General features: G+C 50.7%; 4 long non-coding RNA genes across 15 annotated transcripts; all 4 read left to right on the forward strand.

Annotated features, from left to right (window-relative positions):
• The first annotated feature begins 356 nt into the window (after positions 1–356).
• Positions 357–7335, forward strand: LOC144246818 (uncharacterized). Of its 2 annotated transcripts, none has more exons than XR_013340554.1 (5): positions 357–417; positions 1164–1330; positions 3016–3186; positions 6042–6344; positions 6778–7335. It is a non-coding gene; the product is annotated as an uncharacterized LOC144246818 (long non-coding RNA). The 2 variants fall into 2 exon arrangements; XR_013340553.1 differs by having other exon boundaries at positions 366–485.
• Positions 7336–8284: 949 nt separating this feature from the next.
• LOC144246817 (uncharacterized) lies at positions 8285–20087 on the forward strand. Of its 10 annotated transcripts, none has more exons than XR_013340548.1 (7): positions 8285–8457; positions 8901–9905; positions 14619–14672; positions 15163–15282; positions 15983–16116; positions 18024–18326; positions 18760–20087. It is a non-coding gene; the product is annotated as an uncharacterized LOC144246817 (long non-coding RNA). The 10 variants fall into 10 exon arrangements; XR_013340552.1 differs by lacking the exons at positions 8285–8457; positions 8901–9905 and adding exons at positions 14360–14448; positions 16894–17064 and having other exon boundaries at positions 18760–19139; XR_013340550.1 differs by lacking the exons at positions 8285–8457; positions 8901–9905 and adding an exon at positions 10118–10132 and having other exon boundaries at positions 18760–19139.
• Positions 20088–20918: 831 nt separating this feature from the next.
• LOC144246816 (uncharacterized) lies at positions 20919–27915 on the forward strand. Of its 2 annotated transcripts, XR_013340542.1 has the most exons (5): positions 20919–21019; positions 21744–21910; positions 23596–23766; positions 26622–26924; positions 27358–27915. It is a non-coding gene; the product is annotated as an uncharacterized LOC144246816 (long non-coding RNA). The 2 variants fall into 2 exon arrangements; XR_013340541.1 differs by lacking the exon at positions 20919–21019 and having other exon boundaries at positions 21047–21910.
• A 933-nt stretch (positions 27916–28848) lies between these two features.
• LOC144246795 (uncharacterized) lies at positions 28849–29658 on the forward strand. Its single transcript, XR_013340497.1, has 2 exons — positions 28849–29041; positions 29485–29658. It is a non-coding gene; the product is annotated as an uncharacterized LOC144246795 (long non-coding RNA).
• The last annotated feature ends 39049 nt before the right edge of the window (positions 29659–68707 follow it).

Below are 68707 nucleotides of genomic sequence, written 5' to 3' on the forward strand. Positions count from 1 at the left end.
TTAATCTCTCTCGTTTCTGGCGAATTTCTGGTTCATCTCTATGGTTGTACAGAACTTCCGGCTCATCTCTATGGTTTCTGGAAAACGTCCTGTTCGTCTCTATGGTATTATGGAACTTCCGGCTCATCTCTATGGTTTCTGGAGGACTACCGGTTCGTCTCTATGGTATTATGGAACTTCCGGCTCTTCTCTATGGTTTTTGGAGGACTTCCGGTTAGTCTCTATGGTATTGTGGAACTTCCTGCTCATCTCTATGGTTTTTGGAGGACTTCCGTTTCGTCTCTATGGTTTCATGGAACTTCCGGCTCGTCTCTATGCTCCTGGAGGACCTCCCCATTCATCTCTATGGACCGTCTCTGTTGTCGCTCCTGCGCGTGCGCGGCCGCCATGAGGGATCGGATGCGGGAAATGTGCCAGGCGAGAGCCCCGAAAAATGGGGAAAAAAAGGGAAAAAACGGGAAAAACAGGCCAAAAAGCGGGAAAAGGTGCCCGGAAACGGGATGGGGGAACGCGGAAATGGCGGGAAAGTGGCCAAAAATGGGAAAAGAGACCAGCAATTGGGGAAGGGCGAAATAGGGTTCGGGGAGCTCGGAAATGGGGGGGAAGTGACCAAAGTCGGCGAAAGAGCCGAAAAGTGGGAAAAAGATCTGAAAATGTGGGAAAATCGCACAAAGAAACGGTTTAGGAGCCCAAAAATGCGGGAAAGGCAAAAAATGGGGAAAAAGCAAAAAAAAAAAAAAAAAAAGGGAAAAGTGCCCAAAAATTCGGATCGATGTGTGGAGAGTTTTGTGGATGAGTGGCTTCGGGAGAGAGGCCATGACTACTTGCAGTTAGTGAAGCGGTAGCTGAAAATTGCAGAGTGCAGCAATAGCGGATGTAGCAACAATATCACACGTCCTTGGGTGAGCTGGTTCCCAGCAGCAGAACGGTCAGCAAAGAGATAAGTGTAAGGGAAAACAAAGCAAGCAGAGAAAGCCCCAAAGGCGAGCTTGACCTGTTCTAGAGACACCAATGAGGAGCCTAAGTTTTGCAATATGCATGAGCTTCATTATAACGGGTATAACTGTACATGCGTACTTAGAATAAACTGAAACTTGTTGGCATTATAGAATGGGCTTTTCTCCCGTTATTTTTCCCCAAAAATGGTGACCTCGACGTGATAGGCGCCACGGTGGAGTGATGAAAAAGAGTTCAGGTCCTGATGCAGCCAGGACGGCAAAAGTGCTGAATTGAAATAGAGTGCACCGTGCCCCAGGTGACTGCAGAGGCAAGCCTGGCCGATACGTGCTGCCGACGACCTCGGAGGGCTGCAACAGCGCTGACAATAGAGGTATGGAGAGGCAAGCAGCATATGATTTATTTACTGCATTCTTGCAGAAAAGGCAGATTAAAAACATTGATTTACATAAAGATCTGCCAAGGTTATTAACATATAGGTATGCTAAGGGGTTCTTTATAAATCCTCATACAGTACATAAGTTGTCTAAGTGGCGTAAGTTTAAAGATAAACTATAAGAAGACATTTTAGATTATGATAAGGCAGCCAAAAAGCTAAAAAAGTTGTAAAAGGTAGTTCACAATGAGTTATTACAACATCAGGCAGAAAAAAAAGCTGCTGCACAAGCAACGTCACACTAGAGAAGAATAAAAGTTATAGCAGAGAAAATTAATTACCTAGTATTTCCATGCCACCTGCTGTGTCTACAGTGGAGTTACCTCCATTGCGACCCGTGCCTGAGGACACGGAAACAGAGTCGCGTTGTGAGCCCACGGCTCCTCCAGCCCCCCCAAACAGAGATCACCGGTTTGTCAGAGTTTGTCTGTCAGTAAATCACCCCCTAAGGCAAAGTCTGACCTAACAAAGGCTCTGGCCAGAGAGCAAAAAGAAGTTTAGGCAACTCTAACAAAAGAAAAACTAAACAAAGAGAATAAGCAAACTTTAGAACTAGCAGCCGACTTAGCTTATCCTATAATTTTTCAGCGGCAAGCGAGCAAAAGGTTACCAGCTCAAATTACACCGTTAGATTAAAAAATTGTTGTCACAGTTGCAAGCTACAGTGAGTCAATTTAGAGTAACTAATAAACCAACTCAGCAAATACTAAATTATATTTAGAGTACTAATATATTGTTACCAAAAAATTCTAAAAGTCTTGCTAAACTTATTTTCTCACCGCATCAGAAACTTTTATTTAGTGCACACTAGCAAGCAGAAGTTAATAAAGCTGTAGCTATGCAAAAGCAGCCTAAAGATCCTCTTCACAAAGTAACTATAGATAAATTGATAAGCTTAAGACCATGTTTTCGCACTAAGGCACAAGCTATGCTAAAACCTAAAAAATGTCAAAAGGCAATGCAACTAACTCAACAAGCTATAGATAAAGTAAAAGACCCAAGAAATTTACCAGCATATATAAAAATTAAGCAAAAAAAAAAACCAAAAAACTTTTAAAGCATTTATTAATAAAGCAACAACAGCAGTAAAAAAAAACTAGAGTGCCTAAGTTTATACATAATATATTTATATATTTATACGTTAAATATATATTTATACGTTTATACGTAAATCATTAAATTATTAATTAATTATTAAAGCAGTATGCTTTACAAAATTGTAATACTTCTACAAGAAGTATACTAAATACATTAAAAACTAATTAAACTATAAAAAATACACTAAAACAGATAACTACTATACCAACAAAGCCACAAACATTTTTAGTTAAAACTATTAAAATACTAAAGGAAAAGTTACAAAAGCAAGCAAAAGCATCACAAACACAAGTGTTAACTGCCCTTACACCCCTCCAAACATCAGTAACAACCCAAGAAAGTCCTCAAGGGGGCCGTATAAAATGTTTCCATTTTGGTGGGGTTTTTTGTTTGTTTGGTTTGGTTTTGGTTTTTTGGGGGGAAACTAAAAAGATACTTTGTGTTCCTGGAATGTTGCATTTTACCTCTGTTGTTTTCCCAGTTAGTCTGGATCCTCTGCTTACATTTTTTCCTTCACTTATTAGATGTCGTGGATGTGCTGGCTGTTCTGATGGAGGGCAGTGATGGCTTAGATGAAGAAATTGGGTTCTCTTTGAATGAAGATGTGATTATCCAAACATTTCCCTTCAGTGCTGTTGTCCCTGCTGCATTAGAAGCCAGGAATATGCTGTTGTTTCAGTCTGAAAATGGAACAGGTACAGGGTTTTTTTAATGTTTTATGTGTCGTTTCTAGCAGTGGAGTGAAAGTGGCATCATTTCTGCCCTCTTGCAATAATTTTTTACCATTTATCATTTTTTACCTTGAGGCATTTTATTATCTTCCCTGCAAGCAGAAGGAGGTGCAGATTCACGGTGCTTTGTGCTCAAGAGGGGCATTGAAGCTCTGTAGGTGCTTCTGCCCTTTTTCCCTGACCCTAAAGAGAAGGGACACTGTCCCTGCATAGTCTTGGTCCTGGAAGTAGTTGGCTTCAGTAACACAGCGTTTTAAGGGCAGAGCGTGGTTCAGCAGTAACTGCAACATAGCCCATGCTTCTGCAGCACAGACCTTAAAAGTTCTACACTCCTGTGGACCCTCTTTGTAACTAAGGACAGTGGAAGTCAATTGCCACCTAAAAAGAGAATTTATTTTCAGATCGAGTACTCTCCAAAACTAGCTCTCAACATATTTGACAACACATTGTGTTGCCAGTTTTGTAAACCTAAGCAGTGGAAAAACAGGAAAGCAACATAAAATGATGTAGTTTTCCTTTGATATATGTGACCCTGTCTCATTCACACCGTGTCATAGTAATTTAAATGTGCATCTTGTCCCTCATCTTTAGCAGAAGAATGGTTTTTCAGAACACAACCATAACTTTCTCCATACCAATTAAACACAATTATTCTTGAAGGCATTTTGCAGTGTGTAGATTCCTTTTGGGTATTACAGCAATTTAAGAGTACCTCACTTTAGGTAAGTCAGTTCTGTGAAGGATACTGGTTACTTAACCAAAGGTATGTCTTCAGGTAGAGTTAGTTAAATTAAAATAAATGTCTCCTGGAATTTGCCTCTAGTGATGAAAAAAGTTTATTAAAATCAGTACAAGCACATTGCTAGGCAAATCCTTAATACTTATCAAACTACAGTGAAGTCACTAGAATCATTCTTAACTTGAATTAGCATGTTGTTGCAGGCCCTATAACTCTGTTGAGTAGGAGAAGGAGAAGATTTTACCTAATTGCATTCATCCATACAGATGTCTTTTGTGGACCCATTTAGGCTAGTTGACTAAATCTGGCATAAAAGATAGCACAGAGATTTTAACTGTTGAAAAACTCTGAGCAGGAAGTGTTCCCACAGTGCAAGAATCCTTTGAGTCAGGGTGCTTTAATAGTGTAATTCATAAGTTGTCTAGAGGAGGAATAGAAGGAAGTTAAACTAAGCTACCTTTAAGGAAGATGAATTAAACCTCATTAGAAGTCTGTATGGACACTCATTCTGCAAATTAAAGGAGCAGGAAGGAAGGCAATTGATGGTGCTTCAATTCTCCATCAGAGGCCTAAGAATAATGTATCTTAACAGTTTTCTCTTCTTAATTCAGTTAGTGTATTTTCATTTCCCTGAATGACTCCAGGTAGACAAAGGCACAAGGGAATAGTGGGTTTTGAATTGCCCAGGATACTACAGGTGGAGGTCCTCAGGAAGTGGCATGTGCTTTTTGGCTGTTGCCACAAACCATGGAGCTTTGAGCCATCCCAGGTGCCAGCAGCACCCTGAGCAGTGCTTACCAGCACCTGGCACTGGTAAATATTCCTGGCACAGAAGATTTTCTCTCCGTGGCCAAGCTGTGTCCGTGCAGGTAGCAGGGACAGCCACGCCATGGTCAGGGTTGCTGCTGCAGCACATCCCATTCTGTCCCGGTAGGATTCACTGAGCGCTAGTCACAAGAAGAGTGTCTAAAGTGATTTCTAAGAGAAAAGCTGCATGGGGTCAAACATGATCTTTCCTGTGGTTTTTGTAGCCAGCTCACCGTCAGTTCCCAGCACTGAACCAGGGCAGGGTGTGCCGTAGCTTGGCTCGTCCCTGAACGGGTGCCACCGTGCCTCTCCCTTCTTACTGCCCAAAGCTTTGTGTCCAGGCACAAGGGGAGTAGAGAAGCTTCCTGCCAGGAGATTGAGAGGCAGCCCGTGTGCTCATTCTTCTGCTCCATGAGCCTTTCCTGGCAGAGACGGGGCTGCATGGCGCTCCCTGCATTTGGAGCACTGGTACTTGCTGATAGCACAGCTTCTTCTCCCATCCTCTTGCTGGCTGCGAGGTCCTGTTACCTTCCCTCATGTTACCTTCTAAAGAAAAGGGGCACTGTCCCTGCATGGACAGTCTTGGTCTGGAAGTAGTTGGCCTCAGTAACACAGCGTTTTAAGGGCAGAGCGTGGCGATCAGGAGAGGAAGGTGATTCTCGTGCCTGTGGGCAGCTCTTCCCGAGAGCAGGGAGAGAGGACTGCATTGTTAAGTAGGAAGTGGATGCGTTTCCCAAGGAAAACTTCAGAAATTAAGCTCCAAGGGCAAATATTGCGAGGTTCTACCACCTCCTTGAGGACAGCGTTAAAATCACAGGGGCATCAGCAGGGCTTGGAGCAGGATTGGCCAACCCCAGAGCACCTCACAAAGCCCTCTGTGTGTATGTGGCAGTCGAGTAGCACCTGGGGGGTGCTGAAAGTCCCAGTTCTGACAGAAAATTCTGCTTAATTTGTACATGTTGGCTGGGTGTTAGCTTGGTTCTTCTCTGAGGCGGTGCCTGGCAGGGTCTCTCCCTGTTAAGGGCCGGGCGTGTTTTTGGCACAACACAGCGAATGTGGATTATTTGCTTCAGCAAGAGCTGATGATGTCTGGAGGGTTTTTCAGGTACCTCAGCGGCCAGGAGCACGTGTATAGTTCACTAGGAACACTTTTTGATCTTGTTCAGTTCTTTTCTGCATGAGGCTCTGTGGGCTGCTGGCAAGGCCCAAAGTAAGGAAGGTTGTCCCAGTGTCCGTGCTCATGTCAATAGTTTAATTTATTTGGCTTTTCTAGGAGCAGATGTCGTGGAGGACCTTGGTGCTGTTTTCACTGACCTCCTGCACTCTCCGAGAGAACCCCTTGCTCCCTGCTTGACGCTCCAGCTCTGTGACAAAGATCCCGAGTCCCTGAAAGCTGCTAAGTATCCTCAGCTCTACCAGTTTAACCGATACTATAGACTCTGGATGCCCAAGCAGTCCCAGGAACCTGTGGTATGGAGTCCCTGAAGTCGCTGAATTCTTGAGCCAGTATTCCTATAAAATCCTCGCAGTCGACAGAGGTTACATTTCCATCAGAAACAGCATTTTTATTGAGGAGGTAATTCTGCATCTCTTGTTGATCCTGCTGGGGACACATGTTTGCTCCAGGGCTTTTCTCTGATGGCACAAGAGGTCTCTGTGGTGTTTGGGAGGCGATACCAGGGCTCAGGGCTCATACAGAGACTCCTCACCGGGCACAGCAGAGCCTGGTGTGCGCTGTGGCCTCTGTTTACAGCACCTGGAGTTCCCCCAGGTGGGTGGAGGATCACAGGCCCCTGGGCTGGGTTTGGTGAGTTTTTCTCAGCTCAGCAGTGTGAACACTCCTGATGCCCCTGGGGAACCTGCTGGACAGCTCTGTTCTAGCAGGACTGCACGCCAGTGTTTCCAGAGCTTCAGTTCAGAGCTCATCTCAAAACAAAGGTGGCTGAAGAGATTTTTGTTTCATACTTATCACTGTTTTTCTCTTATGCTTTTTGTTTCGCTTTAAACAGTTTGAAAACAACAAGGAGGTAAGCCAAGAGCCTCCTGTGGCACCGGATTCTGTATTTGCCACTTTGCTGAAAGGAGCCTGGGAGAGAGGAAGCAGTACCTTCCTGGAAGATGGTGTTCAGACAAAGTAGAGAGACTTGGCTTCCTGGCTCCCCCAACCTGAGCAGCTTTTGCTGGGAGTAAAGCACGTGCTGCTGTACCCGAAACCCACAGTGGAGAACTTCAGCAGATAATACTGTAGTTATCCTTGGTTTACTTTATGGCACAAGTTATAGATGACTTGGCTACTAAAACTTAGGTTCCAGTGCTGTAGCTCTTTTTCCTCGACTCGGCTCCGAGGGTACGCAGCACCGTACAAAACTGCACCTAATTTGCAAACAAATGTCAGTTGTTCTGATTATTGAAGCTGGGCTTTATTCAGTTGAATCCCGAGTGTGTGCTGCACCCAGGTCCTTTGTACAAATAGGGTACTGAGGGTGGGGGAACCAGAACTGCACATTCCTTGTGATATGGATGGGATTTTGGGGGGGGGGGTTAAATTAAAAGGAGATGCAAAATGAGGGAATTGCTTTTAGATGTAACTATTCTTGTCCTAAAGGGGCCATCAGCTCTGTCCCGAGAGCTGAGTTACAAGTGTGTGTGTTGAAAGAGCTGCAAGCCTTTTAGGGGCTGCAGTTTGTGTGCCGTGGAATGAGGTGCCCTGAGGAAATGTGTGAGCCGGAGGGAGCCGGGGCCGGGCGGAGGGAGCCGAGCTGTGGGAATGGGCGAATGGAGGCGGGCGCGGGCGGGACTAGGCGAGCGTGGGCGAAAGCGGCCGAAAGGGGCCGAGGAGGCGAGCGGAGCCGAGCTCTGCCGAGTTCAGCCGAGGCGAGCCGAGCTTTGCCGAAGAGGCGAATGGAGGCGAATGCGGCCGGAAATAGCCGAGCGTGGCCGAAAGTAGCCGAAGCTGGCCGAGGAGCCGAGTCCAGCCGAACGGAGCCGAGCTCTGCCGAGCGCAGCAGCCCGGGCGGGGCGGGGCGCCGGGGCGGAGCCGGGGCGCCGGGAGGGATCCCCTCCTGTCCCTCTCTCTCCCGCTCCATGCTCCTGCCCGTATTCCCCTCAGTTACCTCTCTTTCCCCCGTTTCCTTGTCCCCCCCAAACCCGGATCCTTCCTGTCCTGTCCCTGCCCCGCTGCTCCGTTCCATTCCCCCTCTCTCCCTCCTCTGTGCCCCGTCCCTCTTCCTCATCTGCCGGCCTTTCCCTTCCCCGCCCGCTTTCCTCCGCAGCCCGACCTCCCTCCCCGCCCTTTCGCATGTCCCGCTCTCCCTCCTCTCTTCCCGTCGCCCCTTCGCTTCTTTCCCCCGCAGCCGCGGGGCTCGGGGCGCCGGAGAATAAAGCCCCGAGGGCCGGAGCCCGGCGCCCCCCGGGCCTTGCGGGCGTCCCCGCACGGGGCCGGGGCTCTCGGCGGATCCCCCGCGCCGCTCGGACCCCGCCCCGGCGCTGCCGGACCTGCGGCTCCGCCGGCATCGCGCTGCGAGCGGCCCCCGCTCTGTGCCGTGCCGGCCGTGCCGCGTCCCCGCCGCCTCTGCCGCTCCCTCTTTCTGCCCCTGGCCCGCGACAGCGAGGCGGGGCGGGAGCTTCGAGCCTTCTGGGGGCTGCCCCCCCTTCCTTGTTGCGGCGGAGTCCCTTTCTGGGGGATGGAGGTGTGGGAAGGGCTGGAAGGGAGTGCTGGGCTGCTGTTCGGGGCAGTTGGACTCGTCCTGTGCCTTCTTCGGGGGTCAGGGTTAGGGGCTGAAGCCTCGGGGCTCTGATGTCATTTGGGGCACCCCAAGGTCCCCAGGAGAGGGACGCACACTGCGGTGGAGGAGCGGGTGGGTGGCGAATGAGGGGGGCGGGTCACGCTGGGTGCCGTCCCGCAGAGGGACCCAAAGCTGCCCCAAAATTCCCTGGGAGGGGTGTGTGTAGAATACTAAAACCTGGCAAGTGTTTCGTTTTCACAGCTATTGGTAAAGAATAGGAAGCTATGGCTAAACTCATTTGGAAAGAAGCCCTCTCTCGATCCACTCATTTGTATGCAGGAATGTAGGAAACTCTGACTGGGGACGGGCAGTAGTTTTGAAAATCATGCCCTATCGTTTTTCTCTAGGAACGAACCAAGCGAGTGCCCTGAAACCAGCGGAGCAAGGGGCTGAAGGGAACAGAAAGGGCTCCCGGCACCTTTTGCCTCCGTTCTCTGCCATTCCCCCAAACGTGTCGCAGTCCCGGAAGAGGCGTTTGTCATGCAGCCTGCCAAAATAAAGACCTGTAAAATCCTAGCTCTGCCTTTTGTTTAACGTGTTTTTACTTCCTATTTATGTCATCACAGAAACCAAGGAAGGAAGAAATGTGACTGGTTCCCACTATTGCTCCGTGCAGGCATTTTTAAAGGCTGCTGTACTTCTATCCTCTTTTTCCACTCCAAGCTTGACTTTTCCCCTCCTTTTTCGAGGTCTGCTGCTTTGGGTGTCCCAGGCAGGGCTGGGTTCCTCGGCAGGGGTCTTAGGAGTTGGTGCTGATTCTGCTTTTCACGAAGGTGTATCAAAGTGTGCCAGCAAAAGGACTGTTTTCTCCAGGGGAAAGCTTTCTCTCAATAACCATCAATGCATATATGTGTTTTAATCGTGTAACCAGATGGATTAAGAAAAGGCAACACCCATAGCAGATTTCCAATGAATCTGTGTCTGTGAGAAGTGGGCTGTGTGCTGGAGACGGAGAGACGCTGTTGGAGTGCGGCAACAGCGGCAGGTGTGAGCTGTGAGGATGATGAGGGCTCAGAGCAGCCCCAGGTGTGAGCTGTGAGGATGATGAGGGCTCAGAGCAGCCCCAGGTGTGAGCTGTGAGGATGATGAGGAGGGGCGGCTCCTGCCGGGGAGGAGGGGGGAGGGAGGAGGGAGGTTATTTTAGGGCGAGGGTTTGCCTTCGCTGGCTTTTGCACGGAGCTGCTGGAGGAGAGGAGTTTATGGGGGGCTCCCGGGGCTGTCTCCTGGAAGGACGGTGAGCGCTTTGGACAGGGTCCGGGGGATCCCCTGGATACACACTTGGGTACGTGGAGCATTGCTTAAAGGAGGAGCCGAGGGACAAACCTTTGTGCCGAGAAGCAGCAGCCAAGCAGGTGAGCCGGTGCGTCTTTGTAGTGGGGACTTTTCTTCTTTCCCTTTGAAATTTCGTCATCCTGAGTTTGAAATTTGTGGTGCTGCCCTGTGGTCCCGCCTTTTAAGAGGTCTGGATTGAGGTAAAAGCCCCCTTTTGCTATCATTCGAGGCAAGCCGCTTCTTTTCTGCTCTTCTAGGGGACGCAGTTGAAGGGGAGCCCACGTTTCTGTGCCCTTGTTGGGGTGAGGTGAGCGCCGCAGCGTGGCGTCAGTGTCGGGGCTTCAGAGGAAGGGAGCTGCAGCCGTGGCAGCGCTGGCAGGGCGGGGATCGGGCTGTGCCGCTGCATTCGGGGCGCTTCTTCTGCCCCCGGCCCGGCAGCGAAGGGTCCGGCGCGGAGCCCTGCCGGCAGTGCCGGGGCTGGCCGGGGCGGAAGGGGAGCTGGGCGCGGCTGGGCTGCCGCGGGCCCGCCGGAGCCGCGCCGGTGCGAGCCGTGCGGAGCCGAGCGGAGCTTTGGCCGGGCCGGCGGGCGGGGGAGGCGGCGCGGGCGCCGCGCCGGTGCCGGCCGGTGCCGCCGCTCCGTCCGCTCCGGGCGCGGGGCTCGGGCGCCGCCGGGGCCCCCCGGGCCCGGTGCCGGCCCCGCCGGGCCGGGGGCAGCGGGCGGGGGTCTGCCGGCGCGGCGCCGCCTCTGCCTGCCGGAGGAGCCGCTTTCCTGCCGGAGCCGCGCTGCGCCCGGGGCCGGGAGCGCGGCTCCGCATCTTCCAGCCTCCCTCGCTGCGCTGCTTTTGAGGCGCTCCTGAGGAGCTCCTGGGATCGCTGGCTTTTGATCGGCGTCGCTGTAGGAGAAGGGCCCCGGGCGCTTCTTGGTTGTTACGGTTCTTGCTTCGGGTGCTCGAGACAAGGTTTTTTTTTGGGTTGAGTGTTGTTGGTTTTCTTTTTGATCGGTTCTTATGTTTTTAAAGGATGTGTTTCTAAAGGTTTACACTGTTTTTTCTGGGTCGTAGCATGAAGTAGAGGGTCGTTTTTTAATTCGGTTGTGGAGGCTTTTATTAGCGCGAGTGCATAGTGTTTGTTTTGGTGGGCTTGAGGGAGTGTCCTGGAGTTAATCGGTGAGTTTTTTTAATATTGATGAGTGCATTCTTATTTATTATATTATAGGGGTTTCATTCATTTGGCTTATTTGATTGCCGTGTATGTTTCATTGTTGCAGAGAACTTGGGAGATATTGTTTGTGGTTACGTTTCTCTTTTGGCGACGTGTTTTTTTCTAGGTGGTATTTGTGTTTTGATGGCTTTAGGCAATATTTGTTTCTTGAGTTAGGAATACTTATTTTGTTGTTGTTAATATAATTTTTTTTTTTTTTTTTTGTAGCTTGATGTATTTGGTTGTTGTTTTTTTATTAGTTTTATTTTTGGGAACATGGGCATTTCCATGGTGGATCTCTTTATGTATTTATTTTATTTGGGTGGTGATTTTTTTGTTTCTTCGTGGTTCCGATTTTTTAATAGCTGTAATTATTTGGTGGGGCTTTTTAGTTAATTTTATGGAGCACTGTGTTCTCTTTATGAGTTAGTGTAGTGATAGAGTTTTGGTTATTATTTTTTTTAGAAACGTTGGGGGTCTCTTGTATGGGTTGGAGTACGGTAAGTTAGTTGGCTTTTTTTTTTTTTTTTTTCTTTTTAGTGGTTTTTGTGATTTGCTGTGTGGGTTTCTATCGGTCTTTTTTAAAACGGTTGTTTCGTTTTTGTGACGTGATAAGAGCTGCTAGTGAAAGGAGTGTAGTGCGGGTATTTTTGCTGGTAGTTGGTTGGCTGGTGGAGCCTTTCTGAATTTTTTGGACGGTATTGGTGGGAATTTGATGCTGTTTGTTTTGGCATTTTATTTTTAGGAATTAGATTATAACTGCAGTGTTTTAACTATAACTCTAATGAAACAAAACAAATGCATAAATATGAAAATGGGAATATAAAACTTCAATTTTAAATATAAACGGAAAACAAATTAAACATGTAACATAAATAATGCTATCCATTACTATTAGGTATTATATTGTTTGATGTAGAGTATTTTATATGTTTATATACATATAAATATCGATTATATACATAAATATCCATATAGAAATGTATAATTAATATATGTGGATATATGAATATTATAAAACAATAGGAATTAATACAGTACATAATGCACATTTTACTGTATGTGTCTTATTATAACACATTACATGTCATAAATATTATATATCGAAATATAGTACCTCAATATGTTGTGATAGAATAGATAAATACTTGTAAAAATCAAAAGTAGAAATATAGAAATATTTAAATATAGCTTAAAATAAAGGGGATTTTTCTTTTCTATTTGGTAGTAGGTAGGGATCTTATTATAAAAATTATAAATAGAAATAAAATGAAATTAGAAATCTTTGTATAGAAATATATTCTAAATACGTTAAGATCTATATAAAAATTCAAAGGTAAGTAAATATAAGTATTAGCGGTATGTACGAAATAGATAAATTATTATTAAAATTCTATCTTGCTACCTTATTATATATATGATATATATTTATAAATCAATATAAAGTAAAAATTCAACTGTGACTATAATGATGAAAAAAAAATATAAATATTCAAGCATCTTTTATAGAAAGGGCTTTTTTGTTTTTATTTGTTTAGAGGCAGGGTTTTAATGGAAAAAATATTAATATGCATTTTATTTTGTTATCATTCTAAATATGGAAATATATAATCAATGTATACTGGTGTGTATATAAAAATATAAAATAGAATTAAAAATAAGTATTAGGAAGAGATAGACTATAAATAACACCATACATCAATCTACATTTAAAATATAAATTTGAATATAAATGCGAAAAATAGAGATACATCTAAATGGAGCTTAAATAAAGGGTTTTTAAAAAAGTTTTTTACTTGGATCGAGGCAGGGGTTTATTTTAAGCAATATGAACCTTTTAGATATAGAAATCTAACTATAGAAATATGTAAGCAATGTATAAAAATATAAAATGTAACAAAATGGAACACGAATAAATGTCAGAAATCATAAAAAAAAAATTTCCATCAATATCCATTACAAATCCGAATGTGAATGTAAATATGAAAAATATAAAAATAAAATCGATTGAAATGCAGTTTAAGAGGAAAGGCTTTTTCTTTCGGTTCCTATCGGGTCAGAGGCAGGTTTTTTTTTGTTGGCGTTCTTGTCCACGCGGGATGTTTCGGGGCATTCGCTGCCGAGGCTTTTCCGGAGGGGACGGTGCAGTGCTGCCGCCGTGTGGGCAGAGAGCGGCACTGCAGCCCGCCGCCCGCGGCCGCCATCTTGGGAGTGGCTTGGCGCGGACTCGCTTGACCTTCTCGAGAGGGCGCGAAAAGGAGGACATTGAAATTCGAGGACCCGTGTCTGTTTTCTACACTGCCTGAATTGCCCGCACCGCCGGCGCCCCCCGACGGGATTTTCCGCGGCGGTTCCGATGCCGTGCATATGGGCTGTGGGGTCAGCAGCACCGCGACCGTGCGGGTTTTTGGCGGGAGCCGACAGGCATCGGCAAAACGCCTCTCTCCGTCAAGGTCCCCACGGCCCGGCTTCTTGCGAACGCCTTGGCGCGGGCTCGCTTGACCTTCTCGAGAGGGCGCAAAGAAAAGGATGCGAACATCCGGGAGCCGTGTCTGTCGACTGCTCTGCTTGAACACCACCCTGACGCCGGCGTGGCCCGGCGGGATTTTCCGCGGCCGTTCCACTGCCGTGCACACGGGCTGTGGGCTCAGTGGCTCCGCGGGCGGTCGGATTTCGAGCAGGCGCCGACCGGCATCGGCAGATTCGCCTCTCTCTGCCCGGCTCCTGCAGTGGCCGCCATCCTGGGCGCGGCCCCTGCCTCTGCCATGCCGCGCGGGGCGCCCGTCCCGTCCCCTCCCGTGCTGTCCCACCGCCTCCCTGCCGTAAAGCTAGAAATAAACAAAACCAACGTGGAAATATGTATAGGTTAAAAAGAAAGGGCTTTTGGGGCGGAGGGGGCGTTATTTGGTTCGAGGCAGGGTCTTTTAATTTCTGTGCGGGGTTTTTTGGGCCATTTATTTCTAAGGATTTTTTTTCCAAGGGGCTCGATCGCCGCCGCTCTTTTCCGCCTGCCTCCCCTCCGGGAGAGCGGCGGCCCCCGGGTGTGGCGGGTGGCAGTGCTGCCGCCTTGTGGACAGAGGGCGGTACTGCAGCCCCCCAGCCCGCGCCCTGCCCTTCGCCGCTGGGTGCCGGGGCGGGAAGGGCGAGGGGCGGGAGCGAGCGGCGAGCGGGGCGGTGTCTGTGAGTGAGGGGAGGGCTTTCTGTCCCTCGCCGACCGCCGTCCATACCGCAACACTTTGAGGCTTTTTGTCCCTCTTCGGTCGCCGTCCGTACCAGAATGGTTTGTGCTTTCTGATCCTCGCCGGCCGCCGTCCCCCACGTGACGCGAGCCCAGCGCCGCCGTGATGGCGGCCGGCGGTGGGACCGGGACTGGGTCCGGGCGGGCTCTGGAGGCGCTGCTGGAGATGGGATTCGGGGCTTGGCGTGCGTGAGGGCGGCGGCACCGGTGGGACATCGGGGGAGGGCCGGGGACAGCGGGGGAGGGCGGGCGGGAGCAGCCGGAGGGGACGCGGGCCCCCTAAAATTTCTCCGGGACCCCCAAAAAACCCCCCGGGACCCCCCCAAAAATAACCGGGAGCCCCCCGGTCCCGCAGGGTGCAGGCGCTGGCACTGACCGGGAACCGGGGAGTGGAACCGGCCATGGACTGGTGAGGGGGGGACCCCAAAAACACTCCCGGGACCCCCAAAAAACCCCAGCGGGATGCCCCAAAAACAGCCCCGGGACCCCCAAAAACAGCCTCGGAAACCCAAAAATTCCCTTCAGGAGCCCCAAAAATCCCCCGGGAACCCCCCAAAATTCCCTTCGGAACCCCAAAACCACCCCTGGGGCCCCCAAAATTCTACTCAGAACCCCCAAAGTTTCTCCCAAAAACCCCCTGAGACCCCTAAAATTCTCCCCAGGACTCCAAAAGCCCCCCCCGGGATGCCCAAAATTCCTTTTGGGGCCCCAAAACACCCCCTGGGACCTCCAAATTTCCCTTTAGGATCCCTGAAATTCCTCCTGGGACCCCAAAAACCCCCTGACACCCCAAAATTCCTCCTGGGATGCCCTAAAAACCTTCCAGAATCCCCCAGGAACCCCCCCAATTTTGGGTCCCCCCCCTGATTTGGGGTTCCCCCCGGTTTTTGGGTCCCCAGGCTGGTGGCTCATGAGGACGACCCCGACTCGGACCCCGAACTCCCCCCGGGTTTGGGGGCACCGCCCTCGGGCCTGGGGGGGCCCCATCAGCCGCCGGACACCAAGGACGAGACCCAGAAGTGAATTTTGGGGGTTGGGGGGGAATTTTGGGGTTTGGGGAGGAAATTTTGGGGTATGGGGAGCTCAGAGTGGTTAATTTGGGGTTTCAGGGTGGTTTTGGGCAGGGTTTTCGGGTATTCTTGAGAGGGCTTTGGGGTATTTTTTGGTGGGTTTTAGGGTATTTTTGGGTGGATTTTTTGGGGTATTCTTGGGAGGGTTTTGGGCTGTTTTGGGGCATTTTATGGTGAGTTTTTTGAGTATTTTTAGGAGGGTTTGGGTATTTTTGGGTGGGTTTTTTGTGGGTATTTTTAGGACGATTTTGGGGTATTTTTGGGTGGGTTTTGGGCTGAAGGCGGCTCGGCGGCAGCACCAGAGAAGGATGGCAGCAGCGAGGGGAGCCCGGCAGGGCCCTGGCTTTGCCCGCCCCTCCTGCTGCCCTCCTTGGAATGGTTTGAGGCATTATGGGGTTATTGAGGTAGAAATAATTATTTCGTTGTTGATAATTTAATGTGGTTTTTTTTTTGTTTGTTGTCGTTTCATGTATTTGGTTTGTAGAGCAGGAACTGTAGACAGAATCCTGCAGAAGTAGTATGGAATTTGTCTTCCCAAAACCTACCCGGCTTCCAACCACTTTCAGCATGTGGTCTTCCTTAGCAGCACATGGTTCCCCCACACTTGGGAGCCGGTGCACTCTACTTTTCTCTCCACCTTTGCTGACAGATCCTGCTGAAGGCTGAGGACAAAGCCCTACCCCTACACGGACAAGGCAGCAGACCTGGTTCGGGACGCCAGCGTGCTCCAGGTTGCTACAGGACTCGGATCAAACATCAGCATCCCCGTCTCTCACGCTGATGGTATGTGGTAACCCCTCTAAGAACAGAATTCCAAGACTTGGGGCTACGTTTTCTAACCCTAAGCAGCAAACTGGGGATGGATAACTCTAGAAATCCTGTCCTGTAAGGACCTCCAGGATTCAGCCCTCCATGTGTCCTTGGTATCAGAAGCTGGAATTGCAGAGTTGCCACTTTACCCCCAAACGTAATTTTTGATGTGGTTGTGCCACTTTAACGGTATTTGAAATCTCTCTTCGTGCTCTTGCAACAGCATTTTCGAACCACAATGGAAATCTAGTCCTTCTGCCTGGGGCTGCTCATAGAATCATGGAATCGCAGAAGGGTTTGGATGGGAAGGCTCCTTTTTTTTAAAGCTCGTCCCGTTCCACCCCCTGCCATGGGCAGGGACACCTTCCACCATCCCAGGATGCTCTAAGCCCTGTCCAGCCTGGCCTTGGACACTTCTAGGTATCCGGGGGCAGCCACAGCTTCTCTGGGCAACCTGTGCTGGAAAGCAGCATTGAAAGCCAGAGTGAAGTACAGCTGTGATTTTTGTGCTGCCCCTAACATTGTATTGCCTGACAAATGTGCCTTTGGGTTTTTTGATTGGGTTTTTTTTGTTGGTTTTATTTATTTTTTTGAGGGCTTTTTGTGTTTGTTTTGTTCGGTTTTGGTTTGGTTTTTTTTTTTTTTGAGAACTAGAAAGATACCTTGTGTTCCTGGAATGTTGCATTCTACGTCTGTTATTTTCCCAGTAAGTCTGGATCCTCTGCTTACATTTTTTCCTTCACTTATTAGATGTCGTGGATGTGCTGGCTGTTCTGATGGAGGGCAGTGATGGCTTAGATGAAGAAATTGGGTTCTCTTAAAATGAAGATATGATTATCCAAACATTTCACTTCAGTGCTGTTGTCCCTGCTGCATTAGCAGCCAGGAATATACTGTTGCTTTAGTCTGAAAATGGAACAGGTACAGGGGTTTTTTTAATGTTTTATGTGTAATTTCCAGCAGTGGAGTGAAAGTGGCATCATTTCTGCCCTCTTGCAATAATTTTTTACCATTTATCATTTTTTACCTTGAGGCATTTTATTATCTTCCCTGCAAGCAGAAGGAGGTGCAGATTCACAGTGTTTTGTGCTCAAGAGGGGCATTGAAGCTCTGTAGGTGCGTCTGCCCTTTTTCCCTGACCCTAAAGAGAAGGGACACTGTCCCTGCATGGACAGTCTTGGTCTGGAAGTAGTTGGCCTCAGTAACACAGCGTTTTAAGGGCAGAGCGTGGCGATCAGGAGAGGAAGGTGATTCTCGTGCCTGTGGGCAGCTCTTCCCGAGATCAGGGAGAGGGGACTGCATTGTTAAGTAGGAAGTGGATGCGTTTCCCAAGGGAAACTTCAGAAATTAAGCTCCAAGGGCAAATACTGCGAGGTTCTACCACCTCCTTGAGGACAGCGTTAAAACCACAGGGGCATCAGCAGAGCTTGGAGCAGGACTGGCCAACCCCAGAGCGCCTCACGAAGCCCTCTGTGTGTATGTGGCAGTCGAGTAGCACCTGGGGGGTGCTGAAAGTCCCAGTTCTGACAGAAAATTCTGCTTAACTTGTACACGTTGGCTGGGTGTGTGCCCCCAGTACAGCTCGGTTCTTCTCTGAGGCGGTGCCTGGCAGGGTCCGTCCCTGTTAAGAGACGGCTGTGTTTTTGGCACAACACAGCAAAGGTGGATTATTTGCTTCAGCAAGAGCTGATGATGTCTGGAGGGTTTTTCAGGCACCTCAGCAGCCAGGAGCACGTGTATAGTTCACTAGGAACACTTTTTGATCTTGTTCAGTTCTTTTCTCCATGAGGCTCTGTGGGCTGCTGGCAAGGCCCAAAGTAAGGAAGGTTGTCCCAGTGTCCGTGCTCATGTCAATAGTTTAATTTATTTGGCTTTTCTAGGAGCAGATGTCGTGGAGGACCTTGGTGCTGTTTTCACTGACCTCCTGCACTCTCCGAGAGAACCCCTTGCTCCCTGCTTGACGCTCCAGCTCTGTGACAAAGATCCCGAGTCCCTGAAAGCTGCTAAGTATCCTCAGCTCTACCAGTTTAACCGATACTATAGACTCTGGATGCCCAAGCAGTCCCAGGAACCTGTGGTATGGAGTCCCTGAAGTCGCTGAATTCTTGAGCCAGTATTCCTATAAAATCCTCGCAGTCGACAGAGGTTACATTTCCATCAGAAACAGCGTTTTTATTGAGGAGGTAATTCTGCATCTCTTGTTGATCCTGCTGGGGACACATGTTTGCTCCAGGGCTTTTCTCTGATGGCACAAGAGGTCTCTGTGGTGTTTGGGAGGCGATACCAGGGCTCAGGGCTCATACAGAGACTCCTCACCAGGCACAGCAGAGCCTGGTGTGCGCTGTGGCCTCTGTTTACAGCACCTGGAGTTCCCCCAGGTGGGTGGAGGATCACAGGCCCCTGGGCTGGGTTTGGTGAGTTTTTCTAAGCTCAGCAGTGTGAACACTCCAGACGCCCCTGGGGAACCTGCTGGGCAGCTCTGTTCTAGCAGGACTGCATGCCAGTGTTTCCAGAGATTCAGTTCAGGGCTCATCTCAAAACAAAGGTGGCTGAAGAGATTTTTGTTTCATACTCATCGCTGTTTTTCTCTTATGCTTTTTGTTTCGCTTTAAACAGTTTGAAAACCACAAGGAGGTCAGCCAAGAGCCTCCTGTGGCACCGGATTCTGTATTTGCCACTTTGTTGAAGGGAGCCTGGGAGAGAGGAAGCAGTACCTTCCTGGAAGATGGTGTTCAGACAAAGTAGAGAGACTTGGCTTCCTGGCTCCCCCAACCTGAGCAGCTTTTGCTGGGAGTAAAGCACGTGCTGCTGTACCCGAAACCCACAGTGGAGAACTTCTGCAGATAATAATGTAGTTATCGTTGGTTTACTTTATGGCACAAGTTACAGATGACTTGGCTGCTAAAACTTAGGTTCCAGTGCTGTAGCTCTTTTTCCTCGACTCGGCTCCGAGGGTACGCAGCACCGTACAAAATTATACCTAATTTGTAAACAAATGTCAGTTGTTCTGATTATTGAAGCTGGGCTTTATTGAGTTGAATCCGGAGTGTGTGCTGCACCCAGGTCCTTTGTACAAATAGGGTACTGAGGGTGGGGGAACCAGAACTGCACATTCCTTGTGATATGGATGGGATTTTGGGGGGGGGGGGGTTAAATTAAAAGGAGATGCAAAATGAGGGAATTGCTTTTAGATGTAACTATTCTTGTCCTAAAGGGGCCACCAGCTCTGTCCCGAGAGCTGAGTTACAAGTGTGTGTGTTGAAAGAGCTGCAAGCCTTTTAGGGGCTGCAGTTTGTGTGCCGTGGAATGAGGTGCCCTGAGGAAATGTGTGAGCCGGAGGGAGCCGGGGCCGGGCGGAGGGAGCCGAGCTGTGGGAATGGGCGAATGGAGGCGGGCGCGGGCGGGACTAGGCGAGCGTGGGCGAAAGCGGCCGAAAGGGGCCGAGGAGGCGAGCGGAGCCGAGCTCTGCCGAGTTCAGCCGAGGCGAGCCGAGCTTTGCCGAAGAGGCGAATGGAGGCGAATGCGGCCGGAAATAGCCGAGCGTGGCCGAAAGTAGCCGAAGCTGGCCGAGGAGCCGAGTCCAGCCGAACGGAGCCGAGCTCTGCCGAGCGCAGCAGCCCGGGCGGGGCGGGGCGGGGCGCCGGGGCGGAGCCGGGGCGCTGGGAGGGATCCCACTCCTGTCCCTCTCCCTCCTTCTCCGTGCTCCTGCCCGTATTCCCCTCGGTTATCTCTCTTTCCCCCGTTTCCTTGTCCCCCCCAAACCCGGATCCTTCCTGTCCTGTCCCTGCCCCGCTGCTCCGTTCCTTTCCTCCTCTCTCCCTCCTCTGTCCACCGTCCCTCTTCCCTCCCCTGTCAGCCTTTAAATCCGAATTATAAATATGAATGTGTATATAAATATTAAAAATATAAAAACAAAATACATTGAAATGCAGTTTAAAAGAAAAGGTTTTTTCTTTTGGTTCTTGTTGGGTTAGAGGCAGGGTTTTTTTTGTTTGCGTTCTTTTCCGCGCGGGATGTTTCGGGGCATTTGCTACCGAGGACGTTCCGCAGGGGACGGCGCCCGTTCTTTTTTGCCGCCGGCCCCGCCCCGCGGCCCCGAGGCGAGCGGCGGCCCCCGACGGTGGCGGGCGGCAGTGCTGCCGCCTTGTGGACACAGGGCGGTACTGCAGGCCCCCAGCCAGCGCCCGGCAAAACCACCGAGACGGGGCGGGAGGAGCCAGAGCGGCCCCAAAACCACCGAGACGGGGCGGGAAGGGCGAGGGGCGGCAGCGAGCGGCGAGCGGGGCGGTGTCTGTGAGTGAGGGGAGAGCTGAAGGCGGCTCCGCGGCGGCGCCGGAGAAGGATGGCAGCGGCGAGGGCAGCTTTCTGTCCCGCGCCTGCCGCCGTCCATGCCACCAAGCGTTGCGGATTTCTGTCCCGCACCGGTCGCCGTCCGTACGAAATCGCGTTGTGGCTTGTTGTCCCGCGCCGGCTGCCGTCCGTACGACAACGGTTCATCTCTATTGTTTTTGAGGACTTCTTGTTCGTCTCAATGGTGTTGTGGAATTTCCGGTTAATCTCCATGGTTTCTGGAAAACTTCCGCTTAGTCTCTATCGTTTCTTGGAACTTCCGGCTCATCTCTATGGTTTTTGGAGGACTTCATGTTCGTCTCTATGATCTTATGGAACTTCCGGTTCATCTCTATGGTTTCTGGAGGACTTTCTGTTCGGCTCTATGGTTTCAATGGAACTTCCGGCTCGTCTCTATGCTCCTGGAGGACCTCCCATTCATCTCTATGGACCGTCCCTGTGGTCGCTCCTGCGCGTGCGCGGCCGCCATGAGGGACCGGACGCGGGAAATATGACATGCGAGAGTCCAGATAAAGGGGAAAAAAAGGTAAAAAACGGGAAAAAAAAAGCCAAAAAGCGGGACAAGGAGCCCGGAATCGGGATGGGGGAACGCGGAAACGGGGGGGAAGTGACCAAAAATGGGTAAAGAGCCCAAAAATTAGGGAAGAATGGGCGAAAATGGGATCGGGGAGCTCGGAAATTGGGGGGGAGTGACCAAAGTCGGCGAAAGAGCCGAAAAGTGGGAAAAAGATCAGAAAATGTGGGAAAATCGCACAAAGAAACGGTTTAGGAGCCCAAAAATGCGGGAAAGGCAAAAAATGGGGAAAAAGCAAAAAAAAAAAAAAAAAAAAAAGGGAAAAGTGCCCAAAAATTCGGATCGATGTGTGGAGAGTTTTGTGGATGAGTGGCTTCGGGAGAGAGGCCATGACTACTTGCAGTTAGTGAAGCGGTAGCTGAAAATTGCAGAGTGCAGCAATAGCGGATGTAGCAACAATATCACACGTCCTTGGGTGAGCTGGTTCCCAGCAGCAGAACGGTCAGCAAAGAGATAAGTGTAAGGGAAAACAAAGCAAGCAGAGAAAGCCCCAAAGGCGAGCTTGACCTGTTCTAGAGACACCAATGAGGAGCCTAAGTTTTGCAATATGCATGAGCTTCATTATAACGGGTATAACTGTACATGCGTACTTAGAATAAACTGAAACTTGTTGGCATTATAGAATGGGCTTTTCTCCCGTTATTTTTCCCCAAAAATGGTGACCTCGACGTGATAGGCGCCACGGTGGAGTGATGAAAAAGAGTTCAGGTCCTGATGCAGCCAGGACGGCAAAAGTGCTGAATTGAAATAGAGTGCACCGTGCCCCAGGTGACTGCAGAGGCAAGCCTGGCCGATACGTGCTGCCGACGACCTCGGAGGGCTGCAACAGCGCTGACAATAGAGGTATGGAGAGGCAAGCAGCATATGATTTATTTACTGCATTCTTGCAGAAAAGGCAGATTAAAAACATTGATTTACATAAAGATCTGCCAAGGTTATTAACATATAGGTATGCTAAGGGGTTCTTTATAAATCCTCATACAGTACATAAGTTGTCTAAGTGGCGTAAGTTTAAAGATAAACTATAAGAAGACATTTTAGATTATGATAAGGCAGCCAAAAAGCTAAAAAAGTTGTAAAAGGTAGTTCACAATGAGTTATTACAACATCAGGCAGAAAAAAAAGCTGCTGCACAAGCAACGTCACACTAGAGAAGAATAAAAGTTATAGCAGAGAAAATTAATTACCTAGTATTTCCATGCCACCTGCTGTGTCTACAGTGGAGTTACCTCCATTGCGACCCGTGCCTGAGGACACGGAAACAGAGTCGCGTTGTGAGCCCACGGCTCCTCCAGCCCCCCCAAACAGAGATCACCGGTTTGTCAGAGTTTGTCTGTCAGTAAATCACCCCCTAAGGCAAAGTCTGACCTAACAAAGGCTCTGGCCAGAGAGCAAAAAGAAGTTTAGGCAACTCTAACAAAAGAAAAACTAAACAAAGAGAATAAGCAAACTTTAGAACTAGCAGCCGACTTAGCTTATCCTATAATTTTTCAGCGGCAAGCGAGCAAAAGGTTACCAGCTCAAATTACACCGTTAGATTAAAAAATTGTTGTCACAGTTGCAAGCTACAGTGAGTCAATTTAGAGTAACTAATAAACCAACTCAGCAAATACTAAATTATATTTAGAGTACTAATATATTGTTACCAAAAAATTCTAAAAGTCTTGCTAAACTTATTTTCTCACCGCATCAGAAACTTTTATTTAGTGCACACTAGCAAGCAGAAGTTAATAAAGCTGTAGCTATGCAAAAGCAGCCTAAAGATCCTCTTCACAAAGTAACTATAGATAAATTGATAAGCTTAAGACCATGTTTTCGCACTAAGGCACAAGCTATGCTAAAACCTAAAAAATGTCAAAAGGCAATGCAACTAACTCAACAAGCTATAGATAAAGTAAAAGACCCAAGAAATTTACCAGCATATATAAAAATTAAGCAAAAAAAAAAACCAAAAAACTTTTAAAGCATTTATTAATAAAGCAACAACAGCAGTAAAAAAAAACTAGAGTGCCTAAGTTTATACATAATATATTTATATATTTATACGTTAAATATATATTTATACGTTTATACGTAAATCATTAAATTATTAATTAATTATTAAAGCAGTATGCTTTACAAAATTGTAATACTTCTACAAGAAGTATACTAAATACATTAAAAACTAATTAAACTATAAAAAATACACTAAAACAGATAACTACTATACCAACAAAGCCACAAACATTTTTAGTTAAAACTATTAAAATACTAAAGGAAAAGTTACAAAAGCAAGCAAAAGCATCACAAACACAAGTGTTAACTGCCCTTACACCCCTCCAAACATCAGTAACAACCCAAGAAAGTCCTCAAGGGGGCCGTATAAAATGTTTCCATTTTGGTGGGGTTTTTTGTTTGTTTGGTTTGGTTTTGGTTTTTTTGGGGGAAACTAAAAAGATACTTTGTGTTCTTGGAATGTTGCATTTTACCTCTGTTGTTTTCCCAGTTAGTCTGGATCCTCTGCTTACATTTTTTCCTTCACTTATTAGATGTCGTGGATGTGCTGGCTGTTCTGATGGAGGGCAGTGATGGCTTAGATGAAGAAATTGGGTTCTCTTTGAATGAAGATGTGATTATCCAAACATTTCCCTTCAGTGCTGTTGTCCCTGCTGCATTAGAAGCCAGGAATATGCTGTTGTTTCAGTCTGAAAATGGAACAGGTACAGGGTTTTTTTAATGTTTTATGTGTCGTTTCTAGCAGTGGAGTGAAAGTGGCATCATTTCTGCCCTCTTGCAATAATTTTTTACCATTTATCATTTTTTACCTTGAGGCATTTTATTATCTTCCCTGCAAGCAGAAGGAGGTGCAGATTCACGGTGCTTTGTGCTCAAGAGGGGCATTGAAGCTCTGTAGGTGCTTCTGCCCTTTTTCCCTGACCCTAAAGAGAAGGGACACTGTCCCTGCATAGTCTTGGTCCTGGAAGTAGTTGGCTTCAGTAACACAGCGTTTTAAGGGCAGAGCGTGGTTCAGCAGTAACTGCAACATAGCCCATGCTTCTGCAGCACAGACCTCAAAAGTTCTACACTCCTGTGGACCCTCTTTGTAACTAAGGACAGTGGAAGTCAATTGCCACCTAAAAAGAGAATTTATTTTCAGATCGAGTACTCTCCAAAACTAGCTCTCAACATATTTGACAACACATTGTGTTGCCAGTTTTGTAAACCTAAGCAGTGGAAAAACAGGAAAGCAACATAAAATGATGTAGTTTTCCTTTGATATATGTGACCCTGTCTCATTCACACCGTGTCATAGTAATTTAAATGTGCATCTTGTCCCTCATCTTTAGCAGAAGAATGGTTTTTCAGAACACAACCATAACTTTCTCCATACCAATTAAACACAATTATTCTTGAAGGCATTTTGCAGTGTGTAGATTCCTTTTGGGTATTACAGCAATTTAAGAGTACCTCACTTTAGGTAAGTCAGTTCTGTGAAGGATACTGGTTACTTAACCAAAGGTATGTCTTCAGGTAGAGTTAGTTAAATTAAAATAAATGTCTCCTGGAATTTGCCTCTAGTGATGAAAAAAGTTTATTAAAATCAGTACAAGCACATTGCTAGGCAAATCCTTAATACTTATCAAACTACAGTGAAGTCACTAGAATCATTCTTAACTTGAATTAGCATGTTGTTGCAGGCCCTATAACTCTGTTGAGTAGGAGAAGGAGAAGATTTTACCTAATTGCATTCATCCATACAGATGTCTTTTGTGGACCCATTTAGGCTAGTTGACTAAATCTGGCATAAAAGATAGCACAGAGATTTTAACTGTTGAAAAACTCTGAGCAGGAAGTGTTCCCACAGTGCAAGAATCCTTTGAGTCAGGGTGCTTTAATAGTGTAATTCATAAGTTGTCTAGAGGAGGAATAGAAGGAAGTTAAACTAAGCTACCTTTAAGGAAGATGAATTAAACCTCATTAGAAGTCTGTATGGACACTCATTCTGCAAATTAAAGGAGCAGGAAGGAAGGCAATTGATGGTGCTTCAATTCTCCATCAGAGGCCTAAGAATAATGTATCTTAACAGTTTTCTCTTCTTAATTCAGTTAGTGTATTTTCATTTCCCTGAATGACTCCAGGTAGACAAAGGCACAAGGGAATAGTGGGTTTTGAATTGCCCAGGATACTACAGGTGGAGGTCCTCAGGAAGTGGCATGTGCTTTTTGGCTGTTGCCACAAACCATGGAGCTTTGAGCCATCCCAGGTGCCAGCAGCACCCTGAGCAGTGCTTACCAGCACCTGGCACTGGTAAATATTCCTGGCACAAAAGATTTTCTCTCCGTGGCCAAGCTGTGTCCGTGCAGGTAGCAGGGACAGCCACGCCATGGTCAGGGTTGCTGCTGCAGCACATCCCATTCTGTCCCGGTAGGATTCACTGAGCGCTAGTCACAAGAAGAGTGTCTAAAGTGATTTCTAAGAGAAAAGCTGCATGGGGTCAAACATGATCTTTCCTGTGGTTTTTGTAGCCAGCTCACCGTCAGTTCCCAGCACTGAACCAGGGCAGGGTGTGCCGTAGCTTGGCTCGTCCCTGAACGGGTGCCACCGTGCCTCTCCCTTCTTACTGCCCAAAGCTTTGTGTCCAGGCACAAGGGGAGTAGAGAAGCTTCCTGCCAGGAGATTGAGAGGCAGCCCGTGTGCTCATTCTTCTGCTCCATGAGCCTTTCCTGGCAGAGACGGGGCTGCATGGCGCTCCCTGCATTTGGAGCACTGGTACTTGCTGATAGCACAGCTTCTTCTCCCATCCTCTTGCTGGCTGCGAGGTCCTGTTACCTTCCCTCATGTTACCTTCTAAAGAAAAGGGGCACTGTCCCTGCATGGACAGTCTTGGTCTGGAAGTAGTTGGCCTCAGTAACACAGCGTTTTAAGGGCAGAGCGTGGCGATCAGGAGAGGAAGGTGATTCTCGTGCCTGTGGGCAGCTCTTCCCGAGAGCAGGGAGAGAGGACTGCATTGTTAAGTAGGAAGTGGATGCGTTTCCCAAGGAAAACTTCAGAAATTAAGCTCCAAGGGCAAATATTGCGAGGTTCTACCACCTCCTTGAGGACAGCGTTAAAATCACAGGGGCATCAGCAGGGCTTGGAGCAGGATTGGCCAACCCCAGAGCACCTCACAAAGCCCTCTGTGTGTATGTGGCAGTCGAGTAGCACCTGGGGGGTGCTGAAAGTCCCAGTTCTGACAGAAAATTCTGCTTAATTTGTACATGTTGGCTGGGTGTTAGCTTGGTTCTTCTCTGAGGCGGTGCCTGGCAGGGTCTCTCCCTGTTAAGGGCCGGGCGTGTTTTTGGCACAACACAGCGAATGTGGATTATTTGCTTCAGCAAGAGCTGATGATGTCTGGAGGGTTTTTCAGGTACCTCAGCGGCCAGGAGCACGTGTATAGTTCACTAGGAACACTTTTTGATCTTGTTCAGTTCTTTTCTGCATGAGGCTCTGTGGGCTGCTGGCAAGGCCCAAAGTAAGGAAGGTTGTCCCAGTGTCCGTGCTCATGTCAATAGTTTAATTTATTTGGCTTTTCTAGGAGCAGATGTCGTGGAGGACCTTGGTGCTGTTTTCACTGACCTCCTGCACTCTCCGAGAGAACCCCTTGCTCCCTGCTTGACGCTCCAGCTCTGTGACAAAGATCCCGAGTCCCTGAAAGCTGCTAAGTATCCTCAGCTCTACCAGTTTAACCGATACTATAGACTCTGGATGCCCAAGCAGTCCCAGGAACCTGTGGTATGGAGTCCCTGAAGTCGCTGAATTCTTGAGCCAGTATTCCTATAAAATCCTCGCAGTCGACAGAGGTTACATTTCCATCAGAAACAGCATTTTTATTGAGGAGGTAATTCTGCATCTCTTGTTGATCCTGCTGGGGACACACGTTTGCTCCAGGGCTTTTCTCTGATGGCACAAGAGGTCTCTGTGGTGTTTGGGAGGCGATACCAGGGCTCAGGGCTCATACAGAGACTCCTCACCAGGCACAGCAGAGCCTGGTGTGCGCTGTGGCCTCTGTTTACAGCGCCCGGAGTTCCCCCGGGTGGGTGAAGGATCACAGGCCCCTGGGCTGGGTTTGGTGAGTTTTTCTCAGCTCAGCAGTGTGAACACTCCTGATGCCCCTGGGGAACCTGCTGGACAGCTCTGTTCTAGCAGGACTGCACGCCAGTGTTTCCAGAGCTTCAGTTCAGAGCTCATCTCAAAACAAAGGTGGCTGAAGAGATTTTTGTTTCATACTTATCACTGTTTTTCTCTTATGCTTTTTGTTTCGCTTTAAACAGTTTGAAAACAACAAGGAGGTAAGCCAAGAGCCTCCTGTGGCACCGGATTCTGTATTTGCCACTTTGCTGAAAGGAGCCTGGGAGAGAGGAAGCAGTACCTTCCTGGAAGATGGTGTTCAGACAAAGTAGAGAGACTTGGCTTCCTGGCTCCCCCAACCTGAGCAGCTTTTGCTGGGAGTAAAGCACGTGCTGCTGTACCCGAAACCCACAGTGGAGAACTTCAGCAGATAATACTGTAGTTATCCTTGGTTTACTTTATGGCACAAGTTATAGATGACTTGGCTACTAAAACTTAGGTTCCAGTGCTGTAGCTCTTTTTCCTCGACTCGGCTCCGAGGGTACGCAGCACCGTACAAAACTGCACCTAATTTGCAAACAAATGTCAGTTGTTCTGATTATTGAAGCTGGGCTTTATTCAGTTGAATCCCGAGTGTGTGCTGCACCCAGGTCCTTTGTACAAATAGGGTACTGAGGGTGGGGGAACCAGAACTGCACATTCCTTGTGATATGGATGGGATTTTGGGGGGGGGGGTTAAATTAAAAGGAGATGCAAAATGAGGGAATTGCTTTTAGATGTAACTATTCTTGTCCTAAAGGGGCCATCAGCTCTGTCCCGAGAGCTGAGTTACAAGTGTGTGTGTTGAAAGAGCTGCAAGCCTTTAGGGGCTGCAGTTTGTGTGCCGTGGAATGAGGTGCCCTGAGGAAATGTGTGAGCCGGAGGGAGCCGGGGCCGGGCGGAGGGAGCCGAGCTGTGGGAATGGGCGAATGGAGGCGGGCGCGGGCGGGACTAGGCGAGCGTGGGCGAAAGCGGCCGAAAGGGGCCGAGGAGGCGAGCGGAGCCGAGCTCTGCCGAGTTCAGCCGAGGCGAGCCGAGCTTTGCCGAAGAGGCGAATGGAGGCGAATGCGGCCGGAAATAGCCGAGCGTGGCCGAAAGTAGCCGAAGCTGGCCGAAGAGCCGAGTCCAGCCGAACGGAGCCGAGCTCTGCCGAGCGCAGCAGCCCGGGCGGGGCGGGGCGGGGCGCCGGGGCGGAGCCGGGGCGCTGGGAGGATCTCCTCCTGTCCCTCTCTCTCCCGCTCCATGCTCCTGCCCGTATTCCCCTCAGTCACCTCTCTTTCCCCCGTTTCCTTGTCCCCCCCAAACCCGGATCCTTCCTGTCCTGTCCCTGCCCCGCTGCTCCGTTCCATTCCCCCTCTCTCCCTCCTCTGTGCCCCGTCCCTCTTCCTCATCTGCCGGCCTTTCCCTTCCCCGCCCGCTTTCCTCCGCAGCCCGACCTCCCTCCCCGCCCTTTCGCATGTCCCGCTCTCCCTCCTCTCTTCCCGTCGCCCCTTCGCTTCTTTCCCCCGCAGCCGCGGGGCTCGGGGCGCCGGAGAATAAAGCCCCGAGGGCCGGAGCCCGGCGCCCCCCGGGCCTTGCGGGCGTCCCCGCACGGGGCCGGGGCTCTCGGCGGATCCCCCGCGCCGCTCGGACCCCGCCCCGGCGCTGCCGGACCTGCGGCTCCGCCGGCATCGCGCTGCGAGCGGCCCCCGCTCTGTGCCGTGCCGGCCGTGCCGCGTCCCCGCCGCCTCTGCCGCTCCCTCTTTCTGCCCCTGGCCCGCGACAGCGAGGCGGGGCGGGAGCTTCGAGCCTTCTGGGGGCTGCCCCCCCTTCCTTGTTGCGGCGGAGTCCCTTTCTGGGGGGATGGAGGTGTGGGAAGGGCTGGAAGGGAGTGCTGGGCTGCTGTTCGGGGCAGTTGGACTCGTCCTGTGCTTTCTTCGGGGGTCAGGGTTAGGGGCTGAAGCCTCGGGGCTCTGATGTCATTTGGGGCACCCCAAGGTCCCCAGGAGAGGGACGCACACTGCGGTGGAGGAGCGGGTGGGTGGCGAATGAGGGGGGCGGGTCACGCTGGGTGCCGTCCCGCAGAGGGACCCAAAGCTGCCCCAAAATTCCCTGGGAGGGGTGTGTGTAGAATACTAAAACCTGGCAAGTGTTTCGTTTTCACAGCTATTGGTAAAGAATAGGAAGCTATGGCTAAACTCATTTGGAAAGAAGCCCTCTCTCGATCCACTCATTTGTATGCAGGAATGTAGGAAACTCCGACTGGGGATGAGCAGTAGTTCTGAAAATCATGCCCTATCGTTTTTCTCTAGGAACGAACCAAGCGAGTGCCCTGAAACCAGCGGAGCAGCTGCAGGGGCTGAAGGGAACAGAAAGGGCTCCCGGCACCTTTTGCCTCCGTTCTCTGCCATTCCCCCAAACGTGTCGCAGTCCCGGAAGAGGCGTTTGTCATGCAGCCTGCCAAAATAAAGACCTGTAAAATCCTAGCTCTGCCTTTTGTTTAACGTGTTTTTACTTCCTATTTATGTCATCACAGAAAGCAAGGAAAGAATAAATGTGTCTGGTTCCCACTATTGCTCCGTGCAGGCATTTTTAAAGGCTGCTGTACTTCTGTCCTCTTTTTCCACTCCAAGCTTGACTTTTCCCCTCCTTTTTCGAGGTCTGCAGCTTTGGGTGTCCCAGGCAGGGCTGGGTTCCTCGGCAGGGGTCTTAGGAGTTGGTGCTGATTCTGCTTTTTGCGAAGGTGTAGCAAAGTGTGCCAGCAAAAGGACTGTTTTCTCCAGGGGAAAGCTTTCTTTCAATCACCATCAGTGCATGTATGTGTTTTAATTGTTTAACCAGGTGGATTAAGAAAAGCCGACAGCCGTAGCAGATTTCTGTTGAATCTGTATCTGTGAGAAGTGGGCTGTGTGTTGGAGACGGAGAGACGCTGTTGGAGAGTGGAAACAGCGGCAGGTGTGAGCTGTTAGGATGATGAGGGCTCAGAGCAGGCCCCAGGTGTGAGCTGTGAGGATGATGAGGGCTCAGAGCAGCCCCAGGTGTGAGCTGTGAGGATGATGAGGAGGGGGCGGCTCCTCCGGCGGCTGATTTAGGGGGTTTTCCTCCCATCGGTTTTGCATGAAGCTGCTGGAGAAGAGGAGTTTATGGGGGGTTCCCGGGGCTGTCTCCTGGAAGGACGGTGAGCGCTTCGGACAGGGTCCGGGGGATCACCTGGATACGTGGAGCATTGCTCAAAGGAGGAGCCGAGGGACAAACCTTTGTGCCGAGAAGCAGCAGCCGAGCAGGTGAGCCGGTGCGCCTTTTTAGCCGGGACTTTTCTCCTTTCCCTTGAAATTTCGTCATCCTGAGGTTGAATTGGAGGGGGCAGTCCTGTGGTCCCGCCTTTTAAGGGGTTGGGATTGAGGTAAGAAGCCCCTTTTTGCCATCATTTGAGGCAAGCCGCTTCTTTCCTGCTCTTCTAGGGGACGCAGTTGAAGGGGATCCCACATTTCTTTTCCCTTGTTGGGGTGAGGTGAGCGCCGGAGCGTGGCGTCAGTGTCGGGGCTTCAGAGGAAGGGAGCTGCAGCCGTGGCAGCGCTGGCAGGGCGGGGATCGGGCTGTGCCTCTGCATTCGGGGCGCTTCTTCTACCCCCCGGCCCGGCAGCGAAGGGTCCGGCGCGGAGCCCTGCCGGCAGTGCCGGGGCTGGCCGGGGCGGAAGGGGAGCTGGGCGCGGCTGGGCTGCCGCGGGCCCGCCGGAGCCGCGCCGGTGCGAGCCGTGCGGAGCCGAGCGGAGCTTTGGCCGGGCCGGCGGGCGGGGGAGGCGGCGCGGGCGCCGCGCCGGTGCCGGCCGGTGCCGCCGCTCCGTCCGCTCCGGGCGCGGGGCTCGGGCGCCGCCGGGGCCCCCCGGGCCCGGTGGCGGCCCCGCCGGGCCGGGGGCAGCAGGCGGGGGTCTCCCGGCATGGCGCCGCCCCTGCCTGCCGGAGGAACCGCTTTCCTGCCGGAGCCGCGCTGCGCCCGGGGCCGGGAGCGCGGCTTCGCATCTTCCAGCCTCCCTCGCTGCGCTGGTTTTGAGGCGCTCCTGAGGAGTTTATTGGGTCGTTTTCTTTTGTTCGTCTTTGGTGTATGAGAAAGGTCACGGTGTACTTGTTGGTTGTTACGGTTCTTGGTTCAGGTGCTGTGATAAGGGTTTTTTTGGATTGAGTTTGTTGTTGGATTTTTTTTTTTTTTTGTGCGATATGTTGGATTTTTTTTTGGTTGGTTTTATAATATAAAAATATAATTGCTGTTATCTTCTTAAAGGATATGTTTTTTTAAGGCTTACAATGGTTTTTATGGGTCGTAGCATGAAGTACAGGGTTGGTTTTTAATTAGGTTGTGGTGGCTTTTTTTAGCGCGAGTATGTAGTGTTAGTTTTGGTGGGTTTGAGGTAGTGTCCTGTAGTTAATTAGTGAGTTTTTTTTAATATTGAGAATTGCATTTTTGTTAATTCTCTTACCAAGGTTTTATTCATTTGGTTTGTTTAATTGTCGTGGATGTTTTATTGTTACCGGTAATTTGGGAGATATCGTTTATGGTTACATTTATGTTTAGGTGACGTGTTTATTTCTAGGTGGTATTTGTATTTTGGTGGATTGAGGCATTATGGGTTTATTGAGCTAGGAATAATTTTTTTTGTTGTTAATTTCAGTTTATTTATTTGAGTTTTTGCTTTAGTTTGATGTAGTTGTTGGTTGCTTTTTATTAGTGTTTTTTTAGGAACTTGTGTATTTATACGGTGGATTTTTTTAGGTAGTTTTTTATTTGGGTGTTTTTTATTGTCTAGTGGTTTAGATTTTTTAATATCGTTTATTACTTTGGTTTTTAAAGCTAACTTAGCAGAGTACTGGTTACTCTTTGAGTTAGTGTAGAGATATGGTTTTCATTTTTAGCAGCTTTCAGGGTCTGTTGTATGGTTTGAAGTTTAGTAAGTTGGTTGGACTTCTTTTTCTAGTGGGTTTTGTGATTTGTTTTCTGGGGTTCTATAAGGCTATTTTTTATTTTTGTTTCATTTTTGTGATGTGCCTCACTAACAACTGTTAGAGAAAAGCGTGTCGTGTGGGGTTTTTTTTGCTGGTAGTTGGTTCTATGGTGGTGTATTTTTAGTTTCTGTTGTTTGTTTTTGGGTTTCTTTTGTTAGAGATTAAAGTTTTTATTTTGGGGTTAATTTGTAATTATTTTTAAGGTTTTAGAACGATTGAGATTTTTTATATGGATGCCCTGTATGATAACAGTTAATTTCTTATAGGTTGGGGTTTTTTTGTTAACTCGTGGAGCCATTCTGACTTTTTTTGATGAGATTGGTGGGAATTTGATGTTTCTTTTGCTATTTTATTTTTAGTAAGCTTTTCAGTAGGCTTTTTGATTTTGCTTTTTTTATTTTTTGTGGTGTAATAATCTTTTAGAAGAATTTGGATGATTTTAAAAAATATTTTTGTTATACTTTTCATCTAATGTTGTTGGATTATTACAGTTGTTTTGGAGTTTTATTTTTTTTAAGTTTCATTTGGATGAATTTATGCTAGATGGTAGGATTGTGTTTTTATTTTTGGAGTAGTTGGTTGTAGGTGTATTGTATGTTTTTCAAATGAAGGTAAATCGAGGTTTGTATTCAGTTGTTAGAGGAATGGAGAAAAATATTGGTAATGTTAACAGTGGTGTGTTATTTTGTGGTTTTTGATTTTAGTTTGTATTGGAGTTTTGATAAGTCTAGTACAGTAGTGTTTAATGGTGGAGTTATTTAAGGTATGATAGTTTATAGTTAATTCTTATTGGTTTTAGATTTGTGTGTAGGTTAGAGGAGGTTGTTGAAGGGTGAGTGGGTTTTTTAGATGAGTTTTAGTGTTTCAGTTTATAGAGCATTTTTTGGATGGGAGTTATGGTATTTTGAGTTGTTTGGTGTTGCTGGTGATGTATTGTTGAGGTGGTAAGGAGGATTTGTTGGGTTTTTTAAAAGAAGGTTTATTGTAGGTAGTTTTAGATAGTTGTGGTGGGTTGCTTAATTGTTTTATGTTTCTTGGCTTTTTAGTAGTTATTTGAAATATGTTAGAGTTTTTTGGGTTTATTGAAATACTTGATTTTGAGGAAGTTCCTGTTTAGAATGTATGATTTTTTTTTTTTTTGGCTTAAAAGAAAAATTTTATATTTTATTTTTAGTGAGGTTTATTTTTTTTTCCTTTTCTTACTGCTATATTTTGTGATATTTGTGTTAGGTTAGTAATAGGAATAGCTTTACTTTTATACATTGAAATGAGGGTAGTGTGTACTGGTGTTCATAAAAGTTTAATATTTTTATGGTTCTGATGTGTTAGGTTAATGAATTTATAACGTTTACAAGACTTTTATTTTGGTTTTATTTCGATACAGGCAGGGTTTTCTTAGTTTTAAGGATTTGTTTGGCATAGATTAAGAGGTCTTATTGAGGGGATAGGACAGGGTGTCTCTGTTAATCTATTTGGATATTGGGTAAACAAAATTAATATTTTGGTAGATTTTTTTTATTTTGTTAGTTTGTTTATTTATGAATTTGTGTGCCTGCAGCTGTAGTGTCTCTGCTGCAACTCTCAGTATCCATTCATGTTTGTGTGCGTTAGGCAGTCCACTCGTGTACCAGCGAGATCCCCCTGCAAGCGGCCGCAGAGCCACTCCTTCACTCTCGTGGGAATTCGGGGAGCGGCACACAGCTCTGAGAGGAAGCCTTGATCTTTGTCACTTGAAGGTGGCACCAGGGAGCCTCAGGAGCGGCCGAGGAGTTGCTGTAAGTCGGGGAACTACTAGTGAGGGGGACCAGGGTCCACTCAAGTTTTGGGAACGCCACCACCTCGCCTGCTCTTCAGGCAGGCAGACCCTGCCAGGAGGGCGTGGGCGAAGCGTGCGGCCTGAGGAGCCTGGCGTTCTCAGGAGAATAATGGTGAGCAGCAGAATTGCTGAGTTGTGGCTGCTGTGCGGCTGAGATCGTGCAGTGATGTTTGGTGTTCTCGATTGTAGCTGAGCATGGGACCACAGCCCGGTGACCATAGGACATTCCCCACAGGCGAGGCTGCCTCCATTGCCACGCGACGTGGATTCTCATGCCCAGATGCCTGAGAGATAAGTGGAGGGCTAAGACCCACAGAGGGGGTGAAAGCGGGGTGCTGGGAGGGCCTTTTGAATCAGCTTTGGGAGCGGGGATGTGCAAGAACCGTCTCCTTAGGCCACCTAAAGGAAAAGTGTCTGTTTTGATCACAGTGCTGAGGTGCTCAGGGCAGAGCAGTTCCGGTGTGTGTCCTGTCACTTGTCTCTGGTGCACTCTGTGTTCTTTGGGTCTCTCAGTCCTTTCTTCTCCTCAAAAGCTTTCTCTCCCTGTCCTGTGTCATGGGTGGCTGCAGGTATTTGTCCCGCAGCTGCTCTGCCCTGCTGCTTAGCCTGTAATAGGCACAAGTCCTGGGGACTTGAAATTTGTAATGCAGGGTGTAGTTGTGCTCTAGATTGTATGGGGAGATAGACATAACATGTTTGGTGATGCTAGGTTCTCCTGCAGCCGTTTGACACCAGTCCTAACTTCCTTTCAGATGCTGACAGTTCAAATCTGTGGCAGATGGCCCCAATCCTGGGTGAGAGTTTTCCCATGAGCAGGTCAGTCATTGTTTGCATTTGCAGGGGCAGCCTAAATGGTGACCGTGTTACAGCAGTGTTCTTTGCCTTTATTTTTAGGAGGTCCAGGCAGATAGCAGCAGTCAAGGCCAAGTGTGCCAGGTGAGCAGTGGACCAAAGCAGTTGTTCTTGCTCAGCTTTTAGTTTTTGGTGGAACTCTAAGCATCCATTGTTGTTTGTGTGCTTTAGGGAATCCCCTTGGAGTACTCATACCTCTGTCTCCAACTGGCTGATGGACCAGGTTTCATGCACGTGTGATCTTGCCGGAAGAATTACAGGACCCTGTGACAGAGCCTTCCAATTTTGCATTTCAAGGTCCCCTCCTGGTAACCCACAGGAATGGCCGAGGAGTTGTGGTGAGGCAGGGAAGAGGATCGAGGGTACACTCAAGTTGGAGCAATGCCATGTCACCTTGTCTGCCCTTAACCTAGGTGTACCTTGAGATGACGGTGTCAGAATCCAAGCGCGCCTGAGGTGTGTGGCCCGAGACTTCTTGGGAGATGGCGAGTAGTAGAATTGTCAGGTTCTGCAGCATGTGCTGTTAAGGTAGTGCACTGATGTTTGGTTTTCTTTCTCTTGGCAGAGCAAGAGATAACAGCGTGGTGACAACTGGAACTTCCCAGACAGGCAGGAGGCCTCGTTCTGCACCTGATGGGGATTTGCATCCCCAGATATGCGCAAGATAAGTGGAGGGCTACAACGCACAGAGGGAATGGAAGAGAGGTGCTGGGTTGGGACTCCCCAGGGGGTGTTTTTGAGTCAGTTTTGGAGATGGGGATGTCCAAGGAGTGTCCCCTTAGGCCACCTAAAGGAAAAGTGTCTGTTTTGATCTCAGTGCTGAGGTGCTCAGGGCAGAGCAGTTCCGGTGTGTGTCCTGTCACTTGTCTCTGGTGCACTCTGTGTTCTTTGGGTCTCTTGGTCCTTTCTTCTCCTCAAAAGCTCTCTCTCCCTGTCCTGGCCCCTGGTTTGTCAGGTCCTGTCTTGTGTCATGGGTGTCTGCACATATTTGTCCCAGAGCTGCTCTGCCCTGCTGCATAGCCTGTAATAGCACAAGTCCTGGGGACTTGAAATTTGTAATGCAGGGTGTAGTTGGGCTCTAGATTGTATGGGGAGATAGACATAACATGTTTGGTGATGCTAAGTTGTCCTCCCTCCACCAGCCCCTGAGGGACTCCCCCTTCCCCCCCAGATCTTAATTGGGAAATCCCCCTGACCCCTGGGACCCTTCAAAACTCTCTGGGACCCCCCAGAAAGATCCCCCAGGGACCTACCTTGAACCCTCTGGGACTCGCTGAATGATCCCCAGGAATCCTAAGGGATCTCTGGTACCCCCCAGTGGTCCCCAGGACCCCCTGGGATGCCCCTGGGACCCCTCCCCCATGTGACCATTGAGAGACCCCCTTGAACACTCCATGCCCCCCTCCCAGAATCCATCTGGGACCTCCAGACCCCAGAGTGACACCCCTGGGACCCCCGCATTCCTCCCCACCATCCCCGAGAACCCTCAGAGCCTTCCCGTGGTGGCAGTAAGGGCTACAAGCAGTGACAGAACTGCTTCTACTGCGTCCTGTACTTGCTATGGGAGCACTGGGAGGGACACTGGGGAAATCAAGAGGGAAGCAGGAATGTTGGGTGGCACACTGGGAGGGAACTGGAGCAGCTGGGAGGACTCAGGGGCACCTGGGAGAGATCTGCCGTGGAAAAGGAGAGAAAGGGAGCCAAAGTCATCCCAGAGCCACGGGATATTCCAGACTGAGACCCCGGGGCCACCCAGGACCATGGCAAGAGCAGTCAGGCCATGAGCCGGGGGCAGCTTTGGTGTGGGAGGCATCTGGCATCCCATTTGGAATTTCAGGAGGTCCAGTGGTGGCCACAGGGCCATAAGCACAAACAGCAGTCCTTTTCCCTGGGAAAGAAAACTCACCAGTCCAGGTTCCTGATGTCAGTTTGTAGGACTCCCTTGGGACTGTCAGGGCAGCACAAGTTTGAGGTGGGGACAGCTTCGGTCTGGGATACATCCTTTGATGATTGGAGTTTTTGTAGTCAGGCACCAGCTCAGGGCCAGGGGCCCCTGGGCATATTCTCCAGCCTTTACCCTGGGAAAGAAATCTCACCAGTCGAGGTTCCTGGTGTCAGTTTGTAGGACTCCCATGGGACTATCAGGGCAGCACAAGTTTGAGGTCGTGGCAGCTGGGGTCTGGTAGATAACCTTCGGTGTTCGTATTTGTTGCAGTCAGCTGCCCACCGAGGGCCAGGGGGTCTTGTGCGCTAATTCCAGCCATTTTTCCTGGGAAAGAAAACTCACCAGTTCAGGTTCCTGATGTCAGTTTGTAGGGCTCTATTGGGACTATCAGGGCAGCACAAGTTTGAGGTGGGGGCAGCTGGGGTCTGGGAGATATTCTTCAGTGTTCGTATTTGATGCAGTCAGCTGCCCACCCAGGCCCAGGGAGTCCTGTGCACTAAATCCAGCCTTTTTGCCTGGGAAAGAAAACTCACCAGTCCAGCTTCCTCATGTCAGTTTGTAGGTCTCCCTTGGCACTGTCAGGGCAGCAGCAGTTTGAAGTTGGGGGAGATGGTGTCTGGGTGATATCCTTCGATATTCGTATTTGTTGCAGTCAGGGGCCTGCCCAAGGCCAGGGAGTCCTGTGCTCTAATTCCAGCTCTTTTCCCTGGGAAAGAAAACTCACCAGTCCAGGTTCCTGATGTCAGTTTGTAGGGCTCCCTTGGGACTGTCAGGGCAGCACAAAATTTAAGGTTGGGGCAGATGATGTCTGGGTGTTATCCTTCGATATTCATATTTGTTGCAGTCAGGTGCCAGCTCAGGGCCAGGGGTTCATGTGCTCTAATTCCAGCGCTTTTCCCTGGGAAAGAAAACACACCAGTCCAGGTTCGTGATTTCAGTTTGTAGTGCTCCTTTGGGACTATCAGGGCAGCACAAGTTTGAGGTCGTGGCAGCTGGCGTCTGGGAGATATTCTTCAGTGCTCCTATTTCATGCAGTCAGCCACCCGCCCAGGGCCAGGGGGACCTGTGCGATAATTTCAGCCATTTTCCTGGGGAAAGAAAACTCACGAGTTCAGGTTCCTGATGTCAGTTTTTAGGGCTCCCTTGGGACTCTCAGGGCAGGACACGTTTGAGGTGGGGACAGCTTCGGTCTGGGATACGTCCTTCGATGTTTGGAGTTTTTGCAGTCAGGTGGCAGCTCAGTGCCGGGGGCCCCTGGGCATATCCTCCAGCCTTTTCCTTGGGAAAGAAAACTCACCAGTCCAGGTTCCTGATGCCAGTTTGTCGTGCTCCCATGGCACTGTCAGGGCAGCACAAGTTTGAAGTGGGGACAGCTTTGGTCTGGGAGATATTCTTCAGTGTTCGTATTTGATGCAGTCAGCTGCCCACCCAGGGCCAGGGGGACCTATGCACTAATTCCAGCCTTTTTGTCTGAGGAAAGAAAATTTACCAGTCCAGGTTCCTGATGTCAGTTTGTAGTGCTCCCTTGGGACTGTCAGGGTAGCACAAGTTTGAGGTGGGGGCAGATGAGGTCTGGCAGATATACTTCAATGCTTGTATTTGTTGCAGTCAGGTGGCTGCCCAAGGCCAGGGGGTCCTGTGCTCTAATTCCAGCTCTTTTCCCTGGGAAAGAAAACACACCAGTCGAGGTTCTTGATGTCAGTTTGTAGTGCTTTGTTGGGAGAATCAGGGCAGCACAAGTTTGAGGTGGAGACAGCTTTGGTCTGGCATACATGCTTTGATGTTTGGCGTTTTTGTAGTCCGGCGCCAGCTCAGGGCCAGGGGCCCCTGGGCACATTCTCCAGCCTTTTCCCTGGGAAAGAAAGCTAACCAGTCCAGGTTCCTGATGTCAGTTTGTAGGGCTCTCTTGGGACTCTCAGGGCAGGACACGTTTGAGGTGGGGACAGCTTTGTCCTGGGATGCATCCTTTGATGTTTGGATGTCTTGAAGTCAGGCACAAGCTCAGGGCCAGGACCCCCTGGGCATATACTCTGGCTCTTTTCCCTGGGAAAGAAAACTCACCAGTCCAGGTTCCTGATGTATGTTTGTAGTGCTCCCTTGGGACTGTCAGGGCAGCACAAGTTTGAGGTGAGGGCAGATAAGGTCTGGCAGATATACTTCAATGCTTGTATTTGTTGCAGTCAGGTGGCTGCCCAAGGCCAGGGGGTCCTGTGCTCTAATTCCAGCTCTTTTCCCTGGGAAAGAAAACACACCAGTCGAGGTTCTTGATGTCAGTTTGTAGTGCTTTGTTGGGAGAATCAGGGCAGCACAAGTTTGAGGTGGAGACAGCTTTGGTCTGGCATACATGCTTTGATGTTTGGCGTTTTTGTAGTCCGGCGCCAGCTCAGGGCCAGGGGCCCCTGGGCACATTCTCCAGCCTTTTCCCTGGGAAAGAAAACTAACCAGTCCAGGTTCCTGATGTCAGTTTGTTGGGCTCCCTTGGGACTCTCAGGGCAGGACACGTTTGAGGTGGGGACAGCTTCGGTCTGGGATACATCCTTCGATGTTTGGAGTTTTTGCAGTCAGGTGGCAGCTCAGGGCCGGGGGCCCCTGGGCATATTCTCCAGCCTTTTCCTTGGGAAAGAAAACTCTCCAGTCCAGGTTCCTGATGCCAGTTTGTCGTGCTCCCATGGCACTGTCAGGGCAGCACAAGTTTGCGGTGAGGACAGCTTCGGTCTGGGAGATATTCTTCCATGTTCTTATTTGTTGCCGCCAGCCGCCCACCTGGGGTCAGGGGGACCTGTGCGCGAATTCCAGCATTTTTGCCTGGGAAAGAAAACTCAGCAGTCCAGATTCCTGATGTCAATTTGTTGGGCTCCATTGGGACTCTCAGGGCAGTGCAAGTTTGAGGGGGGGGGTCAGCTTTGTCCTTGGATACATCCTTTGATGTTTTGATTGTTTGAAGTCAGGTGCAAGCTGAGGCCCAGGGATCCCTGAGCACATACTCCGGCCCTTTTCCCTGGGAAAGAAAACTCACCAGTCCAGGTTCCTGATGTCAGTTTGTAGGGCTCCCTTGGGACTGTCAGGGCAGCACAAGTTTGAGGTGGGGGCCGCTGGGGTCTGTTAGATAACCTTCGATGTTCGTATTTGTTGCAGTCAGCTGCCCGCCCAGGCCCAGGTGGTCCTGTGTACTAATTCCAGCCTTTTCCTTGGGAAAGAAAACTCACCAGTCCAGGTTCCTGATGTCAGTTTGTAGGACACCCTTGGGACTGTCAGGGCAGCACAAGTTTGATGTTGGGGCAGATGATGTCTGGCAGATATACTTCAATGCTCTTATTTGTTGAGGTCAAGGGCCTGCCCAAGGCCAGGGGGTCCTGTGCTCTAATTCCAGCTCTTTTTGCCTGGGAAAGAAAACGCACCAGTCCAGGTTCTTGATGTCAGTTTGTAAGACTCCCTTGGGACTTTCAGGGCAGCACAAGTTTGAGGTGAGGACAGCTTGGGACTGGGAGATATTCTTCAGTGTTCTTATTTGATACAGTCAGCTGCCCGCCCAGGCCCAGGGGGACCTATGCACTAATTCCAGCCTTTTTGTCTGAGGAAAGAAAACTTACCAGTCCAGGTTCCTGATGTCAGTTTGTAGTGCTCCCTTGGGATGGTCAGGGCAGCACAAGTTTGAGGTGGGGGCAGATGATGTCTGGGAGATATCGTTCAATGCTCGTATTTGTTGCAATCAGGGACCTGCCCAATGCCAGGGGGTTTTGTGCTCTAATTCCAGCTCTTTTCCCTGGGAAAGAAAACGCACCAGTCCAGGTTCCTGATGTCAGTTTGTAGGGCTCCCTTGGGACTCTCAGGGCAGGACACGTTTGAGGTGGGGACAGCTTCGGTCTGGGATACATCCTTCAATGTTTGGAGTTTTTGCAGTCAGGTGCCAGCTCAGGGCCAGGGGCCCCTGGGCATATTCTCCAGCTTTTCCTTGGGAAAGAAAACTCACCAGTCCAGGTTCCTGATGCCAGTTTGTAGGGCTCCATTGGGACTATCAGGGCAGTACAAGTTTGAGGTGGGGGCAGCTGGGGTCTGGGAGATATTCTTCAGTGTTCGTATTTGATGCTGTCAGGTGCCCACCCAGGGCCAGGGGGACCTGTGTGCTTATTCCAGCCTTTTTGCCGGGGAAAGAAAACTCACCAGTCCAGGTTCCTGATGCCAGTTTGTCGTGCTCCCATGGCACTGTCAGGGCAGCACAAGTTTGAGGTGGGGACAGCTTCGGTCTGGGAGATATTCTTCGATGTTCCTATTTGTTGCAGTCATCCGCCCACCTGGGGTCAGGGGGACCTGTGCGCTAATTCCAGCCTTTTTGCCTGGGAAAGAAAACTCAGCAGTCCAGATTCCTGATGTCAATTTGTTGGGCTCCATTGGGACTCTCAGGGCAGTGCAAGTTTGAGGGGGGGTCAGCTTTGTCCTTGGATACATCCTTTGATGTTTGGATTGTTTGAAGTCAGGTGCAAGCTCAGGCCCAGGGATCCCTGAGCACATACTCCGGCCCTTTTCCCTGGGAAAGAAAACTCACCAGTCCAGGTTCCTGATGTCAGTTTGTAGGGCTCTATTGGGACTATCAGGGCAGCACAAGTTTGAGGTGGGGGCAGCTGGGGTCTGGGAGATATTCTTCAGTGTTCGTATTTGATGCAGTCAGCTGCCCACCCAGGCCCAGGGAGTCCTGTGCACTAAATCCAGCCTTTTTGCCTGGGAAAGAAAACTCACCAGTCCAGCTTCCTCATGTCAGTTTGTAGGTCTCCCTTGGCACTGTCAGGGCAGCAGCAGTTTGAAGTTGGGGGAGATGGTGTCTGGGTGATATCCTTCGATATTCGTATTTGTTGCAGTCAGGGGCCTGCCCAAGGCCAGGGAGTCCTGTGCTCTAATTCCAGCTCTTTTCCCTGGGAAAGAAAACTCACCAGTCCAGGTTCCTGATGTCAGTTTGTAGGGCTCCCTTGGGACTGTCAGGGCAGCACAAAATTTAAGGTTGGGGCAGATGATGTCTGGGTGTTATCCTTCGATATTCATATTTGTTGCAGTCAGGTGCCAGCTCAGGGCCAGGGGTTCATGTGCTCTAATTCCAGCGCTTTTCCCTGGGAAAGAAAACACACCAGTCCAGGTTCGTGATTTCAGTTTGTAGTGCTCCTTTGGGACTATCAGGGCAGCACAAGTTTGAGGTCGTGGCAGCTGGCGTCTGGGAGATATTCTTCAGTGCTCCTATTTCATGCAGTCAGCCACCCGCCCAGGGCCAGGGGGACCTGTGCGCTAATTCCAGCCTTTTGGCCGGGGAAAGAAAACTCACCAGTCCAGGTTCCTGATGTCAGTTTGTAGGGCTCCATTGGGACTATAAGGGCAGCACAACTTTGAGGTGGGGGCAGCTCGGGTCTGGTAGATAACCTTCGATGTTCGTATTTGTTGCAGTCAGCAGCCCGCCCAGGCCCAGGGGGTCCTGTGCACTAATTCCAGCCTTTTCCCTGGGAAAGAAAACTCACCAGTCCAGGTTCCTGATGTATGTTTGTAGGACACCCTTGGGACTGTCAAGGCAGCACAAGTTTGAGATTGGGGCAGATGATGTCTGGCAGATATACTTCACTGCTCGTATTTGTTGCAGTCAGGCGCCTGCCCAAGGCCGGGAGTCCTGTGCTCTAATTCCAGCTCTTTTCCCTGGGAAAGAAAATGCACCAGTCCAGGTTCTTGATGTCAGTTTGTAGTGCTTTGTTGGGAGAATCAGGGCAGCACAAGTGTGAGGTGGAGACAGCTTTGGTCTGGCATACATGCTTTGATGTTTGGCGTTTTTGTAGTCCGGCGCCAGCTCATGGCCAGGGGCCCCTGGGCACATTCTCCAGCCTTTTCCCTGGGAAAGAAAACTCACCAGTCCAGGTTCCTGATGTCAGTTTGTAGGGCTCCATTGGGACTATCAGGGCAGTACAAGTTTGAGGTGGGGGCAGCTGGGGTCTGGGAGATATTCTTCAGTGTTCGTATTTGATGCAGTCAGGTGCCCACCCAGGGCCAGGGGGACCTGTGTGCTTATTCCAGCCTTTTTGCCGGGGAAAGAAAACTCACCAGTCCAGGTTCCTGATGTCAATTTGTTGGGCTCCATTGGGACTCTCAAGCCAGTGCAAGTTTGAGGTGGGGACAGCTTTGTCCTGGGATGCATCCTTTGATGTTTGGATGTTTTGAAGTCAGGCGCCAGCTCAGGGCCAGGACCCCCTGGGCATATACTCTGGCTCTTTTCCCTGGGAAAGAAAACTCACCAGTCCAGGTTCCTGATGTCAGTTTGTAGGACTCCCTTGGGACTGTCAGGGCAGCACATGCTTGAGGTGGTGGCAGCTGAGGTCTGGGAGATATCCTTTGATGTTCGTCCTTGTTGCAGTGAGGTGCCTGCCCAGGGCCACAGGGTCTTGTGCGCAAATTCCAGCTCTTTTCCCTGGGAAAGAAAACTCACCAGTCCAGGTTGTTGATGTCAGTTTGTAGGGCTCCCTTGGGACTCTCAGGGCAGGACACGTTTGAGGTGGGGACAGCTTCGGTCTGGGATACATCCTTTGATGTTTGGAGTTTTTGCAGTCAGGTGGCAGCTCAGTGCCGGGGGCCCCTGGGCATATTCTCCAGCCTTTTCCTTGGGAAAGAAAACTCACTAGTCCAGGTTCCTGATGCCAGTTTATCGTGCTCCCATGGCACTGTCAGGGCAGCACAAGTTTGAAGTGGGGACAGCTTCGGTCTGGGAGATATTCTTCAGTGTTCGTATTTGATGCAGTCAGCTGCCCGCCCAGAGCCAGGGGGACCTATGCACTAATTCCAGCCTTTTTTTCTGAGGAAAGAAAATTTACCAGTCCAGGTTCCTGATGTCAGTTTGTAGTGCTCCCTTGGGACTGTCAGGGCAGCACAAGTTTGAGGTGGGGGCAGATGAGGTCTGGCAGATAAACTTCAATGCTTGTATTTGTTGCAGTCAGGTGGCTGCCCAAGGCCAGGGGGACCTGTGCTCTAATTCCAGCTCCTTTCCCTGGGAAAGAAAACACACCAGTCCAGGTTCTTGATGTCAGTTTGTAGTGCTTTGTTGGGAGAATCAGGGCAGCACAAGTTTGAGGTGGAGACAGCTTTGGTCTGGCATACATGCTTTGATGTTTGGCGTTTTTGTAGTCCGGTGCCAGCTCAGGGCCAGGGGCCCCTGGGCATATTCTCCAGCCTTTTCCCTGGGAAAGAAAACTCACCAGTCCAGGTTCCTGATGTCAGTTTGTAGGGCTCCATTGGGACTATCAGGGCAGTACAAGTTTGAGGTGGGGGCAGCTGGGGTCTGGGAGATATTCTTCAGTGTTCGTATTTGATGCAGTCAGGCGCCAGCTCAGGGCCAGGGGGTCCTGTGCTCTAATTCCAGCCTTTTTGCCGGAAAAGGAAAACTCACCAGTCCAGGTTCCTGATGTCAGTTTTTTGGGCTCCATTGGGACTCTCAGGGCAGGACACGTTTGAGGTGGGGACAGCTTTGTCCTGGGATGCATCCTTTGATGTCTGGATGTCTTGAAGTCAGGCGCCAGCTCAGGGCGAGGACCCCCTGGGCATATACTCTGGCTCTTTTCCCTGGGAAAGAAAACTCACCAGTCCAGGTTCCTGATGTCAGTTTGTAGGACTCCCTTGGGACTGTGAGGGCAGCACAAGTTTGAGGTGGTGGCAGCTGAGGTCTGGGAGATATCCTTTGATGTTCGTACTTGTTGCAGTGAGGTGCCTGCCCAGGGCCACAGGGTCTTGTGCGCAAATTCCAGCTCTTTTCCCTGGGAAAGAAAACTCACCAGTCCAGGTTGTTGATGTCAGTTTGTAGGGCTCCCTTGGGACTCTCAAGCCAGTGCAAGTTTGAGGTTGGGGCAGATGATGTCTGGCAGATATACTTCAATGCTCTTAATTGTTGAGGTCAAGGGCCTGCCCAAGGCCAGGGGGTCCTGTGCTCTAATTCCAGCTCTTTTCCCTGGGAATGAAAACACACCAGTCCAGGTTCTTGATGTCAGTTTGTAAGACTCCCTTGGGACTTTCAGGGCAGCACAAATTTGAGGTCGTGGCAGCTGGGGTCTGGGAGATATTCTTCAGTGTTCCTATTTCATGCAGTCAGCCACCCGCCCAGGGCCAGGGGGACCTGTGCGCTAATTCCAGCCTTTTTGCCGGGGAAAGAAAACTCACCAGTCCAGGTTCCTGATGTCAGTTTGTAGTGCTTTGTTGGGAGAATCAGGGCAGCACAAGTTTGAGGTGGAGACAGCTTTGGTCTGGCATACATCCTTTGATGTTTGGCGTTTTTGTAGTCCGGCGCCAGCTCAGGGCCAGGGGCCCCTGGGCACATTCTCCAGCCTTTTCCCTGGGAAAGAAAACTCACCAGTCCAGGTTCCTGATGTCAGTTTGTAGGGCTCCATTGGGACTATCAGGGCAGTACAAGTTTGAAGTGGGGGCAGCTGGGGTCTGGGAGATATTCTTCAGTGTTCGTATTTGATGCTGTCAGGTGCCCACCCAGGGCCAGGGGGACCTGTGTGCTTATTCCAGCCTTTTTGCCGGGGAAAGAAAACTCACCAGTCCAGGTTCCTGATGTTAGTTTGTAGGGCTCCCTTGGGACTTTCAGGGCAGCAGAAAATTTAAGGTTGGGCAGATGATGTCTGGGTGTTATCCTTCGATATTCATATTTGTTTCAGTCAGGCGCCAGCTCAGGGCCAGGGGGTCCTGTGCTCTAATTCCAGCGCTTTTCCCTGGGAAAGAAAACACACCAGTCCAGGTTCTTGATTTCAGTTTGTAGTGCTCCGTTGGGACTATCAGGGCAGCACAAGTTTAAGGTGAGGACAGTTTCGGTCTGGGAGATATTCTTCAGTGTTCCTATTTCATGCAGTCAGCCACCTCCCCAGGGCCAGGGGGACCTGTGCGCTAATTTCAGCCTTTTTCCTGGGGAAAGAAAACTCACCAGTCCAGGTTGTTGATGTCAATTTGTTGGGCTCCATTGGGACTCTCAGGGCAGTGCAAGTTTGAGCGGGGGTCAGCTTTGTCCTTGGATACATCCTTTGATGTTTTGATTGTTTGAAGTCAGGTGCAAGCTGAGGCCCAGGGATCCCTGAGCACATACTCCGGCCCTTTTCCATGGGAAAGAAAACTCACCAGTCCAGGTTCCTGATGTCAGTTTGTAGGGCTCCCTTGGGACTGTCAGGGCAGGACACGTATGAGGTGGGGACAACTTCGGTCTGGGAGATATTCTTCAGTGTTCGTATTTGATGCAGTCAGCTGCCCACCCAGGGCCAGGGGGACCTATGCACTAATTCCAGCCTTTTTGTCTGAGGAAAGAAAATTTACCAGTCCAGGTTCCTGATGTCAGTTTGTAGTGCTCCCTTGGGACTGTCAGGGCAGCACAAGTTTGAGGTGGGGGCAGATGAGGTCTGGCAGATATACTTCAATGCTTGTATTTGTTGCAGTCAGGTGGCTGCCGAAGGCCAGGGGGTCCTGTGCTCTAATTCCAGCTCTTTTCCCTGGGAAAGAAAACGCACCAGTCCAGGTTCCTGATGTCAGTTTGTAGGGCTCCATTGGGACTGTGAGGGCAGCACAAGTTTAAGGTGGTGGCAGCTGAGGTCTGGGAGATATCCTTTGATGTTCGTACTTGTTGCAGTGAGGTGCCTGCCCAGGGCCACAGGGTCTTGTGCGCAAATTCCAGCTCTTTTCCCTGGGAAAGAAAACTCACCAGTCCAGGTTGTTGATGTCAGTTTGTAGGCCTCCCTTGGGACTCTCAGGGCAGGACACGTTTGAGGTGGGGACAGCTTTGGTCTGGGATACATCCTTCGATGTTTGGGTGTTTTTGCAGTCAGGTGGCAGCTCAGGGCCGGGGGCCCCTGGGCATATTCTCCAGCCTTTTCCTTGGGAAAGAAAACTCACCAGTCCAGGTTCCTGATGCCAGTTTGTAGGGCTCCATTAGGACTATCAGGGCAGTACAAGTTTGAGGTGGGGGCAGCTGGGGTCTGGGAGATATTCTTCAGTGTTCGTATTTGATGCTGTCAGGTGCCCACCCAGGGCCAAGGGGACCTGTGTGCTTATTCCAGCCTTTTTGCCTGGGAAAGAAAACTCACCAGTCCAGGTTCCTGATGACAGTTTGTAGGGCTCCCTTTGGACTTTCAGGGCAGCAGAAAATTTAAGGTTGGGCAGATGATGTCTGGGTGTTATCCTTCGATATTCATATTTGTTGCAGTCAGGTGGCTGCCCAAGGCCAGGGGGTCCTGTGCTCTAATTCCAGCGCTTTTCCCTGGGAAAGAAAACACACCAGTCCAGGTTCTTGATTTCAGTTTGTAGTGCTCCGTTGGGACTATCAGGGCAGCACAAGTTTGAGGTGAGGACAGCTTCGGTCTGGGAGATATTCTTCAGTGTTCCTATTTCAAGCAGTCAGCCACCCGCCCAGGGCCAGGGGGACCTGTGCGCTAATTTCAGCCTTTTTCCTGGGGAAAGAAAACTCACCAGTCCAGGTTGTTGATGTCAGTTTGTAGGGCTCCCTTGGGACTCTCAGGGCAGCACAAAATTTAAGGTGGGGGCAGATGATATCTGGGTGTTATCCTTCGATATTCATATTTGTTGCAGTCAGGCGCCAGCTCAGGGCCATGGGGTCCTGTGCTCTAATTCCAGCGCTTTTCCCTGGGACAGAAAACACACCAGTTCAGGTTCCTGATGTCAATTTGTTGGGCTTCATTGGGACTCTCTGGGCAGTGCAAGTTTGAGGGGGGTCAGCTTTGTCCTTGGATACATCCTTTGATGTTTTGATTGTTTGAAGTCAGGTGCAAGCTGAGGCCCAGGGATCCCTGAGCACATACTCCGGCCCTTTTCCCTGGGAAAGAAAACTCACCAGTCCAGGTTCCTGATATCAGTTTGTAGGACACCCTTGGGACTTTCAGGGCAGCACAAAATTTAAGGTTGGGGCAGATGATGTCTGAGTGTTATCCTTCGATATTCGAATTTGTTTCAGTCAGGCGCCAGCTCAGGGCCAGGGCGTCCTGTGATCTAATTCCAGCGCTTTTCCCTGGGAAAGAAAACACACCAGTCCAGGTTCTTGATTTCAGTTTGTAGGGCTCCTATGGGACTATCAGGGCAGCACAAGTTTGAGGTGGAGACAGCTTCGGTCTGGTAGATAACCTTCGATGTTCGTATTTGTTGCAGTCAGCAGCCCGCCCAGGCCCAGGGGGTCCTGTGCACTAATTCCAGCCTTTTCCCTGGGAAAGAAAACTCACCAGTCCAGGTTCCTGATGTTAGTTTGTAGGGCTCCATTAGGACTATCAGGGCAGTACAAGTTTGAGGTGGGGGCAGCTTCGGTCTGGGAGATATTCTTCAGTGTTCGTATTTGATGAAGTCAGCTGCCCACCCAGGGCCAGGGGGACCTGTGTGCTTATTCCAGCCTTTTTGCCGGGGAAAGAAAACTCAGCAGTCCAGGTTCCTGATGTCAATTTGTTGGGCTCCATTGGGACTCTCAGGGCAGTGCAAGTTTGAGGGGGGGGGCAGCTTTGTCCTTGGATACATCCTTTGATGTTTTGATTGTTTGAAGTCAGGTGCAAGCTGAGGCCCAGGGATCCCTGAGCACATACTCTGGCCCTTTTCCCTGGGAAAGAAAACTCACCAGTCCAGGTTCCTGATGTCAGTTTGTAGGACACCCTTGGGACTGTCAGGGCAGCACAAAATTTAAGGTTGGGGCAGATGATGTCTGGCAGATATACTTCAATGCTCTTATTTGTTGAGGTCAAGGGCCTGCCCAAGGCCAGGGGGTCCTGTGCTCTAATTCCAGCTCTTTTCCCTGGGAAAGAAAACGCACCAGTCCAGGTTCTTGATGTCAGTTTGTAAGACTCCCTTGGGACTTTCAGGGCAGCACAAGTTTGAGGTCGTGGCAGCTGGGGTCTGGGAGATATTCTTCAGTGTTCCTATTTCATGCAGTCAGCCACCCGCCCAGGGCCAGGTGGTCCTGTGCTCTAATTCCAGCCTTTTTGCCGGGGAAAGAAAACTCACCAGTCCAGGTTCCTGATGTCAGTTTTTAGGGCTCCCTTGGGACTGTCATGGCAGCACAAAATTTAAGGTTGGGGGCAGATGATGTCTGGGTGTTATCCTTCGATATTCATATTTGTTGCAGTCAGGCGCCAGCTCAGGGCCATGGGGTCCTGTGCTCTAATACCAGCGCTTTTCCCTGGGACAGAAAACACACCAGTCCAGGTTCCTGATGTCAATTTGTTGGGCTCCATTGGGACTATCAGGGCAGCACAAGTTTGAGGTCATGGCAGCTGGGGTCTGGGAGATATTCTTCAGTGTTCCTATTTCATGCAGTCAGCCACCCGCCCAGGGCCAGTGGGACCTGTGCGCTAATTCCAGCCTTTTCCCTGGGGAAAGAAAACTCACCAGTCCAGGTTCCTGATGTCAGTTTGTAGGGCTCCCTTGGGACTCTCAGGGCAGGATACGTTTGAGGTGGGGACAGCTTCGGTCTGGGATACATCCTTCGATGCTTGGAGTTTTTGCAGTCAGGTGGCAGCTCAGGGCCGGGGGCCCCTGGGCATATTCTCCAGCCTTTTCCTTGGGAAAGAAAACTCACCAGTCCAGGTTCCTGATGCCAGTTTGTCGTGCTCCCATGGCAGTGTCAGGGCAGCACAAGTTTGCGGTTGAGGACAGCTTCGGTCTGGGAGATATTCTTCGATGTTCCTATTTGTTGCAGCCAGCCGCCCACCTGGGGTCAGGGGGACCTGTGCGCTAATTCCAGCCTTTTTGCCTGGGAAAGAAAACTCAGCAGTCCAGATTCCTGATGTCAATTTGTTGGGCTCCATTGGGACTCTCAGGGCAGTGCAAGTTTGAGGGGGGGTCAGCTTTGTCCTTGGATAAATCCTTTGATGTTTTGATTGTTTGAAGTCAGGTGCAAGCTGAGGCCCAGGGATCCCTGAGCACATACTCCAGCCCTTTTCCCTGGGAAAGAAAACTCACCAGTCCAGGTTCCTGATGTCAGTTTGTAGGACACCCTTGGGACTGTCAGGGCAGCACAAGTTTGAGGTTGGGGCAGATGATGTCTGGCAGATATACTTCAATGCTCTTATTTGTTGAGGTCAATGGCCGGCTCAGGGCCAGGGGGTCCTGTGCTCTAATTCCAGCTCTTTTCCCTGGGAAAGAAAATGCACTAGTCCAGGTTCTTGATGTCAGTTTGTAAGACTCCCTTGGGACTTTCAGGGCAGCACAAGTTTGAGGTGAGGACAGCTTGGGTCTGGGAGATATTCTTCAGTGTTCGTATTTGATGCAGTCAGCTGCCCGCCCAGGGCCAGGGGGACCTGTGCGCTAATTCCAGCCTTTTTGCCGGGGAAAGAAAACTCACCAGTCCAGGTTCCTGATGTCAGTTTGTAGTGCTTTGCTGGGAGAATCAGGGCAGCACAAGTTTGAGGTGGAGACAGCTTTGGTCTGGCATACATCCTTTGATGTTTGGCGTTTTTGTAGTCCGGTGCCAGCTCAGGGCCAGGGGCCCCTGGGCACATTCTCCAGCCTTTTCCCTGGGAAAGAAAACTCACCAGTCCAGGTTCCTGATATCAGTTTGTAGGGCTCCCTTTGGACTTTCAGGGCAGCAGAAAATTTAAGGTTGGGCAGATGATGTCTGGGTGTTAACCTTCGATATTCATATTTGTTGCAGTCAGGCGCCAGCTCAGGGCCAGGGCGTTCTGTGCTCTAATTCCAGCGCTTTTCCCTGGGAAAGAAAACACACCAGTCCAGGTTCTTGATTTCAGTTTGTAGTGTTCCGTTGGGACTATCAGGGCAGCACAAGTTTGAGGTAAGGACAGCTTCGGTCTGGGAGATATTCTTTAGTGTTCCTATTTCATGCAGTCAGCCACCCGCCCAGGGCCAGGGGGACCTGTGCGCTAATTTCAGCCTTTTTGCCGGGGAAAGAAAACTCACCAGCCCAGGTTCCTGATGTCAATTTTTAGGACTCCCTTGGGACTGTGAGGGCAGCACATGTTTGAGGTGGTGGCAGCTGAGGTCTGGGAGATATCCTTTGATATTCGTACTTGTTGCAGTGAGGTGCCTGCCCAGGGCCACAGGGTCTTGTGCGCAAATTCCAGCTCTTTTCCCTGGGAAAGAAAACTCACCAGTCCAGGTTGTTGATGTCAGTTTGTAGGGCTCCCTTGGGACTCTCAGGGCAGGACACGTTTGAGGTGGGGACAGCTTTGGTCTGGGATACATCCTTTGATGTTTGGATGTTTTTGCAGTCAGGCGCCAGCTCAGGGCCTGGACCCCCTGGGCATATTCTCCAGCCTTTTCCTTGGGAAAGAAAACTCACCAGTCCAGGTTCCTGATGCCAGTTTGTCGTGCTCCCATGGCACTGTCAGGGCAGCACAAGTTTGAGGTGGGGACAGCTTCGGTCTGGGAGATATTCTTCGATGTTCCTATTTGTTGCCGCCAGCCGCCCACCTGGGGTCAGGGGGACCTGTGCGCTAATTCCAGCCTTTTTGCCTGGGAAAGAAAACTCAGCAGTCCAGATTCCTGATGTCAATTTGTTGGGCTTCATTGGGACTCTCAGGGCAGGACAAGTTTGAGGTGGGGTCAGCTTTGTCCTTGGATACATCCTCTGATGTTTTGATTATTTGAAGTCAGGTGCAAGCTGAGGCCCAGGGATCCCTGAGCACATACTCCGGCCCTTTTCCCTGGGAAAGAAAACTCACCAGTCCAGGTTCCTGATGTCAGTTTGTAGGGCTTCTTTGGGACTGTCAGGGCAGCACAAAATTTAAGGTTGGGGCAGATGATGTCTGGGTGTTATCCTTCGATATTCGTATTTGTTGCAGTCAGGTGCCAGCTCAGGGCCAGGGGGTCCTGTGCTCTAATTCCAGCGCTTTTCCCTGGGAAAGAAAACACACCAGTCCAGGTTCTTGATTTCAGTTTGTAGTGCTCCGCTGGGACTCTCAGGGCAGCACAAGTTTGAGGTGTGGACAGCTTCGGTCTGGGATACATCCTTCGATGTTTGGAGTTTTTGCAGTCAGGTGCCAGCTCAGGGCCGGGGGCCCCTGGGCATATTCTCCAGCCTTTTCCTTGGGAAAGAAAACTCACCAGTCCAGGTTCCTGATGCCAGTTTGTCGTGCTCCCATGGCACTGTCAGGGCAGCACAAGTTTGAGGTGGGGACAGCTTCGGTCTGGGAGATATTCTTCGATGTTCCTATTTGTTGCAGTCAGCCGCCCACCTGGGGTCAGGGGGACCTGTGCGCTAATTCCAGCCTTTTTGCCTGGGAAAGAAAACTCAGCAGTCCAGATTCCTGATGTCAATTTGTTGGGCTCCATTGGGACTCTCAGGGCAGTGCAAGTTTGAGGGGGGGTCAGCTTTGTCCTTGGATACATCCTTTGATGTTTGGATTGTTTGAAGTCAGGTGGAAGCTGAGGCCCAGGGATCCCTGAGCACATACTCCGGCCCTTTTCCCTGGGAAAGAAAACTCACCAGTCCAGGTTCCTGATGTCAGTTTGTAGGACACTCTTGGGACTGTCAGGGCAGCACAAGTTTGAGGTTGGGGCAGATGATGTCTGGCAGATATACTTCAATGCTCGTATTTGTTGCAGTCAGGTGCCAGCTCAGGGCCAGGGGGTCCTGTGCTCTAATTCCAGCGCTTTTCCCTGGGACAGAAAACACACCAGTCCAGGTTCTTGATTTCAGTTTGTAGTGCTCCGTTGGGACTATCAGGGCAGCACAAGTTTGAGGCCGTGGCAGCTGGGGTCTGGGAGATATTCTTCAGCGTTCCTATTTCATGCAGTCAGCCACCCGCCCAGGGCCAGGGGGACCTGTGCGCTAATTCCAGCCTTTTTGCCGGAAAAAGAAAACTCACCAGTCCAGGTTCCTGATGTCAGTTTGTTGGGCTCCATTGGGACTCTCAGGGCAGGACACGTTTGAGGTGGGGACAGCTTTGTCCTGGGATGCATCCTTTGATGTTTGGATGTTTTGAAGTCAGGCGCCAGCTCAGGGCCAGGTCCTCCTGGGCACATACTCTGGCTCTTTTCCCTGGGAAAGAAAACTCACCAGTCCAGGTTCCTGATGTCAGTTTGTAGGACTCCCTTGGGACTAACAGGGCAGCACAAGTTTGAGATGGTGGCAGCTGAGGTCTGGGAGTTAACTTTCGATGTTCGTCCTTGTTGCAGTGAGGTGCCTGCACAGGGCCACAGGGTCTTGTGCGCAAATTCCAGCTCTTTTCCCTGGGACAGAAAACACACCAGTCCAGGTTCTTGATTTCAGTTTGTAGTGCTCCGTTGGGACTATCAGAGCAGCACAAGTTTGAGGCCGTGGCAGCTGGGGTCTGGGAGATATTCTTCAGCGTTCCTATTTCATGCAGTCAGCCACCCGCCCAGGGCCAGGGGGACTTGTTCGATAATTTCAGCCATTTTCCTGGGGAAAGAAAACTCACCTGTCCAGGTTCCTGATGTCAGTTTTTAGGGCTCCCTTGGGACTCTCAGGGCAGGACACGTTTGAGGTGGGGACAGCTTCTGTCTGGGATACATGCTTCGATGTTTGGAGTTTTTGCAGTCAGGTGGCAGCTCAGGGCCGGGGGCCCATGGGCATATTCTCCAGCCTTTTCCTTGGGAAAGAAAACTCTCCAGTCCAGGTTCCTGATGCCAGTTTGTCGTGCTCCCATGGCACTGTCAGGGCAGCACAAGTTTGCGGTGAGGACAGCTTCGGTCTGGGAGATATTCTTCGATGTTCCTATTTGTTGCCGCCAGCCGCCCACCTGGGGTCAGGGGAACCTGTGCGCTAATTCCAGCCTTTTTGCCTGGGAAAGAAAACTCAGCAGTCCAGATTCCTGATGTCAATTTGTTGGGCTCCATTGGGACTCTCAGGGCAGTGCAAGTTTGAGGTGGGGTCAGCTTTGTCCTTGGATACATCCTTTGATGTTTTGATTGTTTGAAGTCAGGTGCAAGCTGAGGCCCAAGGATCCCTGAGCACATACTCCGGCCCTTTTCCCTGGGAAAGAAAACTCACCAGTCCAGGTTCCTGATGTCAGTTTGTAGGGCTCCTATGGGACTCTCAGGGCAGCACATTTTTGAGGTGGGGGCAGCTGGGGTCTGGTAGATAACCTTCAATGTTCGTATTTGTTGCAGTCAGGTGCCCGCCCAAGCCCAGGGGGACCTATGCACTAATTCCAGCCTTTTTGCCGGAAAAAGAAAACTCACCAGTCCAGGTTCCTGATGTCAGTTTGTTGGGCTCCTATGGGACTCTCAGGGCAGCACAAGTTTGAGGTGGGGGCAGATGATGTCTGGGAGATATCCTTCAATGCTCGTATTTGTTGCAATCAGGGGCCTGCCCAATGCCAGGGGGTTTTGTGCTCTAATTCCAGCTCTTTTCCCTGGGAAAGAAAACTCACCAGTCCAGGTTGTTGATGTCAGTTTCTAGGGCTCCCTTGGGACTCTCAGGGCAGGACACGTTTGAGGTGGGGACAGCTTTGGTCTGGGATACATCCTTCGATGTTTGGGTGTTTTTGCAGTCAGGTGGCAGCTCAGGGCCGGGGGCCCCTGGGCATATTCTCCAGCCTTTTCCTTGGGAAAGAAAACTCACCAGTCCAGGTTCCTGATGCCAGTTTGTCTTGCTCCCATGGCACTGTCAGGGCAGCACAAGTTTGAGGTGAGGACAGCTTCGGTCTGGGAGATATTCTTCGATGTTCCTATTTGTTGCAGTCAGCCGCCCACCTGGGGTCAGGGGGACCTGTGCGCTAATTCCAGCCTTTTTGCCTGGGAAAGAAAACTCAGCAGTCCAGATTCCTGATGTCAATTTGTTGGGCTCCATTGGGACTCTCAGGGCAGTGCAAGTTTGAGGTGGGGTCAGCTTTGTCCTTGGATACATCCTTTGATGTTTTGATTGTTTGAAGTCAGGTGCAAGCTGAGGCCCAGGGATCCCTGAGCACATACTCTGGCCCTTTTCCCTGGGAAAGAAAACTCACCAGTCCAGGTTCCTGATGTCAGTTTGTAGGGTTCCCTTGGGACTGTCTGGGCAGTACAAAATTTAAGGTTGGGGCAGATGATGTCTGGCAGTTATCCTTCGATATTCGTATTTGTTGCAGTCAGGTGCCAGCTCAGGGCCAGGGGGTCCTGTGCTCTAATACCAGCGCTTTTCCCTGGGACAGAAAACACACCAGTCCAGGTTCTTGATTTCAGTTTGTAGTGCTCCGCTGGGACTATCAGGGCAGCACAAGTTTGAGGTCGTGGCAGCTGGGGTCTGGGAGATATTCTTCAGTGTTCCTATTTCATGCAGTCAGCTACCCGCCCAGGGCCAGGGGGACCTGTGCGCTAATTCCAGCCTTTTTGCCGGAAAAAGAAAACTCACCAGTCCAGGTTCCTGATGTCAGTTTTTTGGGCTCCATTGGGACTCTCAGGGCAGGACACGTTTGAGGTGGGGACAGCTTTGTCATGGGATGCATCCTTTGATGTTTGGATGTTTTGAAGTCAGGCGCCAGCTCAGGGCCAGGTCCTCCTGGGCACATACTCTGGCTCTTTTCCCTGGGAAAGAAAACTCACCAGTCCAGGTTCCTGATTTCAGTTTGTAGGACTCCCTTGGGACTAACAGGGCAGCACAAGTTTGAGATGGTGGCAGCTGAGGTCTGGGAGTTATCTTTCGATGTTCGTCCTTGTTGCAGTCAGGTGCCTGCTCAGGGCCACAGGGTCTTGTGCGCAAATTCCAGCTCTTTTCCCTGGGAAAGAAAACTCACCAGTCCAGGTTGTTGATGTCAGTTTCTAGGGCTCCCTTGGGACTCTCAGGGCAGGACACGTTTGAGGTGGGGACAGCTTCTGTCTGGGATACATGCTTCGATGTTTGGAGTTTTTGCAGTCAGGTGGCAGCTCAGGGCCAGGGGCCCCTGGGCATATTCTCCAGCCTTTTCCTTGGGAAAGAAAACTCTCCAGTCCAGGTTCCTGATGCCAGTTTGTCGTGCTCCCATGGCACTGTCAGGGCAGCACAAGTTTGCGGTGAGGACAGCTTCGGTCTGGGAGATATTCTTCGATGTTCATATTAGTTGCCGCCAGCCGGCCACCTGGGGTCAGGGGGACCTGTGTGCTAATTCCAGCCTTTTTGCCTGGGAAAGAAAACTCAGCAGTCCAGATTCCTGATGTCAATTTGTTGGGCTCCATTGGGACTCTCAGGGCAGTGCAAGTTTGAGGTGGGGTCAGCTTTGTCCTTGGATACATCCTTTGATGTTTTGATTGTTTGAAGTCAGGTGCAAGCTGAGGCCCAGGGATCCCTGAGCACATACTCCGGCCCTTTTCCCTGGGAAAGAAAACTCACCAGTCCAGGTTCCTGATGTCAGTTTGTAGGACACCCTTGGGACTGTCAGGGCAGCACAAGTTTGAGGTTGGGGCAGATGATGTCTGGCAGATATACTTCAATGCTCTTATTTGTTGAGGTCAAGGGCCTGCCCAAGGCCAGGGGGTCCTGTGCCCTAATTCCAGCTCTTTTCCCTGGGAAAGAAAACGCACCAGTCCAGGTTCTTGATGTCAGTTTGTAAGACTCCCTTGGGACTTTCAGGGCAGCACAAGTTTGAGGTGAGGACAGCTTCGGTCTGGGAGATATTCTTCAGTGTTCGTATTTGATGCAGTCAGCTGCCCGCCCAGAGCCAGGGGGACCTGTGCGCTAATTCCAGCCTTTTTGCCGGGGAAAGAAAACTCACCAGTCCAGGTTCCTGATGTCAGTTTGTAGGGCTCCATTGGGACTATCAGGGCAGTACAAGTTTGAGGTGGGGGCAGCTGGGGTCTGGGAGATATTCTTCAGTTTTCGTATTTGATGCAGTCAGCTGCCCACCCAGGGCCAGGGGGACCTGTGTGCTTATTCCAGCCTTTTTGCCGGGGAAAGAAAACTCACCAGTCCAGGTTCCTGATGTCAATTTGTTGGGCTCCATTGGGACTCTCAAGCCAGTGCAAGTCTGAGGTGGGGACAGCTTTGTCCTGGGATGCATCCTTTGATGTTTGGATGTTTTGAAGTCAGGCGCCAGCTCAGGGCCAGGACCCCCTGGGCACTTACTCTGGCTCTTTTCCCTGGGAAAGAAAACTCACCAGTCCAGGTTCCTGATGTCAGTTTGTAGGACTCCCTTGGGACTGTCAGGGCAGCACATGTTTGAGGTGGTGGCAGCTGAGGTCTGGGAGATATCCTTCGATGTTCGTACTTGTTGCAGTGAGGTGCATGCCCAGGGCCACAGGGTCTTGTGCTCTAATTCCAGCTCTTTTCCCTGGGACAGAAAACACACCAGTCCAGGTTGTTGATGTCAGTTTGTTGGGCTCCCTTGGGACTATCAGGGCAGCACAAGTTTGAGGTCGTGGCAGCTGGGGTCTGGGAGATATTCTTCAGTGCTCCTATTTCATGCAGTCAGCCACCCGCCCAGGGCCAGGGGGACCTGTTCGATAATTTCAGCCATTTTCCTGGGGAAAGAAAACTCACCTGTCCAGGTTGTTGATGTCAGTTTTTAGGGCTCCCTTGGGACTCTCAGGGCAGGACACGTTTGAGGTGGGGACAGCTTCGGTCTGGGATACATCCTTCGATGTTTGGAGTTTTTGCAGTCAGGTGGCAGCTCAGTGCCGGGGGCCCCTGGGCATATTCTCCAGCCTTTTCCTTGGGAAAGAAAACTCACCAGTCCAGGTTCCTGATGCCAGTTTGTCGTGCTCCCATGGCACTGTCAGGGCAGCACAAGTTTGAAGTGGGGACAGCTTCGGTCTGGGAGATATTCTTCAGTGTTCGTATTTGATGCAGTTAGCTGCCCACCCAGGGCCAGGGGGACCTATGCACTAATTCCAGCCTTTTTGTCTGAGGAAAGAAAATTTACCAGTCCAGGTTCCTGATGTCAGTTTGTAGTGCTCCCTTGGGACTGTCAGGGCAGCACAAGTTTGAGGTGGGGGCAGATGAGGTCTGGCAGATATATTTCAATGCTTGTATTTGTTGCAGTCAGGTGCCTGCCCAAGGCCAGGGGGTCCTGTGCTCTAATTCCAGCTCTTTTCCCTGGGAAAGAAAACACACCAGTCCAGGTTCTTGATGTCAGTTTGTAGTGCTTTGTTGGGAGAATCAGGGCAGCACAAGTTTGAGGTGGAGACAGCTTTGGTCTGGCATACATGCTTTGATGTTTGGCGTTTTTGTAGTCTGGCGCCAGCTCCGGGCCAGGACCCCCTGGGCACATTCTCCAGCCTTTTCCCTGGGAAAGAAAACTCACCAGTCCAGGTTCCTGATGTCAGTTTGTAGGACACCCTTGGGACTGTCAGGGCAGCACAAGTTTGAGGTTGGGGCAGATGATGTCTGGCAGATATACTTCAATGCTCTTATTTGTTGAGGTCAAGGGCCTGCCCAAGGCCAGGGGTTCCTGTGCTCTAATTCCAGCTCTTTTCCCTGGGAAAGAAAACGCAGCAGTCCAGGTTCTTGATGTCAGTTTGTAAGACTCCCTTGGGACTTTCAGGGCAGCACAAGTTTGAGGTCGTGGCAGCTGGGGTCTGGGAGATATTCTTCAGTGTTCCTATTTCATGCAGTCAGCCACCCGCCCAGGGCCAGGTGGTCCTGTGCTCTAATTCCAGCCTTTTTGCCGGGGAAAGAAAACTCACCAGTCCAGGTTCCTGATGTCAGTTTGTTGGGCTCCATTGGGACTCTCAGGGCAGCACAAGTTTGAGGTGGGGACAGCTTTGTCCTGGGATGCATCCTTTGATGTTTGGATGTTATGAAGTCAGGCGCCGGCTCAGGGCCAGGACCCCCTGGGCACATACTCTGTCTCTTTTCCCTGGGAAAGAAAACTCACCAGTCCAGGTTCCTGATGTCAGTTTGTAGGACTCCTTTGGGACTGTCAGGGCAGCACAAAATTTAAGGTTTGAGCCGATGATGTCTGGGTGTTATCCTTCTATGTTCGTATTTGTTGCAGTCAGGCGCCAGCTCAGGTCCAGGGGGTCCTGTGCTCTAATTCCAGCGCTTTTCCCTGGGAAAGAAAACTCAGCAGTCCAGGTTCCTGATGTCAGTTTGTTGGGCTCCATTGGGACTCTCAGGGCAGGACACGTTTGAGGTGGGGCAGCTTTTTCCTGGGATGCATCCTTTGATGTTTGGATGTTTTGAAGTCAGGCGCCAGCTCAGGGCCAGGACCCCCTGGGCACATACTCTGGCTCTTTTCCCTGGGAAAGAAAACTCACCAGTCCAGGTTCCTGATGTCAGTTTGTAGGACTCCCTTGGGACTATCAGGGCAGCACAAGTTTGAGGTGGTGGCAGCTGAGGTCTGGGAGATATCCTTCGATGTTACAGTGAGGTGCCTGCCCAGGGCCACAGGGTCTTGTGCACAATTTCCAGCTCTTTTCCCTGGGAAAGAAAACTCACCAGTCCAGGTTCCTGATGCCAGTTTGTCGTGCTCCCATGGCACTGTCAGGGCAGCACAAGTTTGAGGTGGGGACAGCTTCGGTCTGGGAGATATTCTTCGATGTTCCTATTTGTTGCCGCCAGCTGCCCACCTGGGGTCAGGGGGACCTGTGCGCTAATTCCAGCCTTTTTGCCTGGGAAAGAAAACTCAGCAGTCCAGATTCCTGATGTCAATTTGTTGGGCTCCATTGGGACTCTCAGGGCAGTGCAAGTTTGAGGGGGGGGGGCAGCTTTCTCCTTGGATACATCCTTTGATGTTTTGATTGTTTGAAGTCAGGTGCAAGCTGAGGCCCAGGGATCCCTGAGCACATACTCCGGCCCTTTTCCCTGGGAAAGAAAACTCACCAGTCCAGGTTCCTGATGTCAGTTTGTAGGACACCCTTGGGACTGTCAGGGCAGCACAAGTTTGAGGTTGGGGCAGATGATGTCTGGCAGATATACTTCAATGCTCTTATTTGTTGAGGTCAAGGGCCTGCCCAAGGCCAGGGGGTCCTGTGCTCTAATTCCAGCTCTTTTCCCTGGGAAAGAAAACGCACCAGTCCAGGTTCTTGATGTCAGTTTGTAAGACTCCCTTGGGACTTTCAGGGCAGCGCAAGTTTGAGGTGGGGGCAGATGAAGTCTCGGAGATATCCTTTGATGTTCTTATGAGTTGCAGTCAGGCGCCTGCCCAAGGCCAGGGGGACCTTTGCTCTAATTCCAGCCCTTTTCCCTGAAAAGGAAACTCACCAGTCCAGGTTCCTGATGTCAGTCTGTAGGGCTTCCTTGGGACTCTCAGGGCAGTGCAAGTTTGAGGTGGGGACAGCTTTGTTCTGGGATGCATCCTTCGATGTATGTAGTTTTTGCATTCAGGTGCCAGCTCAGGGCCAGGGGCCCCAGGGCACATACTTTGGCCATTTTCCCGGGGAAAGAAAACTCACGAGTTCAGGTTCCTGATGTCAGTTTGTAGGTCTCCCTTGGCACTGTAGTGGCAGCACAAGTTTGAGGTGGGGACAACTTCGTTCTGGGGGATATTCTTTGATGTTCCTATTTGTTGCAGTCAGACTCCTACCCGGGGTCAGGGGACCTGTGCGCAAATTCCAGCCTTTTCCCTGAAAAGGTAACATAGCAGTCCAGGTTCCTGATGTCAGTTTCTAGGGAACCATTGGGACTGCCAGGGCAGCGCAAGTTTGAGGTGGGGACAGCTTTGTTCTGGGATGCATCCTTCGATGTTTTGACTTTTTGCATTCAGGTGCCCACCCAGGGCCGGGGGACCCTGGGCACATTTCCCAGACTTTTCCCTGGAAAGAAAACTCACCAGTCCAGGTTCCTGATGTCAGTTTCTAGGGAACCATTGGAACTGTCAGGGCAGCGCAAGTTTGAGGCGGGGACAGATTTGTTCTGGGATGCATCCTTCGATGTTTGGAGTTTTTGGAGTGAGGCGCCAGCTCAGGGCCAGGGGCCCCTGGGCATATTTCCCAGCCTTTTCCCTGGAAAGAAAACTTACCAGTCCAGGTTCCTGATGTCAGTTTGTAGGGCTCCCTAGGGACTCTCAGAGCAGCGCAAGTTTGAGGTGGGGGCAGATGAAGTCTCGGAGATATCCTTTGATGTTCTTATTTTTGCAGTCAGGCGCCCAGCCGGGGTCAGGGGACCTGTGCGCCAATTCCAGACTTTTTCCCTGGGAAAGAAAGCTCACCCATCCAGGTTCCTGATGTCAGTTTGTAGGTCTGCCTTGGCACGGTACGGGCAGCACAAGTTTGAGGTGGGGACAGCTTCGGTCTGGGAGATATTCTTTGATGTTCCTATTTGTTGCAGTCAGACTCCCACCCGGGGTCAGGGGACCTGAGCGCAAATTCCAGCCTTTTCCCTGAAAAGGTAACATAGCAGTCCACGTTCCTGATGTCAGTTTCTAGGGAAGCATTGGGACTGTCAGGGCAGCGCAAGTTTGAGGTGGGGACAGCTTTGTTCTGGGATGCATCCTTCGATGTTTTGATTTTTTGCATTCAGGTGCCCACCCAGGGCCGGGGGCCCCTGGGCACATTTCCCAGACTTTTCCCTGGAAAGAAAACTCACCAGTCCAGGTTCCTGATGTCAGTTTGTAGGTCTCCCTTGGCACTGTACTGGCAGCACAAATTTGAGGTGGGGACAGCTTTGTTCTGGGATGCATCCTTCGATATTTGGAGTTTTTTGAGTGAGGGGCCAGCTCAGGGCCTGGGGCACCTGGGCACATTTCCCAGCCTTTTCCCTGGAAAGAAAACTCACCAGGCCAGGTTCCTGATGTCAGTTTGTAGGGCTCCCTTGGGACTCTCAGGGCAGCGCAAGTTTGAGGTGGGGGCAGATGAAGTCTCTAAGATATCCTTTGATGTTCTTATATGTTACAGTCAGGCGCCTGCCCAAGGCCAGGGGGACCTTTGCTCTAATTCCAGCCCTTTTCCCTGAAAAGGAAACTCACCAGTCCAGGTTCCTGATGTCAGTTTGTAGGGCTCCCTTGGGACTCTCAGGGCAGCGCAAGTTTGAGGTGGGGACAGCTTTGTTCTGGGATGCATCCTTCAATGTTTGGAGTTTTTGGAGTGAGGCGCCAGCTCAGGGCCAGGGGCCCCTGGGCACATTTCCCAGCCTTTTCCCTGGAAAGAAAACTCACCAGTCCAGGTTCCTGATGTCAGTTTGTAGGGCTCCCTTGGCACTGTACTGGCAGCACAAGTTTGAGGTGGGGACAGCTTTGTTCTGGGATGCATCCCTCGATGTTTGGAGTTTTTGGAGTGAGGCGCCAGCTCAGGGCCAGGGGCCCCTGGGCACATTTCCCAGCCTTTTCCCTGGAAAGAAAACTCACCAGTCCAGGTTCCTGATGTCAGTTTGTAGGTCTCCCTTGGGACTGTCAGGGCGGCGCAAGTTTGAGGTGGGGGCAGATGATGTCTCGGAGATATCCTTTGATGTTCTTATTTTTGCAGTCAGGCGCCCAGCCGGGGTCAGGGGACCTGTGCGCCAATTCCAGACGTTTTCCCTGGGAAAGAAAGCTCACCAGTGCAGGTTCCTGATGTCAGTTTGTAGGTCTCCCTTGGCACGGGACGGGCAGCACAAGTTTGAGGTGGGGACAACTTCGTTCTGGGAGATATTCTTTGATGTTCCTATTTGTTGCAGGCAGACTCCCACCCGGGGTCAGGGGACCTGAGCGCAAATTCCAGCCTTTTCCCTGGGAAAGGAAACATAGCAGTCCAGGTTCCTGATGTCAGTTTCTAGGGAAGCATTGGGACTGTCAGGGCAGCGCAAGTTTGAGGTGGGGGCAGATGAAGTCTCGGAGATATCCTTTGATGTTCTTATGAGTTGCAGTCAGGCGCCTGCCCAAGGCCAGGTGGACCTTTGCTCTAATTCCAGCCCTTTTCCCTGAAAAGGAAACTCACCAGTCCAGGTTCCTGATGTCAGTTTGTAGGGCTCCCTTGGGACTGTCAGGGCAGCACAAGTTTGAGGCCGGGACAGCTTTGTTCTGGGATGCATCCTTTGATGTTTGGAGGTTTTGGAGTGAGGTGCCAGCTCAGGGCCTGGGGCACCTGGGCACATTTCCCAGCCTTTTCCCTGGAAAGAAAACTCACCAGTCCAGGTTCCTGATGTCAGTTCGTAGGGCTCCCTTGGGACTCTCAGGGCAGCACAAGTTTGAGGTGGGGGCAGATGAAGTCTCGGGGATATCCTTTGATGTTCTTATGAGTTGCAGTCAGGCGCCTGCCCAAGGCCAGTGGGACCTTTGCTCTAATTCCAGCCCTTTTCCCTGAAAAGGAAACTCACAAGTCCAGGTTCCTGATGTCTGTTTGTAGGGCTTCCTTGGGACTCTCAGGGCAGCGCAAGTTTGAGGTGGAGACAGCTTTGTTCTGGGATGCATCCTTCGATGTTTTGATTTTTTGCATTCAGGTGCCCACCCAGGGCCGGGGGCCCTTGGGCACATTTCCTAACCTTTTCCCTGGAAAGAAAACTCACCAGTCCATGTTCCTAATGTCAGTTTGTAGGTCTCCCTTGGCACTGTACTGGCAACACAAGTTTGAGGTGGGGACAGCTTTGTTCTGGGATGCATCCTTCGATGTTGTGACTTTTTGCATTCAGGTGCCCACCCAGGGCCGGGGGCCCCTGGGCACATTTCCCAGACTTTTCCCTGGAAAGAAAACTCACCAGTCCAGGTTCCTGATGTCAGTTTGTAGGGCTCCCTTGGGACTCTCAGGGCAGCGCAAGTTTGAGGTGGGGGCAGATGAAGTCTCGGAGATATCCTTTGATGTTCTTATGAGTTGCAGTCAGGCGCCTGCCCAAGGCCAGGGGGACCTTTGCTCTAATTACAGCCCTTTTCCCTGAAAAGGAAACTCACCAGTCCAGGATCCTGATGTCAGTTTGTAGGGCTCCCTTGGGACTCTCAGGGCAGCACAAGTTACATTTTGGGGCAGATGAAGTCCCGGAGATATCCTTTGATGTTCTTATGTGTTGCAGTCAGGTGCCTGCCCAAGGCCAGGGGGACCTTTGTTCTAATTCCAGCCTTTTTCCCTGAAAAGGAAACTCACCAGGCCAGGTTCCTGATGTCAGTTTCTAGGGAACCATTGGAACTGTCAGGGCAGCGCAAGTTTGAGGCGGGGACAGCTTTGTTCTGGGATGCATCCTTTGATGTTTGGAGTTTCTGGAGTGAGGTGCCAGCTCAGGGCCTGGGGCACCTGGGCATATTTTCCAGCCTTTTCCCTGGAAAGAAAACTCACCAGTCCAGGTTCCTGATATCAGTTTGTAGGGCTCCCTTGGGACTCTCAGGGCAGCGCAAGTTTGAGGTGGGGGCAGATGAAGTCTCGAGATATCCTTTGATGTTCTTATGAGTTGCAGTCAGGCGCCTGCCCAAGGCCAGGGGGACCTTTGCTCTAATTACAGCCCTTTTCCCTGAAAAGGAAACTCACCAGGCCAGGTTCCTGATGTCAGTTTGTAGGTCTCCCTTGGGACTCTCAGAGCAGCGCAAGTTTGAGGTGGGGGCAGATGAAGTCTCGGAGATATCCTTTGATGTTCTTATGAGTTGCAGTCAGGCGCCTGCCCAAGGCCAGGGGGACCTTTGCTCTAATTCCAGCCCTTTTCCCTGAAAAGGAAACTCACCAGTCCAGGTTCCTGATGTCAGTCTGTAGGGCTTCCTTGGGACTCTCAGGGCAGTGCAAGTTTGAGGTGGGGACAGCTTTGTTCTGGGATGCATCCTTCGATGTTTGTAGTTTTTGCATTCAGGCGCTAGCTCAGGGCCAGGGGCCCCTGGGCACATACTTTGGCCATTTTCCCGGGGAAAGAAAACTCACGAGTTCAGGTTCCTGATGTCAGTTTGTAGGTCTCCCTTGGCACTGTAGTGGCAGCACAAATTTGAGGTGGGGACAGCTTTGTTCTGGGAGATATTCTTTGATGTTCCTATTTGTTGCAGTCAGCCTTCCACCCGGGGTCAGGGGGTCCTGTGCGCTAATTCCAGCCCTTTTCCCTGGAAAGAAAACTCACCAGTCCAGGTTCCTAATGTCAGTTTGTAGGGCTCCCTTGGGACTCTCAGGGCAGTGCAAGTTTGAGGTGGGGGCAGATGAAGTCTCGGAGATATTCTTTGATGTTCTTATTTTTGCAGTCAGGCGCCCACCCGGGGTCAGGGGACCGTGTGCGCCAATTCCAGACTTTTTCCCTGGGAAAGAAAGCTCACCCATCCAGGTTCCTGATGTCAGTTTGTAGGTCTGCCTTGGCACGGTACGGGCAGCACAAGTTTGAGGTGGGGACAACTTCGTTCTGGGGGATATTCTTTGATGTTCCTATTTGTTGCAGTCAGACTCCTACCCGGGGTCAGGGGACCTGTGCGCAAATTCCAGCCTTTTCCCTGAAAAGGTAACATAGCAGTCCAGGTTCCTGATGTCAGTTTCTAGGGAACCATTGGGACTGCCAGGGCAGCGCAAGTTTGAGGTGGGGACAGCTTTGTTCTGGGATGCATCCTTCGATGTTTTGACTTTTTGCATTCAGGTGCCCACCCAGGGCCGGGGGACCCTGGGCACATTTCCCAGACTTTTCCCTGGAAAGAAAACTCACCAGTCCAGGTTCCTGATGTCAGTTTCTAGGGAACCATTGGAACTGTCAGGGCAGCGCAAGTTTGAGGCGGGGACAGATTTGTTCTGGGATGCATCCTTCGATGATTGGAGTTTTTGGAGTGAGGCGCCAGCTCAGGGCCAGGGGCCCCTGGGCATATTTCCCAGCCTTTTCCCTGGAAAGAAAACTCACCAGTCCAGGTTCCTGATGTCAGTTTGTAGGGCTCCCTTGGGACTCTCAGGGCAGCGCAAGTTTGAGGTGGGGGCAGATGAAGTCTCGGAGATATCCTTTGATGTTCTTATTTTTGCAGTCAGGCGCCCAGCCGGGGTCAGGGGACCTGTGCGCCAATTCCAGACTTTTTCCCTGGGAAAGAAAGCTCACCCGTCCAGGTTCCTGATGTCAGTTTGTAGGTCTGCCTTGGCACGGTACGGGCAGCACAAGTTTGAGGTGGGGACAACTTCGTTCTGGGGGATATTCTTTGATGTTCCTATTTGTTGCAGTCAGACTCCTACCCGGGGTCAGGGGACCTGTGCGCAAATTCCAGCCTTTTCCCTGAAAAGGTAACATAGCAGTCCAGGTTCCTGATGTCAGTTTCTAGGGAACCATTGGGACTGCCAGGGCAGCGCAAGTTTGAGGTGGGGACAGCTTTGTTCTGGGATGCATCCTTCGATGTTTTGACTTTTTGCATTCAGGTGCCCACCCAGGGCCGGGGGACCCTGGGCACATTTCCCAGACTTTTCCCTGGAAAGAAAACTCACCAGTCCAGGTTCCTGATGTCAGTTTCTAGGGAACCATTGGAACTGTCAGGGCAGCGCAAGTTTGAGGCGGGGACAGATTTGTTCTGGGATGCATCCTTCGATGTTTGGAGTTTTTGGAGTGAGGCGCCAGCTCAGGGCCAGGGGCCCCTGGGCATATTTCCCAGCCTTTTCCCTGGAAAGAAAACTCACCAGTCCAGGTTCCTGATGTCAGTTTGTAGGGCTCCCTTGGGACTCTCAGGGCAGCGCAAGTTTGAGGTGGGGGCAGATGAAGTCTCGGAGATATCCTTTGATGTTCTTATTTTTGCAGTCAGGCGCCCAGCCGGGGTCAGGGGACCTGTGCGCCAATTCCAGACTTTTTCCCTGGGAAAGAAAGCTCACCCATCCAGGTTCCTGATGTCAGTTTGTAGGTCTGCCTTGGCACGGTACGGGCAGCACAAGTTTGAGGTGGGGACAGCTTCGGTCTGGGAGATATTCTTTGATGTTCCTATTTGTTGCAGTCAGACTCCCACCCGGGGTCAGGGGACCTGAGCGCAAATTCCAGCCTTTTCCCTGGGAAAGGTAACATAGCAGTCCACGTTCCTGATGTCAGTTTCTAGGGAAGCATTGGGACTGTCAGGGCAGCGCAAGTTTGAGGTGGGGACAGCTTTGTTCTGGGATGCATCCTTCGATGTTTTGATTTTTTGCATTCAGGTGCCCACCCAGGGCCGGGGGCCCCTGGGCATATTTCCCAGACTTTTCCCTGGAAAGAAAACTCACCAGGCCAGGTTCCTGATGTCAGTTTGTAGGGCTCCCTTGGGACTCTCAGGGCAGCGCAAGTTTGAGGTGGGGGCAGATGAAGTCTCTAAGATATCCTTTGATGTTCTTATATGTTACAGTCAGGCGCCTGCCCAAGGCCAGGGGGACCTTTGCTCTAATTCCAGCCCTTTTCCCTGAAAAGGAAACTCACCAGTCCAGGTTCCTGATGTCAGTTTGTAGGTCTCCCTTGGGACTCTCAGGGCAGCGCAAGTTTGAGGTGGGGACAGCTTTGTTCTGGGATGCATCCTTCAATGTTTGGAGTTTTTGGAGTGAGGCGCCAGCTCAGGGCCAGGGGCCCCTGGGCACATTTCCCAGCCTTTTCCCTGGAAAGAAAACTCACCAGTCCAGGTTCCTGATGTCAGTTTGTAGGGCTCCCTTGGCACTGTACTGGCAGCACAAGTTTGAGGTGGGGACAGCTTTGTTCTGGGATGCATCCTTCGATGTTTGAAGTTTTTGGAGTGAGGCGCCAGCTCAGGGCCGGGGGCCCCTGGGCACATTTCCCAGCCTTTTCCCTGGAAAGAAAACTCACCAGTCCAGGTTCCTGATGTCAGTTTGTAGGGCTCCCTTGGGACTGTCAGGGCGGCGCAAGTTTGAGGTGGGGGCAGATGAAGTCTCGGAGATATCCTTTGATGTTCTTATTTTTGCAGTCAGGCGCCCAGCCGGGGTCAGGGGACCTGTGCGCCAATTCCAGACTTTTTCCCTGGGAAAGAAAGCTCACCAGTGCAGGTTCCTGATGTCAGTTTGTAGGTCTCCCTTGGCACGGGACGGGCAGCACAAGTTTGAGGTGGGGACAACTTCGTTCTGGGAGATATTCTTTGATGTTCCCATTTGTTGCAGGCAGACTCCCACCCGGGGTCAGGGGACCTGAGCGCAAATTCCAGCCTTTTCCCTGGGAAAGGAAACATAGCAGTCCAGGTTCCTGATGTCAGTTTCTAGGGAAGCATTGGGACTGTCAGGGCAGCGCAAGTTTGAGGTGGGGGCAGATGAAGTCTCGGAGATATCCTTTGATGTTCTTATGAGTTGCAGTCAGGCGCCTGCCTAAGGCCAGGTGGACCTTTGCTCTAATTCCAGCCCTTTTCCCTGAAAAGGAAACTCGCCAGTCCAGGTTCCTGATGTCAGTTTGTAGGGCTCCCTTGGGACTGTCAGGGCAGCACAAGTTTGAGGTGGGGACAGCTTTGTTCTGGGATGCATCCTTTGATGTTTGGAGGTTTTGGAGTGAGGTGCCAGCTCAGGGCCTGGGGCACCTGGGCACATTTCCCAGCCTTTTCCCTGGAAAGAAAACTCACCAGTCCAGGTTCCTGATGTCAGTTCGTAGGGCTCTCTTGGGACTATCAGGGCAGCACAAGTTTGAGGTGGGGGCAGATGAAGTCTCGGGGATATCCTTTGATGTTCTTATGAGTTGCAGTGAGGCGCCTGCCCAAGGCCAGTGGGACCTTTGCTCTTATTCCAGCCCTTTTCCCTGAAAAGGAAACTCACAAGTCCACGTTCCTGATGTCTGTTTGTAGGGCTTCCTTGGGACTCTCAGGGCAGCGCAAGTTTGAGGTGGAGACAGCTTTGTTCTGGGATGCATCCTTCTATGTTTTGATTTTTTGCATTCAGGTGCCCACCCAGGGCCGGGGGCCCTTGGGCACATTTCCTAACCTTTTCCCTGGAAAGAAAACTCACCAGTCCAGGTTCCTGATGTCAGTTTCTAGGGAACCATTGGCACTGTACTGGCAACACAAGTTTGAGGTGGGGACAGCTTTGTTCTGGGATGCATCCTTCGATGTTGTGACTTTTTGCATTCAGGTGCCCACCCAGGGCCGGGGGCCCCTGGGCACATTTCCCAGCCTTTTCCCTGGAAAGAAAACTCACCAGTCCAGGTTCCTGATGTCAGTTTGTAGGGCTCCCTTGGGACTCTCAGGGCAGCGCAAGTTTGAGGTGGGGGCAGATGAAGTCTCGGAGATATCCTTTGATGTTCTTATGAGTTGCAGTCAGGCGCCTGCCCAAGGCCAGGGGGACCTTTGCTCTAATT

The sequence above is a fragment of the Lonchura striata genome, chromosome 10, assembly GCF_046129695.1.
Source record: "Lonchura striata isolate bLonStr1 chromosome 10, bLonStr1.mat, whole genome shotgun sequence".
NCBI lineage: Eukaryota > Metazoa > Chordata > Aves > Passeriformes > Estrildidae > Lonchura > Lonchura striata.